Source organism: Sander lucioperca, chromosome 21 (assembly GCF_008315115.2).
Source record: "Sander lucioperca isolate FBNREF2018 chromosome 21, SLUC_FBN_1.2, whole genome shotgun sequence".
Lineage (NCBI taxonomy): Eukaryota > Metazoa > Chordata > Actinopteri > Perciformes > Percidae > Sander > Sander lucioperca.
Genome location: NC_050193.1, coordinates 15196506 through 15268594, shown reverse-complemented (window position 1 = coordinate 15268594; position 72089 = coordinate 15196506). Strand labels below are relative to the sequence as shown.

The following is a 72089-nucleotide window of genomic DNA, read 5'->3' as shown; positions in this document are numbered from 1 at the left end:
AAGCTTGTTTGTTTAGGTTATGTGTGTTTTTTCCCCCAGAGATAGGACAGCACAATAAAAGGTAAGAATCATTGTATGAATCATTTTTGGTAAAAAAAAAAAAAATAGAATTAACACCAACAAAAAAACTGTAAAAAAAAATAAATAAATAAACAAATAAATAAAGAAGCACGAAATACCTTGATCTGCCTTGGGACCTGGACCGGGATCTGGATCTGCTCGAAGAACGAGAGTACGAGCGAGAAGACTTGGACTTGGAAGACTTTGAATAAGAACGAGAGGAGGAGCGTCTGTGGGAAGATCCTCGGTGAGGTGACCTGAGTAACAAAGATAGAGGAGGTAGCAAGTGAGGGGAGGTGTATATTTTCATATTTTATATATATATATAGTATATTGTCCTAATACTAGCATACCTCTGCAGCAGTTACTAAATCTGATTGGAACCAATATCCTATAAGTAATCTCCTTAAAAACTGAATCTGCAAGATTCAATAAGTCCACTTTAAAGTGTCTTTTGTTGCCTGGAGTTGAAGTAAAGACCATTTTCAAAAAGAATGAAACAACAATTAAACAAGGTATGTCATATTATTTAAGAGGTTTTCTAGGGCTGCAACTAACGATTATTTTCATAGTCGATTAATCTGTCGATTATTTTCTCGATTAATCCATTAGTTGTTTGATCTATAAAAATGTCAAAACATGGTGAAAAATGTGGATCAGTGTTTCCCAAAGCCTAAGAGGACGTCCTCAAATGTCTTGTTTTGTCCAAAACTCAAAGATATTCAGTTTACTGTCACAAAGGAGAGACGAAACTAGAAGATATTCACATTTAACAAGCTGGAATCAGAGAAATCTTATTTCTTTTAATAAAAAAATGACTCAAACGATTAATTGATTATCAAAATAGTTGGCGATTAATTTAATAGTTGACAACTAATCGATTCATTGATTCATCGTTGCACCTCTAATGTTTTCAGCAACTAAAAGATACCTTGTCCAGGTAATGACTGCTTGGGAACCTCACCTTTCCTTCTTCTTTTTCTGATGCCTGTACCACTCCTTGGGGATGAGGGCAGGGATGGAGGTAGAGGGGCACAGTGAAGGGATGGGGGCACCCTGGAGGTTTGGGAATGTCCAGACGGGTGCGGGGGGTGGGTATCCAGGGGGGTAACTGCTGAGAGGCTGATGAGCGGCGAGGAATGTGTGGAAATTGGGGGAGGGAAAGAGAGGAGGTGGAGGAGTTGCTGGATATGAAGAGGAGGAGGGAGGGGGCTGCTGGGTGTTAGACTCATTCCAGCCTCCAACAGGACAACCCGAGGAGGAAGAGGGGCTGTAGGGAAAAGAGGAAGGAAAAGGTTATGACATCGGTCTTGAAACAGTGGGCAGTAGGGCTACACGACACTGGAAAAAACTGACATTGCGATATTGTTTTCTTCATGCGATATATATTGCGATATGAAAAAAGACGTAAGATGACATAAATAGCATTATTTGGAAATAATAAATCATTCCTGACTAGGCTACTGGGGGGATTTTGTAGGGGAGTGCATCTACATAGAAAATAAAAATGAAAAAAAAAAAATTTCTTATGTGAACTATTCTTTGTTGAACTTTAATGCTTTCCAAACACCAAAGCAAGTAAGCGCTGTGACTACTCTTCTGAAGTGATTTTGGAGAGGGAAATTAGGTAGTTACATACACATGGTTGACTTACATGACAGCATTGTGTTCATGTAATCACCCACGGGAGAGCCTCACTTCCTCGTCGGACTAACGTTACGTTCACACACGTTGCCCACACGGCCACCTGTCTTAACGGGGAAGGGTCGGCCGCTAACAATCATGTAAAAGGAGAACGGTGAAAGTTGACTTTTCTATCAAGCAGCAAAGAAAGTTGTAGCGTTAACGTCGCGCGACCTGCGATGTGACTATCGCACATGCGCACAGCGCAATGTAGACGATGAAACACAATATCGTGCAGCCCTAGTGGGCAGAGTCAGAGTCGTTACAGACTCATACTTAAATAACCACGCTTCACTGACCTGTCCCACGACGCCGATGGCCCATAGGGTCTTGGGGCTGGACCTGTGGATTCAGGTAAAACATGTTTGCTTTTATTCATTAGCGATGCTACTGCAGTTCTCGACATTACAATCATTCAATAATGTGTTTGCGCAACAGTATAACGAATGGACAGAAAGAGAAACTGCTTCATAGTCACTCACCTGAGGAGGGCTGCTGTAGATTTACACTGACGGTCTGGGGCTGCTCTGCCACTGGAGTAGGGATAACCTGAGCAGACACAAACATCACAGATTTCATACCGAGAAACTTTGCTGCACAGATATAGGGCCCTATTTTAACAATCTAAGCGCACGGCGTGAAGCGCCTGGCGCAGGTGTATTTATGGCGTGTCCAAATCCACTTTTGCTAGTTTGACGGCGGAAAAAAGGGTCTGTGCGTTGGGTGCATGTTTCAAAAGGGTTGTACTTAGTGTCTTCATCAATTCATAGGTGTGTTTTGGGCGTAACATGCAATAAACCAATCAGAGTGTCAGCTCCCATTCCCTTTAAAAGCCAGGCACGTTTGTACTAGAGATGTTCCGATACCGATACCAGAATCGGTATCGGCTCCGATACTGCATAAAACGCTGGTATCGGGAAGTACTGGAGTTTATGCACCGATCCGATACCACGTAATAAAGCCCTAAAGAAAATCTACGTTAAAGTAGTTTATTTATGTTCTTTTATAACTGACTGTCAAACTGGATAATGAAAGAAAGTTCTGTGGCATTCATTGTTTGTGTTTGTTCATGTTTCACAAAGAGTTTAACCTGAGCCAGACCGACAACAAAGATAGAAATAATATCACATCCATACAGGGATAGTAGTATACACTTGTTAAAACATAATAAAATATATGACACACTGGTATCGGATCAGTACTTGGTATCGGCCGATACCCAAGTTCAGGTATCAGAATCGGTATCGGGAAGCAAAAAATGGTATCGGACCATTGCATTGCTATTATGATGGCGGATTTGCACCGTAATATTTTTATTTGTGTGTGTGTAACAAGCATAGTGTGCGCGCGCTGTGCACGAGCCTAGGCACATTTTACTAATGCGCTGTTAAAATAACAATGAAATGCTGCGCTATTGACTTTAGACCAGGTTTTTGTTGGTCAAATGCACGATCACTTCCCGCTGCCTCAAGATAGCAATACGCCAAGAATTCACCTGAACACACCTCTCTGTAAGACCAGCACACCCATGGGTGCAGGTGCATTTGCTATTTAAATGACGTGGGCGCTGGATGGGAAATTGACAACTGCGATGGTCTTAAACTAGCAAAGACACTTGCGTCGGGCTTTGCGCCGCGCTGCGCTGGGTGCAAGATAGGGCCTTTTGTGTGTTGGTGTCTGTATAGCCCCTCACCATTGGTTTCAGCTGCGATGGAGCATCAGTGGGTTCTTCCGGTGAAACCGGCACAGACGGGGCGGCAGCAGCCGCTGAGTCATCGTGTGTCTTTTCTTCAGCCTCTCTGAATAAACGGCAGATACATCACAATACCACATGAGCGCAACATCAGGGTGAATGTTTACACGGTCATCAATCTCAAATCCATAGTGCCATGATTTGATTGCACCAAATGTTCTGTGGGTACAGAAGGCTGTTCTAAATGTTTTAACATTAACACTACAAATGTTTATTTCATGCTACACGCCATAACACAGTTATTTCAAGTTTCCTTCTTAATGGCACTCCTGTGAGGAACCCTATACCACATTCAGAACACCATGTCACACTTAAAACTGTTCCTACTACTCTCTACAGTTGGCAAACAACTAAACTGCACATCACAGCCAACATCTGGTAAGGAGTGGGACAAACAACACAGCTGACCAATCATTTGATGCCCGTCTGACCAAATCAGCATACATAAGAGGTTAACAGCTAGGCTGTGCCATCGGCTATACCAACCGATTATTATTATTATTATTATTATATTATACCAACTATTACAGAGAAAGTTAGAATCGACACAAAGTTGTGTTCTTAACTTTGCTGCCACACAGCTAATTGGGCAGCTCCAGACACAGCCGGAGTGTCAGCCCGTTACACCTGTGATCACCTATACTGCATTTTAAGAAGGCAGAATTGACAATATATTTGTATATATATATATATTTACATATTGTTCCGTTTCTGTTGTCAGACAACGTATATCGAGTATGACATACTGACTTATTCATGGCTCTCAAAGACTACATGTTAACCAGAAGTCATTCCCTGCAGTAATAAAAAAAATATTTTCTCTTTTTAATCACATGAGTGAACTCCAGGCGAACTCTCTGCTCCTCACCACAGGGCTTCAGGTGCTGCTAGCAAATCACTCCGCCCAAGTAGCAGAAGTAGCAGTGCTTCGCCTTTCTGAGAATATAGTTCCCAGTATGTATACGGTTCGAAGATGGCTGTGTCTCATGTGACCTTGTTATTTGTACACCCTGTGACTATACAAATCACAACATGTAAATAGGAAAATGTTGGTGTTATTTTGTCACTTATTGGGAGCAGTAGGCTAGATGGAGCCGGTTACCTCCAGGATCTGTGCTAGGCTTAGCTAGCGTTGGTGGCGTCAGACAGAGTTACAACACGCACAGAGATGAGAAGGGTATGTATCGACTTGTCTAACTCTGGGGGTTACGGTGAATAAGCTAAAGTCCCAATAAGTCGGCGTGTTCCTTTAAGATTTACACACTCTTGAGGCTGTTTTGGAAAAGCTCTGTTTTGGGGCAAGCAAAACGCTATTTTGGTCCCTGGACGTTGGACTGAGAGAATGGCTTTATAAATGTAATGGCGCTTTTCCATTACATGGTACCAGCTTGACTCGCCTCGACTCTACTCGCCTTTTTTGGTTTTCCATTACGAAAAAAATTACCTGGAACCTGCTAACAGGTACTTTTTTTAGTACCTCCTCAGTCGAGGTTCCAAGCGAGCTGAGGCGAGCCGAAAAGGTGACATGAAAGCGACAGACGGGGGTGTCCTGAACAAACCCGCTATTTTTAAACAGTTTAGCCAGCTGTTTTTTTTTGCTGCCTCCAGCTTAAATTTGAAACAAAATGTGTCTTCTCACAACACACATCTTCGACGTTCTGTGTGTGTGTCGCGTTAGGTCACAGTAGTTTACTGCAGCGCCGCTTGTTTACAGTTCTGCGGAGGCTCCGGCAGAGTTTTCGCCGTAGCCTAACTACACACACACATGGCCGGCTCCACGCACACACCAGCGCACAAGTATAAACATCAGGCCACTTTTACATAGGCTACACAGGCTACGGAGAAAGCTCTGCGTGGAGCCTCCACAGAACTGTAAAACAAACTCAAGTGGCCTGATGTTTATACTTGTGCGCTGGTGTGTGCATCGATACGGCATAACGACCAGCCACGCTGAGACGGTACTAAAAACTGCAATGGAAAACGGACGCATAGTGTGTCGAGTCGAGTCGAGGCGAGTAGAGTCGAGTCGAGGCGAGTCGAGCAGGTACCATGTAAAAAACGCCATAACAGGCTTAGTGTGGACATACTCCAGTCTAATTTGCAGTAGCTGAAAGCAGGGCGAGGCCGGTGTCATTATCTTTACCTCCATCACATCTACAGTGGCTGACAGTCCCATTTGCTATATGAGCAAAATCACGCTTTCACTTTCTGTTCCCAATACAAATTAAACACACACACAAAAAATACACATTCCATCTGTAATAATTTGTTTAAATTTAAAAAGTGCAGTCTATAAAAACCATTTGAATCACTTTGCCCAGCAGGGGGTGCTCATTTAGTAAACTAGTCTTTGGTTGTTCTCTTTGATTATGTAAACTGGAGGAAACTGTGCTGAATGGATAACCCTAACATCAAAGCATCTGAAATTAATTATTTTTTATTCTACACCATAGAGGGGTAAAAGTATGGGTAAGATAAGGCCATTTGCTGTCTTTGTAATGTGCAACTGCCTCAAAATTGTAACCATCAAGATATCATTCCTGGGTGATTTTTGCAACACGCATGGTAGCAAACTCTTGAGCATCTGCTTTGTCAGAAACAGAAGAGGACTACAACTTCAGTATTAAAACTTTAAGGTACCACATCAATACATCTAAGGAGTCACAAGTTAGCTTGTTAAGCAGGGGGAGGCAGCAGAGCACCACAAAGTAATTGTACTGCTGTGTGAGTATGTTTATGTGTGTAGGTACTTGTCAGGTATCTCCAGGTGGCTTTGCGCAGGCTGGAGGGAAGTGCTTGGCGTGTTGGGAGCAGAGGCGGGGCCTGTAGCTGTGGGCGGAGCCCCACACACCTGAGACGATAGGGGTGTGTCTGCAGCCTGTGGGCGGAGAGGGTCCTAAAGAAGGGACACAACAAGAGAACAAAGCAGGGATCAGAATATGGTAGAGCAAGCAAGACAAAAAGTAAATTATTTTTGGGAAAACAGAGCTGAGATATAATAATTAACAATTCCAAAGAATATCTACACATGACAAAATAAATGACAATACATTATTATAATACATTTCTTGTTTCTTGTTGCTAGTTTTAATATAGAGAATGCTGTTTAAAACTTGCAATATAATGTCCTTTCTAACACGTTTTTCGGAAGATAACTATCACTCTGAGACCAGACATAACATCTGATTGTGAAAAGACAACAGTAATTATTCTCTTTGCTCCTGAGTCATGCAGGTACAGTGCTACTCTTATTTCTGCCTCCCCATATGAGACGTCATTATGAGGTTCACCTGCTGGCTGTGGGTTGGCAGGTGAGGCTTCTGAGGTTGGCTCAGCACAGTGAGAGGGGGCGGGGTGGGGACAGGGCTCGGTGTCGGGGTTGGATTTTGGGATTGGGAGGTACCACACCCTTTTCTCAGACTTTTAGCGAAGCCTCGCTCTTTCTTAAAATTGTCCACAGCCTGTGTTAGGAGAAACAGACAGACAAAATCACGTCGGAATATTTCTTTATCGGGGTTAAATACTATGAAAAGCTTCTGGTCTGACATTTAAGGATGAAACAAAGAGATACAGTAATACACAAAACCCACCTTCAAAAACCATTTACTTAATTCTCTCCATTCCCCTCTAACTCTAACATTAACCAGTCCCTCCAGAAAAACGCGATTATGCGATCGCATAATTCAATGCATAATCAGCCAAAGTCCGCATATTTATGCAGGGGCCGCATTTTTTCAAATACGCCGCACTTTTGCCGCATAAATTGCCGATTTCCGCGCAAAATATGCGGGGCTTGCATGATTTCATAATCCCCGCATTTTCGTTGCAAAAAAGTCACATATATCTTAGCAGAAAGTTGAAAAATGTTGCGTTTACTTCACACAAGAGCAGCCATTTTCCCCTGTTGCCATGGGAACATTATGAAGTGACGTAATTACGCGACGTGAACGTCATCAAAAAGCTGCAAACCCCGCGATGAAGCCATGATGAAACCGCAGTTTTTGCAAGTTCGTGCAATTTCATTGCATAAAATTGCATAAATATCCCGCATATTCCATCGCATTTTTTAAGAAAATGTGCCGCATAATCAAGGATTGTTGCCCGCAACAATCACAAAATCACAATCTGCAAGGACTGCTTAATGCATATTTTCATCTGTCAAATCACCTGTCGGAGAAATTTATTGGCTATCAGGGTATCAGGTGAGACATCTGATTGGCTGCAAGTGGGGCAGACGTGTTCCTCTGAATCCAGTAGGGCAGTGCGAATACCTGAGCAAGAGATAAAGACGGTTGAGATGTAAATATGGAGACTCAGACTGAAGAACGACCACAGCATGCACATTTAACACGTTTTGCTGGACACAGGAAATCAGGATAAGAATGACTTATTATTTAAAGCACAGCAAGTGTACATACAGTATGTGTGTGTGTGTGTGTGTGTGTGTGTGTGTGTGTGTGTGTGTGTGTGTGTGTGTGTGTAGCAGACACTCACAGTCATCACAGTAGCTGTTTCCACAGCAGGGTATGACCACAGCGTCACTCAGCAGGTCATGGCAGATCAGACAGTGGAGTTCCTCAGGTACAGGATCCTCCTCGCCTTCTGACTTAGTCTCCTCCTGTGGACCGAATGGAGGCCTCTCCTTCTTGCCAATAGCGTATGCCTCACTGCGGACACATAATGGCACACACACTGCGCGTTGGCTTTTTAGGTGTTTAAAAGATGCCTTGAACCAGAGTGACTTTTAAAGTGTAAGTTTGAAAGAAGGTTGGTGTTGGAATTGAACTTTTGACATTTCATATGTCTTTCATCTTCATCTTGCTAATTGTGCCTATGACTATTCCGTTATCCAGGCCATAGGATATCTACAAGGATTTCGCTGCTCATCCAAGAGGCAAAAGGTGGGAATCCTGGTCACATTCACATGCGTGATGTGCTCAGGTGATGAAGCAGCAAATCCAGTTGCCTTTGACTTGACTTGGTAATTACTATTTTGTGCCTCAGATATGACACATTGTAAATAAACCATTTACAGTAATAATTTAGGGATTAAGTTTAGGATGAGTGCGATCATTAAAATTCAAGTGACGAAACAGTTAAAAGGACAGAGGGTATTGTGGAATGGGGCCATTCCTAGTGGTTTTGGTGATGTCAGTACTTTCAGGTGTGAACTATGAAAAGCTCTGCTAAGTTTGTCATGCCAACCTTTTGGAGTTGCTAAAAAAAAATAAAAATAATTTTAAAAAAAAACTCTCTTGAACGAGCCACTCTGAAAAAAGCATGTAAATAGTTTGCACACTTTGAGTGAACTTTAAAAAGGTACTGGTAGGTGGAATTTGTAACCTCTGGACAGAGCCAGACTAGCTGTTCCCCGCTGTTTCCAGTCCTTATGCCATTTCCCAAAATGTCAAACCATTCCTTTAAAACAAAAGACACACAAACATTGACTCTTTTGTCTCACGCGTCTATGGTAGGAATCGCGTAGCGTCCAGAGTTGGTCAGCATTGCTCCCTTTATGTTTGGATCGTCCACCTCTACCATGAAGGAACGAGGGATGCCTGTGCTTTTCTTTATTTTCAGAGGGGCCTCTGAGGTTTTATCCTGTTGTCAAACACACACACACACACACACACACACACACACACAGACACACACACACACACACACAACCGAAGTTTAAAATAATAATATATAAATAATTAAAATAAGTACTAGATAGCAAAACATGTAAAGACACACACCAATCAAATCATTTTCTTGGTATCTTTGTACTAGATTGCAACAGAAACTGTCTCCCTTCAGAGATACCACATGTTCTGTCCTTACCCCGCTGGTGGGACAGTTCCTGATGTGGTGTCCAGTATTTCCACAGCGATAACAGGTGTAGTTTGCAGGAAGTACAGTACCAAACTTCTTGTTGTAACTAGAGCGAGAAAGAGACAGAAAATGAGATAGGGATAGATGTAGAAAGAAATTGAGAGAAAAGCAGGTAGATTGAAAAAAGAATACATAATGTACAAAATACAGGAAGAGGAACAGAATTAAGGGGGGAAAAAAAAGTAGGAATATGGAGCGTGGGATGGAGATGGAGTGTAATGGAGTAATAAAGTAATGGAAGCTGAGCGACAAAGTGACACATTGAGATACAGAATTTAAGAAAAGCAAGTGGAGAAAAATACTAAGGAGACATGAATAGGGATGAGATTTGAAATGATTAGAGAAGTGACTCACTTCATGGAGTCGTAGGTCGACTGATTCATCATAACTTTAATCTTATCCTCTTCTGACGCATCTGCATCAGCCAGGTTCTGCATCTGCGCACGCGCGCACACACACACACACACACACACACACACACACACACACACACAAAGATGTCAGGTCAAACAGGAGGAGCAGTGTTCAATTATAACTGACTCACATGATCCAGCATAAATATGTACAAAAAAACAAATCTATATATATATATATGAGAGAGAGAGTGTACCTTGGAGAAAAAGGGTACGGCTCTGGAAGAATTCTGGTCATCCATCTGTTAGAATTAAACACAATCAGTTTCACTGATGAAGCGATGAGAGCCTCCAGGTTACATGTCTTGGGAAAGGATTGAGAGCTCTATGTTTATGTATATATATATATATATATATTGGGAAAGAGACACTAAACAAGGCCTGCTAATCTTTATGCTTTACCTCCGGCCCCATTAGTAATTTCCTACGTTACCTGCTGTATGTCATATCTCTTCACTTTACTAACCATTTGAGCTGAGATCAAATTGACACCAGCATCCAGGAAGGATTTTGATAGAGTGGACAATTACACGTCTGCTCTCATCCCAGGATTACTACCTCAGCCCCTCCTGCCACCTCTCATCCCTCTAAACTTGCTACCCTAAAAATAAGGAAGACAACAACACAATGCTGCCTCAGATTTTACACCTGTGAGGCCAGCATTTAGTTGGATAAGAAACATCTTTGCTCTCATCACCTAAAGTCTACCTCGGTGCCTCCTTTCACCTCAATTCTTTCTTGTTTCTCTGCACTTGTTCTTGGTTCGTTCATACACTGTGCTGGAATAGATAAGTGAAACCACGGCTCTATGGACGGCAATGTCGGTCCGTCGGGCCACAAGTATTGGATTATGAATTGACATTAAATATTGTACAAACTTTTGTGGTTCCCAGAAGATGAATCCTAATCACTTTGTTGATCCCATGACTTTTCATCTAGCTTCACCCTCAGGTCAAAATTTTAATTTTTTTCCAATACCTGCAAAACTAGTTACACTCCAATCAGCCTCAGTAGTGTTTAGTGCTAATTACCATGGTTTAGCATGCTACCAGGCTACACTAACATAGTGAACATGATCAACATTACACCTGCTAAACATCAGCATGTTAGCATGCTGACATTGTAAACATGTTAGCATGCTGACATTAGCATTTAGCTCAAAGCACCACGGCGAGTCTTTTTTTTAAAACAAAAAAATTCACAAATTACAGCACATACAGGACAGTAGGGGTATTGTGATTACCGATCTTTATATTCACTCAATAAATGCATTACTAACTAAATAAGATTTGAAAAACCTTATGAAAAGCCAAATATTCACACACCAACACATTCATAAATCAGAAACATAATATACTTTAAAAGTCAAAGCTGCCATTTAAATTATTATTTCATTTAAAATCCAATATGCTGTAGTACAGACTGACTGCACTATATTATATTGTTTATGGCAATATGACATCAGCCTGGCTTTATTGAAGCTCAACCAAATCTAATAAAAGAAGCTACCAAGTTGCGTTATAGGAAAAGTAGGATTGTTGGAGTGTTTTTAAAGCTTGACCCATCCCAGTAGACTTAAAGTTGATTTGAACTATTCTTTATAAAATGTCTTTTTTTGATTCTCTCAACTTTGGGAAAGTGCAATACTAAATCGTTGGAGTAACAACTTAAGTTTAATATGATATGATTCCAGAATATGTACCATTTCTTTTTGTTGAATTTGTCTTTTCTGCAAAGGAAAAATGTGGACACAAGATTTTAACGAAAATTTTGAAATGTCCGACGTCTTTAAAATGTGTTATCTGAGGTGGCATATCGACTGTGTGCATTAAGCATCATTCTCTCCAGTGAAATCAAACACATAAACAATACATAAGACGGCTTCATACAAATGACTTTATTGGCAGAAAAACACAAAAGAAAAGGTTTGTGTAATCCAACAGACTCAAAGTACTAAGAAGAGTGGCAGACACTTCTCCTACTGTGAAACCAGAGAGAAAATCAGGTCAGGTCACACTACATCAAATAAGAGCTTTTGAGATGTGTTTGACTTAGTTTACAGGATCATAAACAGAACTAACACTGCAAGAATCGGACATAAAAAACAACGGTGCACCACCTGGTTTCTGATTGGGTTTAAGAGAGCCATTGTTTGTGTGCTCCTACTTTAAAGCTCAAACACTGTACATCCAAAATTTAATTATAAACCCTTTTTCACTCTATAGTAAGGGTAGGGTACAATTTGTATTTCAAAAAGTCAAAATGCTTCCAAGAATTTAATTTATTTACAAGGATCTGTAGGTTTTTTTTTATTGTGTGGCCATTTTAGGCCTTTATTTGATAGGACAGCTGAAGTCATGAAAGGGGAGAGAGAGGGGGAATGACATGCAGCAAAGGGCCGCAGGTCGGAGTCGAACATGCGGCCACTGCGTCAAGGCGTAAACCTCTATATGGGCGCGTGCTCTACCAGGTGAACTACCCAGGCGCCCGATTTGAAGAGTTTTGTGGCGCTAAGGATGCATTTCCCCAGCATCGGTTCACTTTGCCAGAGTACTCTGTAGATTTCGATGGTCTGGAGAGTAAATTATTCATTTTGACACATTTGATTCTATTGTGGATGATGGATGCCAATTCTATCTGGGGACTGAATGAAATCCAAAATTTAAAATTGCCTTTATGTAACTTAAAGACTTATACCAGCACAAGCAACGCAGCAATCCAAAGAGGCTACTAATGTATACACCTCCAAATGTTAGAATATGTCTGAAAGCAAGTGAGCAAGTGCTACAGCAGCTCAGGAAGAATAGACGACTGGGCAATGACAATGTCTGTTGCTCATAAAACAACAGTTGGGTTTATCAGCTGTGAGTAGCTGGCCCGCATGATAACGTTTGACCCACCCGAGTAGCTCCCACCACAGATACCGATAGTTTGGAAAATGACCACAGATAGACACTGAATGATCTTCTGGTGACACAGCAGCTTGTTAAATTAACAGCTAAGAGCCTTTATTAGAGAGAATATATACAAATATATTTTCCCTTAGGGTTAATAATACAGCACTGGATTAATTGTAAACTTCTGTTTTCTTTCTTGTACATGATCTAACTGCAATGCTACTGTTAAATAGGCCTGTACCCGACTGTAATTTGGTCAGTCGAATAGGATTTGGCTGCTCAATACGAATATTCTGTCCTTTTTTCCTTCAGGTATTCAGTGTCAAGCAATGTTTTATTGAATGAAGCCAAATAAACATTTATTAACTACCATATTGACAATGGCTGTACATAACACTACAGCTTCACTTCTTATTTTTTTACACTTCACAATAGCCACATTAAGACAATTACAAAGCCTATTATCACTTTAAAGGAACACGCCGACTTATTGGTACTTAAGCTTATTCACCGTATCCCCCAGAGTTAGATAAGTCCATACATACCCTTCTCATCTCCGTGCGTGTCGTAACTCTGATGCACCCACCGCTAGCCTAGCTTAGCACAGATCCTGGAGGTAACCGGTTCCATCTAGCCTACTGCTCCCAATAAGTGACAAAATAACGCTAACATTTTCCTATTTACATGTTGTGACTTGTATAGTCACAGGGTGTACAAATAACAAGGTCACATGAAACACAGCTATATTCAAACCGTATACATGCTGGGAACTATATTCTCAGAAGGTGAAGCACTGCTACTTCTCACTACTAGGCGGAGTGATTTGCTAGCAGCACCTGAAGCCCTGTGGTGAGGAGCAGAGAGTTTGCCTGGAGTTCGCTCAGAGCTGGAGTAATATCACTCCGCCCAAGTAGCAGTGCTTCGCCTTCTGAGAATATAGTTCCCAGTTTGTATACGGTTAGAGTTACAACACGCACGGAGATGAGAAGGGTATGTATGGACTTATCTAACTCTGGGGGATACAGTGAATAAGCTAAAGTCCCAAAAAGTCGGCGTGTTCCTTTAAGAATACCGTATGTCCAATGTTGAAGGACTTATGTCTCAGCAGGATTTGGAAAAACTTCTCCCTCAAAGAATTGCTTTCAAAATACTTCAGTTGGTTTAAAGCACTGAACGGTTTGGGGCCAAAATACATTTCTGATCTGCTGATACATTATGAACCACCCAGACCTTTCAGATTGTCTGGGACACGTCTGCTCTCTGTCCCCAGAGTCCGAAATAAACAGGGAGAAGCAGTGTTCAGTTTATGCTCCACATATCTGGAACAAACACCCAGAAAACTGCAGGTCCGCCGCAATTCTTTTAAATCAATTATTTATTAAATCAATTTATTTTTGATGCTGCCTTTCTTGAAATAAGTGTTCATTTATACACTGCACTGTAACTTTTATTCTCATATTTGATCGGTTTTTATATTTTTCATTGTTTTTAACTGCTCTTTAATGTTTCATGTAAAGCATTTGAATTGCCCTGTTGCTGAAATGTGCTATACAAATAAAGCGGCCTTGCTTTGCCTTCACAATAAAAGCCCAACTTAAATTCGCTCAGAGCATTTTGCTAAGAGGAAACTCAATAAAATAGCTTACACGACGCTAATTTTTTTTGCCGACACTACATATCAAACAAAAGCCAGAGACTACATTGTATTAAGTTGCTGTGAGCTGTAAATTTACCACTTCTAAGCAGAAGATAATGTTATCTCGGAGCCTGACCCGGCAAGGCTTCTCTTCCTCCGGGCCGCTGCCTCCGTCTCACTCAGACTCACCCTGGGTCCGGTTCCGCAGTTGGTAAGGTAAAGGTACTTTATTGTCACATAACACATGTAGCGAAATTCATTCTCTGCATTTAACCCATCCCTCAAGGGAGCAGTGGGAAGCCATTTACAGCACCCGGGGACCAACTCCAGATCTGAGCCAGTGCCTTGATCAAGGGCACTGACTGGAGAACCTAGTACATTACATAATACATTTTGATGGTGGGGGAACCCAGAACCTTCTTGCTGTGAGGCCACAGTGCTAACCATAGGGCCACCATGCTGCCTGTACCATGGATGTATAATAATAACGGCCTGTACCCGTTGCTGACATTTTCATTGAGCGAATGGGCCGACTTGATGTAGTGGAAGGCTTTCACCCCGGAGAGCAGCGTGAACGCGAGGAGTGCTCACTCTGACTGGCAAAACGCTTACAAATAACGACTGCTCGGCTTGAAGAATCTCAGTCGACTGAGGGCTCCCCGGCTGATGATTCGAATATTTGACTTTCAGGGGGCAGCTCTACTTTTTAATAACTATTGTTATTTTCATTGTAAAATATGATTTTATCTCAGAGCAGCAACTCCCTGTAAATCAAATCCTGAGAAGCGCACTACTTCCTCTTTGCAACAGGAACTTAAACTGCAGTACAGGAAATTAGAGGCTTTCAGTGATCTACATTGTGGTTTCATTTCACACCGAAGCACACACTCAATGTATGTTCAAAGAGAGATATTAGGACACGCTAACAACGTGTGTGTTTAGTGGAGCTGCAGGAGTTTGGTTACGTACTGCTTTGTAGGCTCCGAAGGCGTGGTGCTGGACATCTGATCGCTCACTGAAACACAAAAATAAAATCATTTTTAGGCCAGTCGTCCATGACGATTTAACACCCTGGAAACAAAGATTAGGAATGAATATAAATATCATTAATAAAAACCACCCTTGTTGCAGTTTAAAACGTTTTTAAAAGTAGTCAGTGGGAGGAATGGTTCTTGGCTCACCAGCCGACTGGAACGCCACTGGAGGATTTTTGGGCAACTGTGTTCCCCTAAAGGCCGTTTTATGGTTCTGCGTCAACTCCACGGCGTACCTACGGCGTCGCTCCTACGGCGTCGCTCCTACGGCGTCGCTCCTACGGCGTTGTAACCCTTTCGGAGTTCTGCGTCGGGGTTGAACGGGTTTCTTTGCATCGCGGTGCATTTCACCGCCAGAACGCTAGGGGGTGTGTGGTTTCCGGAGGGTCAATCGCGAATCTCTGCCATTTCCGCGAGCGAAAGAGAGAGAGCCAGTTTGTGTTATGTTAGCAAGCAAACTTTAGCACAACTGCCCACAAAGTACTGCTTGCTGGCGAAGTGCTAATTTCAAAACGTTACTGACATATAGACCCTTTACAAACGGATAACCCCGTCATTGTAACCAAAATATGTCTGAGTTTATCTGCGAAGCTTATGTCAGTGAACTAGCATGTTGCTACTCCCCACACTAGGCTGCTTGAAACACCGACTATCAACACACAGGACCAGTTGACCAATCACAGTCCTTGCGGTCTGCGTTGCCTCGACGCAAAGTTACACATTTTTGGAGGTGCACGTCGAGCTACGGCGGAGGGCTCGGAGGGGGGGGTCGCGTCGACGCAGAGGGGATTGGACGCAGAACCATAAAACGGCCTTTAGTCTGGCCTTGTCTATTATCACTTCAGGTGGTGATTTCCTACATTACCCAGAATGCCCCTACAGAAGATATGAACTAATTTTGTTTAGCCGTGACTTGAGTAAGTGTGTATGTCACAGAGTAAAGTCAGTTTGATAACAGATATTCTTAAGCTTTCTTATTTCTCTTATTGTAAAGCTAACATGTTAAAGCACAACATTAAAGCTGTTTATTTCCCTGTCCAGCATGCAGTTTAGATGGAAAACATGATATTACTTTGGCTGAAGAAACTTATAGTGTATGTCTGTTTTGGTTCTCTATTCTCTGCTCAGTGTTGATGACAAAGTATGACTCCAGGAAGAAACCCTCACTCTTTAGTTCTGAAGGACTGACACTCAAACCGGTTGGTGTGTCATCCTGCCTCATTGCAGCATCAAAACCTCAACATTAGGCTTGGTTAACTGCAATAAGACAAACACTCCACCCTAAAAAACTGGCCCATACATGCCAATTATAATCACTCACAACTGTTTTTTCTGTTTACAGTTACAAGATGTACACGTAGTTGAATTTAAGTTGTTTAAATGTAAAAGTCTTTAAAATGACTCAAAGTTAAGGCTTACTTGGAAGCCCTTTGAAGCCGAGTGACTGTCAGTGTGCGCGTGCAGGTGGAGAATTGATTTGCTGCATTTAATCTTGCGGCCAGCGTTGCACCACTCTTTAGCCCTAATTCCCCTCCACCCGTCTGGCATGGTGCTGACAGGGCTAATCACATGACCGCCAGTCTGTTCCAGTGAGGTCCTTTCCTGCTTTCCATGCATAAAACACATGCCACTACTGGCTGTCCTGTCTAAGCCTGACTAATATCTGGGTAATCCCTGTGAGCGTCACCATGGAGTTACAGTCCTTCACTTTTCCTGTGAGCATATATTATCATGGAAGTGTTACACAAAAAAACCCTCGTTAATCAACTGTCGACCATCAAGTGAAAGATTCAGGCCTCTGCATTGATTTATCATTCAGCATTGTTTTCTTCTCCTTTGTGATCCTCTACCTGCAAACACACGCTGCTGATCAAAACCATCCCAATTAGCAAAAACAAGAAGGACCCATCCTATAAGGTGTTTACATGCATTCTACTTTTTAAACTGCTAACACCTTAGGATCTACATTTAATGTCAAGTTTGTAATGCCGGCCTTTAAAAGCAATATGTACATTTTAGACAATAATTTAGAATAATTTCCTTATTTATAAATGTTACTATTACTAACTAAGGGCCCTTTCACCCCTACCTCATTTGATCTGGACTTTCTGACTTTCTGGTATAATCTGAACCAAAATAATAGGTGGGAAACCCCCCGGGGATCTTGGTCCGGACCAAATAGCCGAACCTTGGTCCAACACGGAAAAGGCGGTCTCGGCCCGGGAAAATTTTTGGATGGTTCGGAATTTCGAAAAAAAAAAAAAAAAAAGGAAAATAAAGCAAAGCAAAAGGAGCCGCGGTAGCACACGGTGAGAGGAGGAGATCAAATGTTTAACTGACATTTGGTCTGGCGACTTTATTAAGAGTCAGCTGGAAAAAATACTCACAAAAGGCATTTTTTTAATTTTTTGAGAGGATGAGAGAGAGGATACAAGAGGACGAGAGAGCCTGTCTACAAATTGTCTGGTATTGGGAGACACAGCTCACGTAGGTGATGATGACAAGACGTATGTCATGTAGAGCCCGACCGATATATCATATTTTATAACACATTTTATACATTTTATTTATCAGAACTTTAATATATTTTGATGTTCCTCTGTTCTGTATGTGACAATAAAACAAACTATTAACTAAACTGCATTATCATATTATTTTAGTGAGGACTCATAAATAACTACAAATAACTAATGTTAGGGAAATCTGTTTGTATTTCGTTACGCGTTTCTGGATTTTAAAGAAAAATATATATCGGCCGATATATCGGAATATTGGATTTTTAAATCACCAAATATTTGTATTGATATCGGCCTTATAAATCCTTTATCGGTCGGGCTCTAATGTCATGTATAGGTCTCTAGTGCGCTCACATAATTGCAATGTGAAATCACAACATACCGAATCAAATGTATACAACGTAACAAAAACAAGACCCTTGATTCAGACCTTGAGGTGTGAAAAGGCCGTAGACTTGTAGGTCCCATGTGGTAGCAGTGTTTAGCATTTGCAGTGGGCAGGGATATCGACACTAGTAACAGTGCAGGAATTCAGCTACAGCATACGTGCCAAACCAAAAAACACACTTACACGTTGCGGGTCTTGCTGCTGCTGGATTTTCCTCCAATGATTGGGATTCTCCTGACGATGACGGAGGAGCCTTTGGGGATTGAACTGTCATCATCTGTGTACTCTGAGAGGGAGAGATGAAGAAAGTGTGTGAGATCAGCTCACGCTAAATCATTTTTGTGCTGTAAATATTTAACATAAGAAGATCTCCCTTCTTCAATGTTATTAAGAAATCATGCAGTTAATGTGAGAATGACTCTTTGGTACAGTCATACAACGCACAACTAGTCTGGGACTGTAACAAGAACGATTTGATTTAAAATCTTGGCTTGATAAATCTACGACTGCAACTCATGATTACTTTCATTATCGATTGATCTGCTGATGCAGAACAAGAAAAACCTAATATTAACTATACAGCCTGGGAAACTCTGTCAACACTGTAGGTTTGAATTGTGATTCAAACGATTCAAAGTTGTAGAAATATTGACACCCTCTGGATCCTGCAGCGTGGTCTTCAGACAACCACAGGCTCATGACGCAGCACTGTTGTAAGACTGACATCTGATGAAAGAAGCCTGAAAAGTCTGACTCCCTTAACCCCCTAACCATAATGTATGATACTATGGTTTTTGACCTTTTTGTAAACTTTCTGTAAACTCTGACATAGCAGTTGTATTACTCACACAATGGGTGGGGTGTGCATTCAGTGGAAACACATTACTCAGCGTATGATGGGTTTCAGAGCTTATCTGCAGGATGTTAACACACTCTAAGGTGACACTTCGTTATGCATAGCTGATTATAACGTTTGATCCTTTTTCTCTTCAGCCTTCTTTTGCTTCTGTGAGTTTACTTTACCCATTATGCAGCACATTTTCATTACCGATGATTCATGTATTGATGATTTTCATGTGTTTGTGTGAGACTGCAGAAAACTGGTCTGGACTTTTATCTTATGGTCATGACTAGGCTGTGCTCCTACCCTACCTTTGCTATTTTTATCCCACCTCTCTTTTGGGACTTGTACAGGCATGGCACTGACAGGGCTGATCCCGCACCATCAGGCCGTTTGATTAAGGGCATGAAGCGTAAATGCAGCAGGAATGTGCCCCATTCATAACACCCTTTTGTTCTTAGTTGACTTTTCTGGACCCCCCCCTCCGTCAAGCTGAAAGAGGTGACGCAACCCTCTCACCGGGCAGCTGTCAAACCTGGACCACGTGTTTTCTACCAAAGTTCAAACTGTCAGGATAAACACACTCTCATCAGTCCATACATATGTTTTAATTACCTTCTTTGTTCTGTGCGTTTGTGATCTGCAGGTCGCAGTCCCCGGCTCGGAGCTTCTCCCTGCCCATGATCTGCCTCTTCAGATCCCTCAGGGTGACGTGCGGGCCGTCAAAAACCACAGTGTCATAGCTGAGTTTGGAGGAGAATTTATAATGAATATGAGTCATGGTGAAACGAAACAAAAACCTCGCCCTCCACTGTCAGAAAACAGGCAGTTTGTCTGCGATGACAGAACACCTGTATCGTGGTAGTTGCTATGGCAGTACAAAGTTAGCTAGCTAGCTGGCGTTAGCAGCCGGCTGCGTCGAGCGTCACTGATATGCAGTTAACAAGCTAGGTTGTTAATTAACAACTCCCTGATAAAGTGGCGTCTACAGGATGACATTTCCCGGCGTCTGATGGAACAGCAGCAGAGAGTCAACTCAAAGCGCACTCAGTCAGTTTCGAGTCTAATTTGAACTTTTAATTCTACTAAAGCTGCTCTCAACCCGAAGTGTTCGCTGACAGAAACCACCAGCTGTTTCCACAAGCAACGGCTCGTCAGCACAGTGCACGCACAATCTGATGCTGCGTTCAAGTGACCCCCGCACACTCCAACTTTCAAGAATCTGAATCAGAATTAGCTTTAATGGCCAAGGAAGCCTGAGTGTAAACGCACACAGGGAATTTTGCTCTTAAAGGACATAGCTATACAGAAATAGACATACGGCTAAAAACAAGGACAACAAAGCGGAACAAGTTAAACATAAACATTTGACTACTATGTACTATTATATATGTTTGTATATAAAACATGTATATATAGCCTACATATACAAATAATTAAAGCAACCTGTTATAGTCATAATTTGTATATAGAAAAGAAGATGCATAACATTATATATCAGCCTGCACAGCATGCCAAACAAAAACAAAAGGAAACAAAACTTAACTTAAAAAAAGTATATATGTACACAACCACTTACATAAACATTTGTGATAATGTCTTAAACCCCTTATGTCTATCTTTAAGCCTACACGTAACTATCCAATTTAGGATTATGAAATTTACGAATTTCCTTCCTACACCTGAAGGCAACATTTTGCCTCTACGCCCAAACAGTGCACCTGTTTGGGCTCATGGGACAAACATTATACATCCATGGGGACAACAGGCAGGCTGGCACAAAGAAAAACAAATATACACTCAATAAAGATTAAATAATTGCTTTCACTTCCCTCTTGGAAGATTTGACGTGACGATGTTGCTTTTCAAACTGCATAATCCGTCACATTCCAAAGCAGCCAAGCTCACTGAGATTCAATACCACAGAAAAAGAAACATACAATTTTTATACCCTATCACAAACTTATTAATTTCTCATAAACATCACGTTCAACTAAACTAAATTGCTGACTGCAGTTCTGTCGTTGGTGTAGCCTAAAGTATCCACTAGATAGAGACAAAGCTCCATTTATGATGCTGTTTTGTGTGTGTGTGTGTGTGTGTGTGTGTGTGTGTGTGTGTGTGTGTGTGTGTGTTAGCTGTGCTGCAGTGTGTAAGCCTTGTGTTATTTGACTGTAGACTATATGCAAACATCTGCTCTTCAACCAGGTTCCTTTACAGAGAATGAGGATGCCATTGATATTTTGCATTACAGTCTGTGTGTGTGTGTGTGTGTGTGTGTGTGTGTGTGTGTGTGTGTGTGTGTGTGTGTGTGTGTGTGTGTGTGTGTGTGTGTGTGTGTGTGTGTGTGTGTGTGTGTGTGTGTGTGTGTGTGTGTGTGTGTGTGTGTGTGTGTGTGTGTGTGTGAGTACAGTCACAAACCAATGTTCCAAATCTTTATTTAAAAAATCCATTATAGTTGGATTTAATTACATTTGGACCGGCTAAAATGGAAATTATTCATATTAGCAATTACATTCTTGATAATCACAGTTGAATTCTTGGCTTCGGAAAATGAAATTCAACTAGGCTACATTTTTCACCATTGATACATTCCTTTTTGATTTCAAGAAATTATTTTGAACTTGACATTTTGTGAAATGTGCTTATTTGCTTTCTTGCAGAGGAAATTGATACCACACTCATGTTTGTATGGCGACTATGAAGCTACAGCCAGCAGCCGGTTAGCTTAGCTTAGCATAAAGACTGGAAACAGGGGGAAACAGCTCGCCTGGCTCTTTCTGAAGGTATCAAAGTCTACCTTTTAGCACATCTAAAGCTCACTAATTAACATGTTATATTTTCTGTTTTAAAACCTGAGACGGGCTGTGTCCGAAATCACTCACCACTATCTACAATAGGCCTATATTAAGTGTCTGTTCATTAATGAGCTTACAGTAAGAGGTGCTGGTAGACAGAGCCAGACTTGTTGTTTTCAGTTGTTATGCTAAGCTAACTAGCTACTGTACCTTTACATTTACTGTACAGACACGAGAGTGGTATCTAACTTCTCATCAAACTCCGCCAAAAAGGAAATGCCAGTAAGCGTATTTCCCAAAATGTCAAACTATACCTTTATCTAGTCAAAACTGGACTATAACTAGTACTACTTTCTGATAAATTAAAACATCACATCAAAAATATACGTGAAGCTAAACTAGCTTTCCTCACACTCGTGGGAAAAGCAGAAATGTATAGCCTATAAATTAGGAGGGAAGGAGGCAAGGTGGTGAGGATGTGAGGGAACACACACACACACACACACACACACACACACACACACACACACACACACACACACACACACACATACACATGATGAAGAAAACAGAGGTTTACTTAAGCCGATTGGTTTGTTTCAGATAAATGGAGGGAGAAAGGAGTGGTGAGAGAAGAGTGTTTGAGGAAGTGTTTTGCACTCAGTCCTCTCTCTCCTCCGCTCCTCAGTCTCTGTCTCTGTCTCTCTCTCTCTCTTCTGCCTGCTCTGCTCAGAGGATGGATTTGCCCTATCTTCCCTGGCTTAGCACACCATTGTGAAAGCAGTGGGAGGATGGAGAGATGCAGAAGGAGAGAGAGGATGAAAGGGAAACAGCTGCTGCCTTTAAACTGATGTTCTTCTTATCGTGATATGATACAGGACATGTTCAGTGACTCAGCCATCAAAGAGCTGCTTGGAAACAATTATATCCTCAGCTTTATGTGTGTGTATGTGTGTGTGTGTGTGTGTGTGTGTGTGTGTGTGTGTGTGTGTGTGTGCATGTGTAAAATCTGAAAGGCATATGACGTGTTTAAAGGGGGGTACATTGCAGTTTTCATGTGTTTGTCTGTGTAGGCCCATTTCTGCCAGAAGAAAAAAAAAAGGGTGACATATTAGGAATGACAAAAAATAAAGAATACCCAATTGTAAATCTAAATTATGACATGATAAGACAAAGGCTCGATTCATTGGAGATAGTGAGTCACAACTTTGACTTTCTATCTCATTATTTTAATTTACCTTATGAGTATTTTTTTTTTATTTTTTAGCTTTCCTAATTCATTAGCAGTTTTTTTTCTTTTTCTGACAGAAATGGACTTCCAATACAATGTATAGGCTTTTGTAACATTTATTATAATGCATATAATCTGTAATAACCATTCTGAATGGCTGGCCACTTACTGAACTTGCCGACTGGCAGACTATGTAAGTAAAAGAGTTCTAATGAGTTAGTGGGTGGGAAGAAATATCACCTTTGATGGTAGAACTGTACTTAAGTACAATTTTGAGTAGTTTATCCCTTTTCTGCTAACTTGTACTCCAGTATTTATTTGATGACTTAAAGGAGAAATCCGGCGCAAAATGAACCTAGGGGTGAATAACACATGATTACGGACTCGACCGTTCTCTGGGATATGTTTTCATGCTAATTGAATGTGACCAGTTTTAGCCCAAAGCGCTAATTAGCTTATAAAAATAGTCGTCAGGGCACAGGTAAAGTACACCGTCGAACGACGAACACCGTGCTTGAGCTATGTTACTGGTTACACGGCGTTCGTTGTTCGACTGGTCGTGACTGTTTTCCCAAGATGGCGCCTGCCTGTATACGCGAACGGTACTGTCTTTATAAACAATCTTTTTAATAAACTGTCTGTACACTTACAAAGTTCTCAATGCTTCGGTTTACATGTAGGGACCCTCATTATGCTACCGTTGAAGTGTGGTGCTATTTTGAGCCTTGTTAGTGGTGTAGAAATCACGATTTCTTTTTACTTTACCTGTGCCCCGACGACTAGCTTTATAAGCTAATTAGCGGTTTGGGCTAAAACTGGTCACATTCGATTAGCATGAAAACATATCCAAGAGAACGGTTGACTCGGTACACATGTTATTAACCCCTAGGTTCATTTTGTGCCAGATTTCTCCTTCAAGTTACTAGTAAGAAATAAAACATGATTTATTAGTATAGGTCAAGATAAGTTAATAGGGAAATCCACAAGCTAGCAGTAAGTAGTTAAAATTAGTCCCACCTTTTACCGGCTGCAAGATTAAAGTGTAAATATGAATGCATCAAAAATTATAATCCAATGATACATTATTTTTTAATGGAACATTTTGCATTTTGTACTTTTACTTAAATTCAATTTTGAATGCAGGACTTATACTTGTAAAAAAAAGTGTTTCTACACTGTAGTATTGCTACTTTTACTTAAGTAAAAGATCTCAATACGTCTTCTACCACTGCTTAATCATCATCATCAAATGATCAAGTGTAAAATTTATTTAATCTCATACTGTCACAGCATGTTTTGTTTTTGGCGCTTCATGAAGGTCCATGACTGAAACATTACATCTTTAATGAAGTCAGTGCTGGAATTCAACCATTTATTTCACATGATTTCATTTTCCTACAAGGTGTAGCATTAGATAATGATTAGTTTGACCATTATTATTGAATCAATCATGTTTTCAAGTAATTGTAAAGTGTACAAAATATTTAAAAAATATGAAACATGTTAATCACAAGTATTCAGAGCCCACAAGGATGTGTTTAAATAGCTCATTTTGCCTGGTTTAAAAACCTAAAGATTTGACTTCCCAGTAATTCCTCAGATATGAGTCACTTAAACCCGAGAATATTTGGCATTTTAACTGGATAAATGACTTACATGATTAATCAGTTTTTCACATTTTTTGTTAATTAATTTGCTAATTGTTTCCCTTATCACTCATCTCTGCTTTCCTCATCATCACAACAACACAAGGCTGGTGTTTTCCATGTTAGTGTGGCTGGAAAACCAAAACGTGAGAGGAAGCCAACTGTTCGGACCAAACTGATAAACGGACTGACTTCTTTAAAAAAAAAAAAAATTCTCTTTTCATTCTTCATCGCTCCTTCTCTCTGTCTCTTGTTTCTTGGTATCTTTGACTTTCTTTCTTTCTTTTGATATCTCACCTCCGAACACGTCCTTCTCTTCTTGCTCGTTCTTTCTCTCATCCTCCCCTCCACCTTACACTCTCTCCTTCTTGTCTTTCTGCTTGAGCAGTGTTCACGGCTCCAAGGCTTTTTTTTTTCACACTGCAGATGGCCATAGTGTTACTCCACTCAAGGCACACACACACACACACACACACACACACACACACACACACACACACACACACACACACACACACACACACACACACACACACACACACACACACACACACACACACACACACACACACACACACACACACACACACACACACGCATTGCTCTCTTTGTCAGTGAAAATGGTTCAGAGTGCTTTTCTCTCAGTTTGCCCTTCTCAGAGAGCAGAAGTGTCTCTTGTCCTCAAAAACTCAACTAACAGAAGATTTGTCAACCCAGTCACTGATCTGATGCTTTGTGTCTTCAAGTTCAGACTGTGTGGCAATTATCAACAACAGGCTAACATCACATGGGAAGCTTTTTGGTGGATTTTTAGCAGCATGGCTCTAGGGTTGATGTCAATGTCAGTTGGTCCATAACTTTGGTGGACAGACTGAATTATCCCAAGATTGACTGGATGGATTGGCACAAAGTTTGGTGCAGACATTCGTGGTTCCCAGGTGATGAATCCTAATTAGCTTGGTGATCTCCTGACTTTTCATCTAGTGCCATAATCAGGTCAAAAGTTTTACTGTAATCTGTCCAGTACTTCTGTATCTGCTAATATCTGCAAAACTATTGACTTTCCCATCAACCTCTGCTACTAAACTAAGATGGTGGACATGGTAAACATTCTACATGCTAAGATTGTGTGAACAACTTTCACATAAAATCAACTCTGGTCTTTACTTGACACCAACATGTTCAATTTCCAGAACATTTATAGTGCTTCTATACATTTTCGTAAAATGTAATTATATATGTGTCTGCTGAATGAAATGAAGGAAAGTACATTTGATCTCTAAATAGCAGTTTGAGCAGATAAGGGACTAGGCACAGTGTTTCAAGTTTCAGGTTCACAACACGGTGACAACGAAATGCACATGCACTCATGCTTTCATAGATAGATAGATAGATAGATAGATAGATAGATAGATAGATAGATAGATTGATAGATAGATCGATAGATAGATATATAGATAGATAGATATATAGATATATAGATTGATAGCTAGAAAGATAGATAGATAGATAGATAGATAGATTGATTGATAGATTGATAGATAGATTGATAGATAGATATATAGATATATAGATAGATAGATAGATAGATACATTGATTAGTAGATAGATAGATAGATAGATAGATAGATAGATAGATAGATGGATGGATGGCTGGATAAATAGATAGATAGATAGATAGATAGATAGATAGATAGATAGATAGATAGATAGATAGATAGATAGATAGATAATTATGACATCAAAGCTGGAAGCAACTCTCCCTCAGAGCATCATTCAGTCACAAACAGCTGTTCTAGCAACATCCAACTGGGACACAAACACAGAAACACAGAAACTTGTATTTGTGGGTAACTTTAGGAGCTTGCCTGCTATAATATCACAACTGTATGTCACATTGCCAGTTGTGTGTGTGTGTGTGTGTGTGTGTGTGTGTGTTAGATGTGATCTTGTATAAACGTTTTTGAAATTTTGTCCCAAATAAACTATTAACTCACTGCAATGAACTTCAGTATTCAGAACAATTCTTTCGCACAAATTCCTGATTTATTTTTAGAGCACATAGAGGTAAGACATTATTGTCTGGTACAGCGCTATAAAATAATGTGATGTGGAATTCCTGCTGGGAAATGCTCAGTGTCTTTTATGGGCTATTAGCGTAAGGGCCCATTTTCTCTTATTGGGCCAATGGAGCTGAAGAAAGCAATTACTACAGTACCATACTGCTCGATGGGAGGGTGGGTTTTCAAAACAGAAAAAATGTGACAGAGGGGAAAATGGCTAAGAGGATCAGCAGAGAAAGCCAGGGTGGAAAGGGGAAAAAGGAAAATGAAAAAATGAAAACGTGGGCGATGGTCACAATATCTTTGTGCAACAGAAGAGATGAGCGGCAAGAGAGATTGAGTGACAAAACGGCACATATAAAGGCAGTTAAGAGGAACAAAAGCAGAGTGGCAGTCAATCCCAGTGTGGGGGAGACTCTCCCATAATCCCGTCATCCACTCTAATCTCTATGACGACGACACGGAGCTCCATCTGTGACGTCACAGTTATGAATATTCATCAGGTGAATCTGAGCTCTCCACTGAATCCTTCCTTCTTACATTACATGCTCTTATGGTCTTGCTGTAACATTCTGATCATATACAATAGCAACTCAAAAACAAATTAGGCTATATATATGAAATGCAAGCACACACATTGAAGTAAAATCACTCCAAATACAGAAATGTTAAAAATATCAAAACATAGTATGACATTAGAGCCCATTGCTCTAAATTCTTGTGGCGTATACTCAAAAAGAAATTGGTTAGTACAAAGTGTCAGTCAACCACGTTGGCGTGGTGACAAGCAAGTGTTCATACCTGTTTTGAATGGCCACACTCGAAGGTGGAGGTGGATAGTACCTGCTACTATTTTTGGTACCACCTCGGTCAAGCCTCCAAGCTAGCTGAGCCGATACTAAAAGGTGGAGTTAAAACACTGCGGACCACTGCAGAGAACTGTCACTAGTGCGACACAGGACATCCTGCACAAACCTGTGATTTTTAAATAACCGAGCTACCGTCAATAGCAAACAAATAGAGCAATCTATACATAAAAAAAAAATGTATTCACTCAACCTAGATTTAAAAAAAATGTAAGCTACAAAAAACTACACCATACACTACATACCTTATACTATCTGTATACTATGTACACTACGTACTACTTCCCTATGAAAGGAAAAGGATTCCGCAAGTGTCATGTTGAAGAGGATGTCATGGCAGTTTCATGTGGCATCACTATGACGATCAGCGGAGAATCCTGCTTACACTGGGAGAGTAGCATCTGCAGTGGAAAACGAAAAGTGAAAAGTACTGGCACCAAAAAAGTGAGTGGAGTCCTGCAGTGGAAACACAACTTTAATGTTGCACATTGCATGCTGCACTTGTTTGAACATGTGAAAAGTGAGATGAATAAAAAAGGGAGCTTGAGAGAAAATGTCACACACTGCCTACTTTCTTACCTCTGCATAACTGGCCAATCATTGGGTTAAAGGTGCAGTAGGTAAGCCTTATAAAACTAACTTTCTGGGGCGACCTCTGGCTCACCCAGTGGGGCCTTCGCCCCATGTTGGCTGGGTCCTGCAGCGGCGCGGGTTCGGGTCCGACCTGCTGCCCTTTGCTGCGTGTCGTCCCCTGTCTCTCTCCCCCTTTCATGCCTATCCACTTGTCTCTGTGTAATAAAGGGAAAAGCCCCAAAAAAAAATATCTATCTGCTGAAACTGCCCCTATGTTCCAGTAGAACTACATGGAGCAGGTAATTTAAAAAAAAAAATCCAGCTCTTCTGGCAAAAATCCACTGCTCCCTGTTCAGATGCACCAATCAGGGCCAGGGGGGGTGTCTAACTGCATGTCAATCACTGCTCATGCACACACATCCATTCTCCCTTGTGGGGGGAGGGGCTTAGGAGACCGTTTTGGGCTTTAGCAGAAAGGGGGGAGGGACTGTTAAGTTGTTGAAGTTCAAATTTTTTGGCTAAATCCTGGATTTTCCCAATCCTACCTACAGCACCTTTAAGTGCACATGCTTATCAGATTGACGGTCTTGGAAAGATGTTTGGGAATCCCCTCTCTCGAAGGAATAAAAACTGAGTTAATTATAACCATAAACACACACACACACACACACACACACACACACACACACACACACACACACACACACACACACACACACACATAGTACGTTATTCACACATAGTCCTGTACATGCTTCCCTCTCTTTATCACCTTCAAACACCTCAAATCTGGCACATCCTCCAGTCTCCTCATTAACTTTTCCTCTCTTCTTCCCATTTCCCCTTTTAACTCTCATCTTCCTCCCACCTGCTTTCTTTCCGTCATTCAGACATCTGTGTGGTGGCTGTGGAGATAAGCAGGGGAGTTATCTATTGGACAGCTAATTCAGGACGGTTGAGACAGCACAGCTGATAAGCATCTAGTGTGTCTGTATGTGTGTGTGTAGGTTTAGGTAGGAGTGTGCGGGCAAGTGTTCGTTTTCTCATAGATATTGTGCAGGTTTATGTTGGTGGTGAGGTTTCTAATGTCCATTTATTTAAAAAAGGCCATTAAAATAAGGGTTGTTATCTGTGTGTGTGTGCACACAATGGAAAAACAGATCACAAAGCTACACATCATACATTCACCTACAGTACACACATTCAAACACAAAATGAACTCACCATAGGCACTTTGAAAAGGTAACTCTTTATTTTCTAATCATTATACTGTATATAATATTCCTTCTCTCTAGATATAGGTATCATATTTATATCATGTAAGTAAAAGTGTGCTTTTATTCACAGCTTGTGTCCGTGTCAGACGGCTGTTGGAGGTTTACATTATAAAGTATACAGTGAAACTGGCTGGCAGCTATGTGTGTGTGTGTGTGTGTGTGTGTGTGTGTGTGTGTGTGTGTGTCTTTATATGTGTGTGTGAGCTGTGAGAGTTGTACAGTCAGTGTGCCTGTGTATAGAAAGACAAATGTGAGTGCCAGCATGTTTCTGCATGCATGTGTGTGTGTGTGTGTGTGTATTTGTTTGTAGAGGACTAAGTACATGTATCTCATGATAGGGCTCAGAGGTATGGAGCAGGATAAAGAGCTGCCCATTGATACAAATTTCAGAACAGTTGATCACCTTCAACCTTTAAACATATCGCCCATCACCACATTTTCAGGTGTTTTAAAATGATGACCCACATTTTTTTTTTTGGGGGGGGGGTTTCAATCATTAACTGCTTCAGGTTCCAGCTGCACATTTGTCTTCAGGCTTTCGTTTTTCACTTTCATCACTGCTGCCAGGCAACACTGATGATCCCCAATGTCACCCCTCAAGTCAGAGTAACGGCTGGCTGCTATTTACTCTCCTCATCTCCATCTGAATAGTTTCACCTCAAGGCAAACTGCAACAATGCCTGCAAAATTCACTCCCTAGATTTTTTTTCCAGGTCATTGCTACACATATAATAAACATGATAACAATGACGTATTAAGCTTTGATTTGATTTTACATATATTCTGCATATTTTGCTCTGTTTTTGTGTTCCTTTGAAAGGACTGCTCCATCTATTGTCACTGTACACTAGGACAAAAATTAATGCAATTTCGAATCAATTAAGAAATACATACAAACTTAAAATGTCACTAACTTCACCATCTCTTCTCCTGAGTTTGTGTTCTGGCATTTGTTATCGAACAGTAATTGACTAAGGTCAATTTGAAATGGACAAAGTCAGGTTACAATCATTCACCACTTAAACTACTTTAAATAACAAGACTGAGAGTCTACAGCCATGCTAGTGGCTCTGTGAGGCTGCACAGTGGTGCTTTGAGCTAAATACTAACTACAGCATGCTAACATGCTGACAATGACAGTGCTAACATGGTGATGTTTAGTAGTTTAGCAGTTGTGTAGCACTAAACACTAAGGTGCAGCTGAGGCTGTCGTAAATGTCATTAGTGTCGCAGATATTAAGTCATAAACAAAGATTTGACCTGATGATGGCGCTAGATGAAAACTTAAGGGATCACCAAAGTTATTACAATTCATCCTGAGGGAAACGTGAATGTCTATTATTAATTTCTTGGCAATCCATCCAACAGTTGTCGAGACATTTCACTTAAAAATGGCGAATGTCAACCTAGAGCAAATGTCAGGGGGTCACCGAAGTCAGCAGGATTTTTCCCTCTAGGCACCATGAATATCTGTAGGTCTACCAAATTTCATGACAATCCATTTAATAGTCAAGATATTTCAGTCTGGACCAAAGTGGTCGATGACCGACATTGCCATCAGCTATGCCGCTAGCCTGGCTAGACCACCTACAGTCTGAGCACTCTGTAATAATACCAAACTTGTGATTGTTCTGTGTTGCTTTCACTGGTCTCTATGCCTGGTAGCCTGACTCTACCCATTACTATGTGGCTCAGTAGAAGGTGATGGGAAATTTAGTCTCTTTGGGGCATGGCTTTCTCAGATGAGAGTTTGACTCATCCAAAAATCTAAATAATGATCCAATAGATCATATATATACATATATATATATATATATATATATATATATATATATATATATATATATACACTGTAGGATTTGGTCTGAAAATCTATAGTGACAATTTTAGAAAACATCAATGAAAACTAATGTCAACTAAATAAGACCAACTCATGAGTTCACTCATAACCCCAAAACACAAGAAGAATAAACCTTTAACGTGTACTGTTGCCAGTGCTCATGAGCAATTTATGCAAAAGGGAGCCTGAATGCACCTAATGCAGAGCGAAACTCTCGAAGCCTGGTTAAACTTCCTGCCATTTTGGGCCTTTCATCCTTGGTCAGTCAACCATGCCAGCCTTGGATATGTTCTGCATGTAAACAACACTGTCTGAACGCGGGGTTTGAGGCAAAACTGTAAAAAGCAGATTTGAATCGCTCTGTACTTCCTGTCAAAATAATATGTGTAAAATGCAAGACAGGTACGAAATCTCTCTAGCTAAAGGGCTAAAGCCTGGCACACAAAAAAAAACCCGGAAGAGGGTGGTCTGAAAAACGGGCTTAATAGGCACCAAGGCCAGAATAATATGTGAAATCGTGGCTGCTATTTGAATCTGAGATTCTGTTAAGGGAACTTTTTTTTGGAAACCTTTCTTTCTGTAAAATATCCCACATGAAGAACATTTAATTCTAATTGGCAGTACAAGTTGGATGACCTCTCACGTCATCTGAAAGAAGAAACGCTCTGATGTAGGAGCTCCTACAGACAAATCCTCAGCAACACAATAGTTTTACAAGCAAGTATTGAAGACAAGCTAGTCCCCTTTTTTTTTAGCTGATATTTGGGAAGTTTGAGAACACGAGGAACAGCAAGCTACACCAGGTTGTGCTGATTGAAGACCAGCTGTCATTGGGGACTCGATAGATTTGGGTCTATCCTGCTAAGCCCCCTCTGCCGATCCTAAATCAGCCTCACAGAATAAAAGGCAACAGTCCAGTCAGACCATAGAAATTAAAAAATGAACTGAAACTCATCATGAATACATTTTGTACACAATATCCACCAGAAACCACTGACTCCAAAACAGTCCTTGAATCTTGTATGGCTGCGTCTGCTGAGGAATGAGCGGGGCAGTTAGCTCTAAAACTGATCCCAGTGTAACCGTTAAAGGTTGTGGGAATGCAGAGGAGGTTATACTGGAAGCCCCATGGCTGATCTGGGAGCAGTCTGAAGGCAGGACAGGCAGGCACTGGGTGCATGGGTGAGGAGAGGCTAACTGCACAAACACACACACACGCGCACAAGCACGCGCGCGCGCGCACGCACACGCACACACACACACACACACACACACACACACACACACACACACACACACACACACACACACACACACATACACACATGGATATTAACGCACAAACATGCAGGCACATAACTCCACCTGTAAGCCCTCCTCACACAGTAACCTTGTCTGTGTGTGTGTGTGTGTATGTGTTGGGTGCTTATAGCATGTGTTTGTCTATTCCACTAAATTCACATTTCTCAAACATTTCTTCTGGACCTCTGCATTTGATTAGCTGGCTCAAGTTCCTTTAAGGAGCGACCCATCAGCGACATTTGTTGTTTTTCTACAAAAGAAACACTTAAAATGATTTTTTTTCCAAACATGACACAGTGATTTTTCTTTTAACAGGACACATTTATCCACACACTGCACTGGCCGAAGTTGCGAGTGTGTGTTGTGTAAGTGCGTGTATCTGTGCATAAATGAATGTCAGTGTATATGTTTGTGACCATTAATGAGTGTGTGTATTGCTATGTGTTGTGTTCTTGGGTTTCTATACTCATGAGGACCTATATCGCACACATTTCTTTTTTTAGGGTCCCTTTTTTAAGTAAGTTAGGTCATAGTTACGATTTGGTAAGGATGGGCATTGTTCAGAGCACATTATTAATGCAATAATATTAATATCTCAATTTGCTACATTTGTAATACATTTTGGTTTTATTTTAAAGAATACATACGAGTGCAAACAGCAAAACCAACCCCTGTACAATGAAAAACAATCTATCATGGAAGTCCTGCAAAAACATTACTTCTGTGAAATCAAAAGTCGTTGTTTTGGTGACACTGTTGAAGAGGCTGTGGTTCAAATCTATGGTATTTTTGAGGCTGTGGTTGAGTTGTATTATAGTGTTAACTGTTTCTATTATGTTGCCTCTGTCAGTCTTGACAAAAGTGGATACTTTGAAGCGTTATAAAGTATTTGTTTTTACAGACTTCTGTATTAGATTGCATTATTTTCTGTATCCAGGTAACAAAGTTTGGTCTGGTGAATAGGTCCTCAAAGGTATAGAAACCTTACTTTGAATGCATGTATGTGTGTGTGTGTGTGTGTGTGTGTGTGTGTGTATTGCACTTTCAGTGTTGAATGTCCCGCTGAAAAACTGTAAAGTTGACCTCTGGCACCAGTGAGGTGAGGTTAATGTCCACGACAGATCGTCCGAGCGCTCCATTGTCTCTTCCTCTCCTCCCGTCAGAGGCTTCAGATGTGATTAAACGACACAATCTCACAAACCACATCAAAGTAGAAAATGAAACTAGAATAATATAATATTACAAAGACTACGATCCCTGCTTCCCAACTCTGCTCCCTTTCCACTAAACCCCCCATTAATAGATTAATAACTATAATATGTGACAGAGTTTGTCATCCTCTGCACAGTGGCACCTTTAGAGTAGAATATATATATATATATTTTTTTACTAATAATACAATTATTTGTTGTTGATATCAGAGTATCAAAGCTGTATGGCGGTAAGAAGAGATAGACAGAGGTCTAGTCTCAAAAAGCACCCTGTGCTCTATTGGAGTAAACATTGTTAAACACGGCACAGGCTTACGGGCCCACACACCCTTGTAAGGCGTCTTAAATGTAGCAGTCCAGTGTCCCTTACGGAGTATAGAGATTAGGGTGCCATTTGAGACTGGATTAGAGATATAGAGCGAATGTACGCACTGGAAGCGGATGGATATGGCATGCATGGTTTGAAAGATTAATGTTGACATGGCTCATGGATGCGGTTCTGAATTCTGACCCCTATAGGGGCCACGGATGTGCTGAGCTACATAGCTACCACTGCTGTGAGTATACTGCAGGAAACCCTATGCAAAAAAAAAAAAAAAAGAGTACTTAGAGTAGTGAACCAATAATCTAAAGCTAACCTGGAGACCATGATATACAGGAAACATTTTGAGTAATATTTGGCACCAAGTTTGATTAACAATATTTTGCTAATATATGTTTAATCCTTAAGCTAAATCAAATAATTCTTAACCAAAAGTATCCTACCTCGGCTTAAGGCAATACTCTTTATCTCTAATTACTTCAGAAAGTTACCCATCTAACCTAAAGTTAGACAGAAAAAGCAGCTAAAGACTAACCTGTAGCTAACATGATTAGAAGAGTCTATTTCTCTTCCTCCGCTTCTCTTTTTGCATGAAGCGTGTTATATCGTTAGTTAGCTACTCAGCTGGTTTAAAAACAGTCGTTCCTGTGCAAATGTACTTTACCTTTCCTTCCACACAATACCCTTTAAAACGACGCTGCTGCTGCAGCGCTGAGCATAAAAAGCCCTTGTGTGCTCCTGTCCTTTAAAAATTAAAAGCCCTTGCTGGAGAAAAACAGTTTTTCCCTTTCACAGCCCATGACAACTGCTGATGTTGTAGTTAGCTTGCAAAATTAATATTTACACGTGGAGGACAGCAAGAGCAAGTCTGCGGTGATGCATGTGTGTCCCTTTAAGCTCCCTTTATGGCGTAAAAAGACAGCGGATAAAAGAGCAGCGTCATAAATTAAACAGTATGACTGAGATTTAAAACATATTTTATTATCAGGGTAATATCTCTCAAAGTAGTGGTGTGACGGTTTCAGCTTGGTGATGTTTCATGGTTAGTTTATACAAAACAGTGCAATGGTGGCTTAGGGAGGTAACGAAGAAAACAAAAATGCATTTCCCCCCTCTCTTTGAGTTCACACTCACTTTTTACTCACAGCCCCAGAAAAGGTTTGAGAAAAAAAGCTGTTAACATTTACACTAGCTACTCATGCTCTCCCTCCACAACTCTCTCTGTATTATGGCTATTTTGTCTCCTCCCCTTGTATCTGTGTGTGTGTGTGTGAGTGATCAGGTGTTGTCCAGTGATGTGATAAATGGTTTAATGTGAACTCAGACAACACTATAAATACTAAAACATGAAAAAAGTGTTGCAAAGTATATATTTTTGGATCTTTGTATGTGTTGCAACAGCCTGCTAATTCTTTGCAAACATTTACATTGAACAGAGGTAGCGACAGATCACCAATTATTAGGAGATCTAGTGGAGAACTGACTGTGTGCAAATACTATTTACCATATATATATATATATGGTATAGTACTTAAAGAACACAATTTTCAAAAGCAAAAATAAAGCCTGCTAACCTTACTAGTTACTGAAACAAGTGTTCCAGTATGTTGGGAAGTGATCAGATCCCAGTCAAAAACGTCTTTCCTCCTATCTTTGTCTTATTTATCCAATAACATGGCATGGCTTCAGTACAAGCTGGTGCCAACACAGTATGCAGAGGGTCAGACAGTGCACCAACTTTGTGTTCAATGTTTTCATACGTCTGAAAGAGAGCAAAAGAGAGCGAGGGATACATGTAAATGTATTGATGTGTATCTAGACGCTGTCCCAGTAAAAACTGTACAGATGTTTGAAACATGATAGGACCATGACTGTCTGTGCTAATACAGCCAGGAGACGTGTGTATTGGCTTGAGTGTGTGTGTATGTGTTTGTGTTTGTGCAGATGTCTACTGTATGTGCACATGTAAGGGAAATAAAGAGGAGGAGAGGCTGTGAGTGACAGCTGAATGGATGGAGCACAAATCCTCTGAATCATACACAGGACTTCTGCCAATTCCATCTATTTAGCTTTAAATTGTGCGCCACATACAAATTCATTTTCAGCAGATCCTCTATTGGAGAAGAGAGATGTGTACTTTCAACTGAAGGGAGCATTTTCTCAGTGTTTAATTCTGCAGCTGAAATCTTTGACAATTGTTCTGGCAAGAAAAGACAACGTTATATTAAATTCTTCTGTATGATATTCCCAAAGAGGTAGAGGGCAAAAAAAAAAAAAAGTCCATCTGTTTGTTTAATGTCTTTTTGGCTCTGCCTTAAAACATATTCACAGCTCAGTGGTCTCCTCCCACAGTACCCTGAACCAACAACCTCCAGAAAACCCTAACTAGTCTACGAGCAACACCAACGGAAGACAGGACCTAAAAGAGAAAGAAAGGGTGAGAGGAGGTGTGTAGAGAGGGTAGCAGTGAGGTGAGTTATGGGGCTACACAGAAAAATGTGTAAGGTGAAAGGTGACCAGTGAAGGCGGACAGACGGACACACATTTGATCATCTCTTTAAGTTTCAGGTGAAAAATAAATAAATCAAGAGATGACGAGATTTCGGGTGGCTGAAAACAGGGGTAAAAGGAAGCACCAATGATGTAACGTAACAATCTAAAAGAGATTCATTATTTTTGTGGAGTCCCACCTTTTCCTCCCGAACAGCTGATCTGTAGTCAGTGTACCCGTTTCTCTTCATCAAAAACCTCTACGCAGGTTTAACGACTGACCTGGGATCAGAGAGATGGGGGTAAATGTTACCAGGAATGAGCTCAATTCAGTTTCAGTTCAGTCAGTTATGAAGTGAGCATTTCCATCAATCAATATGAAAGGAGTATATATACAATATGTATAGAAAATAATAACTAGTGCCACAAATGTGCTGCCATAAATGGACAAACTGCATCTTCAATTAATATTTTTGAATCCAGCTGAACTGAAAATGAATCAATCCCTATCCTGAGGTGTTAACGTCCGCACTTTTAAATAGCATCGTAATCAGAGAGACAGCTCGGAGCTCAACGGCTGTACCCTGCACTAATCCAACTTCTATCCAAAAGGTCAGGAGGACAGAGATCACACAGAGTCTCTCAACTCTTTCCTCTTCTCCTTTGGTTCACATTATTTTCATTTTTTTTTTTTTTAGGAGAAGTTGTCCCAAACAGCAAACCACTTACGATATGCTTTTAAACTTGGGTCAATCCCGTTTCCCCCGCAAAAAAGCCGGAAAGTCAATTTATGAACATAACACTCATGAACATAAATCGAATGTGCCTTCATATGTAAGGAGTTACAGGTATAAGTACAGTGATATGTGGTAAAGTGGAGTTGGGAACAATTTCTCCATCAAAACCGACGCTGCTACACACACTGAAACTCTCACAGGGCTCAGGATTCACAGTTCAAAGGCTAAAAGTTCACAGTTCACAGTCAAAGTTTATCAAACCCCATTCCCACCCGCGTAACCCTGTGTGTCCCCTGCTTTTGCTTGCACTCCCCCTGTATTTCTCATCATCCTTCTCTTTGATACTTTGATTCGGCGATATCTGCAGCCAGGAACCTCTCAGACAGGCGTGGTCCTGCGGTTGGGGTCCTTGCTGTAGTCTTTAGTGAGCGTGCTGCTCTGGAGGAAATCCCTTTCTGAGTTGAGCAGCCCGCCCATGCCGCTGCCAGGTTTGGTGCCGGGGTTGCCTGCCTCGCGTGGGTTTAGCGTGTACATGGGCATCTCGGAGGCGGCGGGGCCTGTGTAGCCGCCTTTCCCCAGCGGTGAGGTGTCACGGCTCGGGGCCTCGGATGAGCGAACACTGGAGCGACGCCGGAAGCGGTAGCGATAGGAGGGGATGCGGCTGAAGGCGGACTTTTTGATGAGCTCGGTGCGGGACTTGGCCCGTTGCTTGCGGTGCTTCTCGATGAACATGTGCACGGCCAGCACACCCACCATTTCTGCCATGATGAAGGATAGGGCGCCAAAGTAGAAGGACCAGCCGTAGGAGTAGGACTTTTTACTGTCGCTCTGGCCCGGGTCACCCGAGTTGGCTGAGATATAGACAATAATTCCTATGATGTTACTTAGACCTGGAAGGGAAGGAGAGAAAGAGCAAAATAATAAGAGATGTGAGTGGAAAGGGTGGTCACCTACTCATCCAGAAAAACAGCACAAGTGTCAAAAATGGCAAGAGACAGAGATCCATCAGTAAATGAAAACAAAGCACAAATATACAGTTATTGCACAAGAATCAATAAAAACACAAGACTATGCATTTATAGTCATGCTAGCAGCTCTGTAACTTTGGCACAGCAATGCTAGAGGTAAATGTTAACATCTGCATGCCAACATGCTCACACTAACAATGTTAACATGATGATGACTGGAAAGTAGGGGTGTAACGGTACGTGTATTCGTACCGGACCGTTTCGGTACAGGGCGTTCGGTAAGGTGCATGTGTGCACCGAACGGCCGAACGCAATCTTTTGTGTGCGGAACATAGGTCAATTTTCGTGTTTCCACACGAACATATTAAGTGTCGGAAGTCTCCGCGTTCAGCGCAAATCCCGCCCTGCAGCTGATTCTAAAGTTTTCATTGGTCATGTCAATATGTCAATCACTGTACAGACTGCCTACACCAAACACTGATCTCTAAACCTACCCGCCGTCACTGTAACCTAAACCAATGAAATCGACTGCAGGGCGGGATTTCCTCTGAAGTGGTTTGGGGAAAAAAATAAAAATCACACACCACGTGCTGTACAACAACATATACGGCACGCCTTAGCCCAGCCTCTCGCTAGCTAGCGTCATGGCCAATGCAGACAAGCCTATAGACAGTACGGACAAGCCGGAGCTTGAAGAGCCACCCATATCATTAAGGTTTCCCAGTGAAATACGTCAACGGACAAAGACTAGTCGATAAGACGAAAGCAGTGTGCCGACGTTGCTCAGGAATGATCGGGTATGTTTCTGGCAAACACTTCAAACTTGTTAATGCACTTGAAAAGGCATCACGCGAGTGTGAACATCACTACTACAAGGAAAAAAACGACCGTAATTCAAACGCAGCTCCCGTTGGCATTTAAACAGACCTTTGCTGGTAATTCCGATCGGGCCAACGCAATAACGAAAACCATTAAAACCGAGGTACGTACCGAACCGTGATTTTTGCGTACCGTTAAACCCCTACTGGAAAGTATAATGTTCACGATAGTTAACATCTTAGTTTAGCATTTTAGAAACTAATGTCATGTGTTTTGCAGGTATTTGGTCATAAACCAAAGATTTGGACATTGGGTCTCGCTATATGGAAAGCTAAGGGATCCAAAGTTCTTACTCTTCATCCAGAGGGGGACATGAATGTCTGCACCAAAATTCATGGCAATTCATCAAATAGCTGAGATACAGTCTGACCCAACGTGGTGGACCAGTCGAGACAGTTAAAGATACAATCAAGTGGCAGATTAGCGAATGGAAATTTTTGAAAGAAAACATGTCAGAGCAAAGATTTGAGAGAAATTAACAGAGAAGAGGACGACGGGGAGACAGCCAAAGGAAATAAAGCAAAGTAACAGGAGGAGAGAGTGGAGCTTGATAGAAACGCTGGAGAGAGTCATTGCACACAGCTGGGCGCTCTTATTCCATATCATTAGTCCAGAATACAGTGCTCATGCAGTGTGGTGGAATGCACAGAATGGGGACAATTAGCCAGCTGTAATTAACCAGAATCAGCCCCACACTATTGTGGTAAATAATTACCAATTTGGCTCCATGAATTTACTACAAAACCCAATGGGACCCTACACATCCCACTGAACAGCAATTACTGTACAGCCCTTTGTGTTTGTCAGGGGCAAGAGCATAAGTGTGTGTGTTTATGGGAGACCAAGTGTCAACATCCATGTGATAGATTGTGTGTGTGAGCATGTATGTGTGTTGACACTCTCACACCCTCACAGTGCATCACAGCGGCATCATGGTATTCTTGCTGATTGATTAATCAGCTGCTGTGCCCCATTTCCACACTCTGGCTCCTCACACAGGCACTTCTGTGTGCTTTGGATGCCTAACAGGCTCCTTCTACAAATATTTGAGCGCTGCACCTCCTCTATTTAGAGTGGCTCCACAGTAACTACACAACACATACTCATGGACACACACATACATACAGTAGCCCCTTGTTGCTATCTCAAATTCAGCATCCTTGTATTTAAAATAAGAATCATAGTAATTTCTCGATATCAGACATATTTGAATCTGCTCCGCTTCTCCTATCAGGTCAGGCTATTATTTTAAGTCATTGGTACTGCAGCTAAGATGGCTGCTATATTGTGTTTAACAGTGTTGTCATGGAGATGAGCAGTACACAATTCTCATTTCCACTACAGTCTGTAGTCCCCATATAAAGTGTACGGAAGGAGATTAGGGCTCATTACCTTTTTTTTATTGTTTTTTTTTTTTAAGTCTGGGATTTGAGTAATACTTAAAATATCAAAACATCTAAATATTATGTCAAATATTTTTTAATGACGTTGAGGGACTTGTTTGGGGAAGATTATCAGTTTAAACAGATCTGCTCCTTTCAATTAAATTTAACCCACTATACTAAGACCCTTTACATATCTTTCTGTGGGGAAATAGGGTCACTGCAGTGACAAAAGTAATAGGAATCATCATGGAGAAAAAACAAACAGTCAAAAAACTGAATACAAGCAGAAAACACCAAATACAAAACACAAACATAATATCATCAGCGACATAAGCAATCAACAAAATCAATACAACTTCAATATAAAACATGTGCAGCCAAGAAGGTTAAAATTCGGTCAAAAAGGTGACAATTGTTGATCAATAGCCAATGTATTTTTTTGGGAGAAACAATATAATCAATATGTAAAAGATGTGTCCTTCAGCAAAGAACAACAAAATAAAGCCGTACTTTAATAGACAGATAATTCATAATACAGCTCCTGAGAAACACACACACACACACACACACACACACACACACACAAACCTGCAGAGACGAAGAAGATTCCTGCACTGAGGATGACATTGTGTCGGCTCCGGTAAAACTCACTGGCGGCCACACAGAGCCCCCCCAGGAACAGCAGACCCACACTCATGATGGGGAAGATACTGGAGGCCCGCACAGCACCTGTACACACACACACACACACACACACACACACACACACACACACACACACACACACACACACACGCAAACACACGCACACACACGAAAAAGTGTGGAAACACATTTATAATGGAAAGGTATGGAAGTGGAAGTCTTGGGTGAATGTTTTGTTTTGCAGCAAACCCTTTGACTCCATGTTAATGTTTATTTGGAAACAGATCTCAAATACCAAATGTACTGTACAAAATGTGCATTTTCAGTTACTATGGTGGGTACAAATACAGTGTCCAAAACTGTTTTCAAAGGGGCTGTACTCGACATTCAGAACATTAATATAGCAGTAAAATGTGCAATGTACAGATACAGTGGAGCTTCCTGAGCAGAGAATGAAGTCACACTCTCTCTGTGCATGTTAGTGCATGTGAGTGCCTTGTGCGTCAGCATCAGACACTGGGGGCTGTGACAAAGCGTTGATATTTGTCGAGTTAGGGAGCGGTCTGTGAGAGCCATGTGGAGGAAATCCCAGACCACTTTTTTTCAGTATTTCGAGTACAGCACCTTTAAGGTGATGGAAAAAAAGCTGGATTTGAATTTTCAGTTTTGAAAAATTGGGTAATTGGTATGGTAGCTATAGCATCCTATGAGTCTATGCTCAGTAGATTAAAAGGTAGTTTGGACGATGAGATTTCCAAAGGGACCTTTTAAAAAAAAAGTGACTTTTTAGTTACTTTCAATCAGAGGTAAGAACATCCTGTGAATGTTTAATTGTAGTGTTGACTGGGTCCCTCAGTTTTATAAATATGTGCTCCTTACTTTAACTTCATTAATTTATTGTTTTTCTTTCTACACCATAATTTGTAGTAATGTCTTCCCCTGTTACCATGAAATGAGTTAAAGATCTACTTGCTGCCATGTACCAACCTTTTCTTTAAAGTCAAGATGTTGCCTGTGAAGAATAGATTCATTTAATTAAACTGTAATTAAAGTACAAAAACAAAATCACTGAAAATACTGCCAACCTCTGGTCCCATTTTGTAGTATTTTCTGCTGGTTTGCTTTATGGCACCATTCAGGAGGATTACACATCTCAAAATAGCAGATGATATACAGTACTAAACAATGAGTCAATGGAAAGAAAAACAACTTTTACAATATTTGTAGAAAGAAAAAGAAAGAGAGACCATACATACAACCATACATACAATGGTTCACCATGTATGGTAAGACTGTATAATTCTTACACGAATGGGTGTGAATACACCTCAAATCCACTGTGTTGGAGGGCAGAGCTGCATCTCACACACACACACACACACACACACACACACACACACACACACACACACAGGGTGCATTTCACTATCTTTGTGGGGACCTGTCATTGACATAATGCATTCCCTAGCCCCTTACCCTCACCTTAACCATCACAACTAAATGCCTAACCTTAACCCTTACCCTCACCCTAACCATAACCTAATTCTAACCCTAATCCTAAAACCAAGTCTTAACCCTCAAACAACCCTTTAAACTTGTGGGGTCCAGCATTTTGGCCCCACAAAGCTGGTTGGACCCCACAAGTATACTGTATTCCCGGTTTTTGGACCCCACAAATGTAGTTAAACAAGAACACACACACACACACACACACACACACACACACACACACACACACACACACGTACACGCACGCATACGCCAGTGCTGCTACATGCTTGACTGAGTCTGAATCTAGAACATGTTACAGTAAAGCATTCAGAGGCCTTGCTTCAGAGAGAGAGATGGATGTAGAGGAAAAAGATGGACAAAAACCAAGACAGATGGAGAGTCGCACTGACACATATGCAAGGCAAATTAATGAATAGCAGAGATGATGAAAATGGAAGCGAGGCTGCAGTAGGAGTGACATATCTGTCAAAACCCCATATGTGTACATGATGTGACAACATATTGAAGGATATTTGCAAACAGCTTGTCATGCAGAACTGAGCTGTGCGGTATGTTTAGATCGGTTGAACAGCCGATGTGTACTCATTCATCAGGTGTATCATTACAATTATTTTTTAAATCATCTAACTAGTAACATGTTTGCGTTTCTGAATTTCTTTTCTTTAGGCTTCTTGTGTTAAAAAACATTCCCAGCATGACTGACAGAGGCAGTGACCAATAGTGTTGTACGGCTGAGTGTACAAGCCCCGCCCCTGTGGCCCACACCCGTGGGCTGTGTATGAAATGCCGGTCACTAGGTCCCCGCTCCCCATTGGCTGGCCAGCGCTGAGGCCTGTGGTCTAATTGGCTGCCTCTGGGGATGTTGCTCTGTGTTCAGTGGAGCAGTGGAAAAGAAGCATAGGCTGAATCCATTTTCCCTGTGTTTTGTTGTTGCTGTTTTCTCTCTCTGTCCATTTTTACTCTTTGTTTACTGTGGGAGAAAGGACAGAAACAGCCCGCTCCTCTCTTTTTTCCACTAAACCATCCTCTCTCTATCTTCGTGACTGCATCCTTTTTACTTCTGTCCTATTATTCTCTCTGTAAAGGTGCTCCCACATGTCTCTTTTGTCAATTTCATAATGGCAATGTGTATTTCCTCATTTTTCTCATGTATTTGCAGATAAAACCGTGGCATCTGTATATATATGATGTTCTCTCCATTATACCCTCTCTGTTCATCTATCTGGAATGTAATAAGACTTAGATCTCACATTACTTCCTTATATAACACTTTGAATAACTGTACATTGCAATACAAGACAAATGCAATTTATTTTATTGTCATATATTCTACATGTATGATCAAATGATGAGAAAGCTGACTTTTTGCAATGTGCAGCTATTGCCTCAATCTTTTAGCATATCATGCATCGAGTGCAAATTTAAAGGGACAGTTTACCCCAAAATCACAAAATAAATATGTTTCCTTTTACCTGTAGTGCTATTAATCAATCAAGATTATTTTTTTTTGGTGTGAGTTGCCCAGTGCTGGAGATATCGGCAGTAGAAATGTTTGCCTTCTCTCCAATATAATGGAACTAGATGGCTACATTTGAAAAACTCAACAGCAATGGCTCTGTCCAGAAACCCGGTTTCTCGAGATAATCCACCGACCTGGTTGCGCTTTTAGCACCACAAGCTGAGGGCCATATTATTCCATTATATTGGAGAGAAGGCAGACATCTTATTGTTGGAGATATTGCTGATATCTCCAACACTGGAAACAATCTAGATTGATAAATAGCACTACAGGTAAGAGGGAAAATAGGTATTTTTGATTTTAGGGTTTGAACTGTCCCTTTAAGACTCCTTTTAATATTTTTCAACCAACTCATGGAACAAATAATAGCGTAGTTAGCATATTTAGCTAGCCACACAGTTAGCGACAGTTGTCCTTGGTAGATCAGACCCTATTATCATTGTAAACTGCAAAAGTGCTGGAATGAAAAGCTTGACAGACATAGCAACAGTAAGTAAGGGGGACAGAACTTAGAATGGTCAACATAATTATTTCAAGTCAAGTTTTAACCTTTCATATTGGATTGGGTTAGTATACTATTATTATAAATCACGATTTCAGGTCTTATCAATATATTTCCAGGTCTTGTCCAAAATTCATAGCAACCTTGACCTGACAGTGACACCAGATAAAATATTGTCACAATCTGTTAATGATAAAAATGGTCCGAAATACATCATCATATCAAACTTACGGAGGAGGTATTCAGCAGCATCTGCTTCATAGTCCGCATCCTCTGGGAAGTGATCGATCTTCTTACACACACCTCTGAATGTTCCTGCGGAGGAGAAACACAGATTAGTTAAGTTCAGATCTTTATTGTTCCACAAGACAAATTAAGTACTATCGAACACACACACACACACACACACACACACACACACACACACACACACACACACACACACACACACAATTTCTACTAGCCAATTTAGAATATTATAAACCATGCATACTGGTGAAGTCTGGATATTTGATCAATTCTCAGTGGAAGACATCAGTCATCAGTTATGGACAAAACCAGTTATGTCATTGAACAAATTGAAAACAAAACACACTAATAAAACAGAAAGGATTTATTGTGCATATATATATATATATATATATTAGCTGCTAGCTCTGATAAGGCCAACTGTATTCAACTCGCAATAATGACTGGCTTGCTCTACATTATCCCGCCTATTACACAGCTATTTACTAAAGAAATCAATAATTTGACACAAAATATTGATATAAAAATGATTTTATTGAATTAAAAATGGTCCTCCAGAGTCTGTGATCAGAACTCTGGTCATAGAAACAGTCTGCTATACAGACATAACAGACCGTAGAATGCCGTGATTGACCAATCAGAATCGAGTATTCAACAAAGCTGTGCACTGTATTACCGTAACAGGTAGCAGTGTCTACAGCAACATTAAAGGGGCGCTATGCAGTTTTGGCCATTTCTTCGCTGTTTTCTTGCTTTTTGCTGGCAGGTTTCTCTATAGAGCTCCCCCTACAGCTTCGGAATAAATATTTGGCAGCTCCTATGTTAACTCGTGTCTGACTTCTCGCTCGGTCAGTCTGCCGTTTCCTCTTTCTCTGTTCCACCGACAATGCTTTCCTAGCTTTCTGCTTCTTTTTTGCCGGCTCAGCCATGACGATAGTGTGAAAAACTACCATACCATCACTACCTTGTTAGCCGGTTTCTGAATGGGCGTATGTGTGCAGTGCTGTGAAGCAATTTGTTGCATCGTGAGACCTGATATCATGAAATACTTCCTGACGCTGAGGCCGGCGACTCGCCAGCCCAAAGTTGCAAGGGTGGTTTTTCTGTTCACAGGCGCTAGGGGGGAGCGAGACGACCATCATTCAACTCGAAAAAAGTCATATAACCATTCCAATGACTCCGAAGCTGTTCAGTTAAGGTATATTAAGATAAAAAAACTGCATAGTTCCCCTTTAATGTATGGTTAGCACTAGGTTGAAATGGAGCTCGCTTCAGCAGCGGTTTGTTCCTTCCTCGCTGACATTGTTATGAGATGGGATAATTGAACGAAGGTATGCATGAAGATTTTGTGTATTGTCTAAATCTGTAAGTTGCCAAGTGTATATATGTTGCTATGTGTTCATCTGTATGTTTCTGTGTACTGGCTGTGAAAACAATTATCCCTCTGTGACAATAAAACTAAATCTTGAATGAATCTGTCAGTATGGTTTGGATTAAAAGATTAATCATTTAGTGATGAAAATGTCAAATATAATAGCAAATAAATACGGGTATTTGAGCAGGATTGCTTTTGGCAATCAATTATCTTCTTGTGTGATTGTATTGCATCAGATCATATTTTCAGGAAGGTGAACATGTACACATCCTGTACGTGGACATGAATATACATCACAGGCAGAAAAAACAGCAGAAGAGGAGGAGGAGAGAGAGAGAGAGAGAGAGAGAGAGAGAGAGAGAGAGAGAGAGAGAGAGAGAGAGAGAGAGAGAGAGAGAGAGAGAGAGCTGTAGCCTTCAGGGTATGTGCGGGAAACACCAATGAAAAGCCTGATCTCTCTCGCTCTCACACACACGCACGCACGCACGCACGCACGCACGCACGCACGCACGCACGCACGCACACACACACACACACACACACACACACACACACACACACATCAGCCAAGCTCATTAAACTGATAGATGAACACTATCAATCATGCATGTAAAAAAAGCCTTCTGTATCTAGATTGTTTATATCAGTGTATGACAGTTGGGGTGTGTGTGTGTGTGTGTGTGTGTGTGTGTATATTTGTATTGTATTGACTAGGATGCAGTCTCCTACGAGCGTGCCGAGTGACTCATCCTCCTTTGTACAAGTACTCCACAAACACACAGACACACACACATCCATCTGTATGTGTGTGTGTGCTCTGCATGTAGCTTCATTCCCATCATTCAGTCCCATTCACACATGGTCAACACTACAAGGGATATGAGAGAGACAGAGGGAGACGGGGGGGGGGGGGACGGATGTGGGATGAAGGGAAGAGTAGAGAAAAACGAGATGAAGGAGGACGAAGAGAGAGGAAGTGCTGGTTGAAAGAGGTTTGGTGGTAAAATGGCACGGGAGAATTAGAGAGAAATGGGAGGATAGAGGCTGGCGACGGACAACGGACGACTCAAGCTAATGGCTTATTTGCATATGAAGAGGTTCTTTCCAGTACCCGCACTCACTGAAAATCATTCATTAATTGATTCATCCAGCTCATGCAGTCAGAGATAGTAACTAACCTTCGACTGAGACTCTGATTGACAAAAAAGACATTTAAAGAGTGTTTGATTTCTAGATTAAATAAAGTAATAATCTGTAAAACTTCCATATGAATCAAAGTCTGTTTTGCCACACTCTCATACTGATAGATGTACTACTAATTCAACAAATACAGACAAATACATCATCCTTGCACACCCTCTTATCCTTTTCATACTTTCATTAGTGATTTTCTGCTTTTTTGGTTGAAAATGTGGTATCCATAGAGAACAAATTAAAAAGAAATTCATATCTGGATTGTGTATACCCACACATGAAATAAAAATGGATGCTATGGCTGCATATACTTAAATCTGTGTCTGCATTTCTTTTTATAATTTATAATATATATAAAACAATTTAATCTATAATTAAAATAATCATTAGTTGAAGCCTTAAATCACATAAAGGAATATTAAAGAATAAGCCTGCTGTACTTTTTTGGATTTATTGTCAAGAAACCCAAAGAAAAGACCAAAATCAACTATGTGCAGTTAGTTTCTTAATACTTTCTGACTTCCCTACCCTGTCTGTCACTCACAGCCCCAAGTCCATTGTATTCTACTGAAGATGTAAATCTTTAAGTAGCCTACAGTATATAGTGTAATAATAATAATAATAATAATAATAATAATAATATAAAGTTTATTTATTTTTTTAAAGCTAATAAGCCGAGTACCGCTCTGTATTATTTCAAGTGGCCTTATTTGACTGGAGTCACAGAAGGTAACTGTAGCCTTAGCTGTTCCTGTTGGACGCATCAAGGTGTGAAGCATTATCAAACAGAGCTCTGCCTTGTTTCTGCCAGACGGGAAATTTATTAAACCCCCTGCCTTTTAATGTATCGAACCACCCTGATGTATAGAGCACCTCATGCAATGAAATGCCAATGAAGTGATGCGCCAAACACACACACACACACACACACACACACACACACACACACACACACACACACACACACACACACACACACACACACACACACACATACTTAGTGCGTTTCACTATCTTTGTGGGGACCGGTCATTGACATAATGCATTCCCTAGCCCCTTACCCTAACCTTAACCATCACAACTAAATGTCTAACCTTAACCCTAACCTTAACCCTAACCATAACCTAATTCTAACCTTAATCCTAAAACCAAGTCTTAACCCTCAAACAGACCATTAAACTTGTGGGGTCCAGCATTTTGGCCCCACAAAGCTGTCCGGACCCCACAAGTATACTGGACTCCCGGTTGTTGGACCCCACGAATATAGTTAAAGAAGAACACACACACACACACACACACACACACACACACACACACACACACACACACACACACACACACACACACACACACACACAGGATGGGGAGGAGGGAATAGAGAGATGGATGGCTGCTTTTATTTCTCTCTTAGAGGCTGAGAATCTAAATCACAACTGAAGAAAAAGCAGACAGACACACACACACACACACACACACACACACACACACACACACACTTCTGTGTTAGTGTACCTGATGATCTCACACTATTACTTTCTAGAAAATAAAGACGGTCTGCTAAAAATAACCGAAATCAGACACACATACACACACGGTCAACAAACCCAGCGCTAAAGTCCCTCCATCCAAATTTTATTCTTTTCTTATATTTTTTATTCTTTCAACCTTCTTCTTTTGACATCTTCAACTCTTCAACTTCAAGGATATTAACCCTACAGGTTGCAATGGCTTATTTGAATATCACTAAGCTTTTTGGCTCAGGAGAACACCTCCAGAGGAGACAGAGGAAGGCAGAGATAGAGAAAGACCACCTACACCTACAAGTAAAACCTCTCAGCAAAAGTAAATTGATTATTTTAGTGTAGGTCTTTCATTCAATGGCATTACACAGAAGCACCTCCTAGAAAACATTACAAAATTGCATTTATCAAATGGGGTGATAAAGCACCCGACTAAAAAAATAAATACTAATACCTCATCTGCATCACAACACATCTAGAATAATTAATGTTTTTTAAATGGAAATGTGGAGAATGTTGCTCATATTACTACCCCTTAATAAGATGCAACACAAGTAGTAGATTTTGACAAGCAGTAGAGGTTATTGCAGCGATTAAGGCCTTCTCCCCAAGACTTCACCCACCATCTCATTTAAACTGAAGTACAAAGATCAGTTACAGTGCGGTTCATAATGGCCACTTTTATTATTAAATGTGCTTACCCAAATTCTAGTGAAATTATATCAGTGGCCATTTGGATGTAGTCCTTAGCAATATTACTTTGGCTGATTTGGACCCAAGATTGTACACTGGATTGTAAACTATAATGTTTATACAAATAATAACATAACTCAACAGTTCCATTCAGTGTGAAGCCAGACAAGGTTGCTCATTCTTCTTCTTATTATATACCATTACAATCAAGCCATTAGCCATAGCAATTCAACCTGTATTTAAAAGGAAAATGGTGCTACGATATAATTCAGTTGGCTACTTATAAATTCAAATATCATGGAATATGAACAACTAGACCATAGACATCTCTTATAAGCTCATTTCCCTCCTCCAGCTTTATTACAACTCAAACAAGACAAACTACTGGGATCTGCTCGTACTATCGTTGGGGCGCTTGGATAGCACACCGTTGGAACGTTGGAAGAATAATCACGGTCAAGATGAACTTTATGCCTGACATCACATGTTAGTCAATGTGTTTTTTAAATGTATTGTTAAATGTTAATAATTTTGTATTATTAAAAGGAAGAAGACTGTTATCTGGGGAAAAAGTTGGAATTTGATATTACAATAGCTTGGAGGAAACAGCATAGAGATTATTCTGAAGAGGTCTGAGCACAGTAGGATACATTTATGTAGACTGGCTTGACTCCTATCTACACAAATGTCCTGTTCTGTTTGTGTCAGTTCCACATAGAGATAGCGCTTTCAATCATGCAATCACACACATTAATTGTACAACTAGTAACATGGACATGAAAGCTAATATTTAATTGGGACTGACTGCGTCACACTGCTGGTTTATTTCTCTAATTTGGTGCGCCATTAAGGTCATATATGCCTGTGCTTGGGAATTAAAGTGTTTGTATGTGTGTGTGTGTGTGTGTGTGTGTGTATGTGTGTGTGTGTGCCTGTGTGGGTGTATTTTTGTGTGATGGATGCATGTGTGTCAGAACCACACATTTGCTGTTTTTTAAGTCTAACAGCAAACTAACGAGCACACACACAGGGAAACAAAACAGCATATGTACTAAGATAGCAAACACACACACACACACACACACACACACACACACACACACACACACATGCACACACACGCAGTGGGAACATCTATCAGGAGATATTTGCCTCACAAAGGTCAACATGTCCTGAGGGCAGCTGCGACCACAGCCACAGCAATGCATTATGGGACACCGCGAATAGGGATGGTAGTCCAGTGTGTGCATGATTGTCTGCCTGTGTGTGTCTCAGTGAGTCATGTGGTTTAGTTTCTCCTACTCGGCCCAGTATACTGCTGCTGTCACTTATGCATATACACATGCACATATGAACATACACATGCACACTCCCTTTTGTGTGCTATAGTTTCTCAGTAAGACGTAAAACCATGACATCATGATAGAGTTCATAGTATATTTAGAAAGCACAGTCCCAAAAAAAAAAAAAAAGTAAAGAGAGAGGAAGGTGCACTTTACTAATATTGATAATAATTGCAGCTATATCCCAAACAGGCCTGTCATGTTTAACTATAAGCATCACAGAACATTTATGTAATGAAGACCTATGTTTGAACTCCAAAAAGCCATACTTTAATAGACAGATAATTAATAATACAGCTCCTGAGAACACACACACGCACACGCACACGCGCACGCACGCACGCACGCACACACACACACACACACACACACACACACACACACACACACACACACACACAGAGAACTGAAAGACGAGAGGTAAAGGAGAAACACTTTTCATTTCACTGACTCCTGACTAACTGTTGGCTGTTCTTAAGAGTGCCAAACTACGGATACACTTGTATTATTTAGCTTTACCACACATCTTACTTTCTCTTTTTGCACCTCCATACCTCTTTTTCACTCTCCTCAGCCTCTCCTTTGCTTTCTGCTATTTCTAATGTTCCCTGATCGGGCTGCTCTGTTATTTGTGCTGTCTTTCTTCCAGCTATCTGTTTAATCAATATATTTAACCTTCGTCTTCAGGTGAAACTAGGGTCACAAAGGGTCGGTAAATTCCCGAAAAACAAAATTTTCCAAGTGAAGTTTAGCTCGGGAAGTTTTACATGATTTTAATATAGAAATCTTACCTTTTAAATAGTGAATGACTGTGGGGGGAAATACACATAACAAGACTAGGTCAAACTCTAGCATATGTCTAGACCGTGTATGGTCAATGTGCTTAATTGGGACCAAATTGTTACTGGGATAGTTAGCGGTGGTGTCTCTTATGTAAATTAAATGTTCATCTGTAGTGGTCCCATTAAATATTAGTTTGTTGTGTACTGACTGTGTGATTAATGTTACTTTGTTAAACAGACCAGACCTTAGTTTCACCCCATGATAATTATGAACCACAGCCTCAAATTCTGGTCTAAAGGAACTAAACTTAAGTCCCACTGGCACTGTTACCTTGTGCAACATTCAGATGGTTCTATTTTAAAGCAGATTTCTCATTTTCTATAATGTGTAGGCCTACTCCTTTATGTTATTTGAGTAGTTTATCTTTTACTGGGTTTTCACCGGCTGTTGAAGCACTGCCCACATCCTTTCGGTGCCCATGTTGAGCTGGAATTGACCGTAGTTTTGTTACCCTAGCTAAAATGGATTTAAAACTATTTAATAAATTCCAGGACAACAATAAAAAGAAGCTCACATTTGCTGAATCTTATCAAAATGCCACATTATAAAATCAATCCAGGTCAAACTCTTTGTACATAGAAGCAGTGTTGCATTGATAAAAACAGAGTCAACGTTATCAAACTATATTGTCATATCAAAAGTAGACAATTCTGACCAGATAACAAACTGTATAATTTCAGATTAAAGCAGAAATATTTGCCTGCTTCAATCAGTCCAGTTCTACTTGTGAAGTTACGGGCAAATAATGCTGCATGCATACCAAACAGTGAAAATACTCCACTAGACAAAAATACTGCCTCAAATCAAGGTTATAAAGGAAACACAAACAACTGTGTGTCCAGATGCCCCCACGATTGTGACGAGCTGGCCATGAGCTTTTTTTTATTTTGTCCTTGATCTAACTCTTACACACACACACACACACACACACACACACACACACACACACACACACATACACACACACACACACACACACACACACACACACACACACACACACACACACACACACACAATGTATACATCTCTTGACTCTTATACAGCAGAGTTACAGAATCGGACACTGAAACACCATAAATCATCGTTACAATAATAACAAGACCCTTGCAAAAAACTAACTAAAGGAGTAACAATAATCAATCAAGAGTGCTCTGGTGTAAGCAAAGATTTAGGTTTGTAAAATGTATTATTTATATTGACAGATAGGGGAGAAAAATCTGGTGATACTCTTGAAGCAAAAATGTCAGTCAAATCTGATATGTTTGACTGACATGAGAGGATGCTTGCAGCTTTACTTTTAATGTTGTTGGAGAGCCTTGGGTCTTTTGTGTGGGAAAGCTTTAGCAGTTTGGGCAAAATTGACCTTACATATATACCTATTGACCTTGCAAAAATAGAAATGGATTCTATGTTCTAGACAATGCTATTTTAGTTTCCCAAATATTGTTACTAGCTGATTCAGTTTATGTAAAGGTGATACATTTCTTTCAGCATGACAGAAAACGTTTGAGAACCACTACACCAACATAATCTTAATTATTACAGGAACACAGCTAGCTGTAAGAACTATGCCAATCTCAAACTAACCCCAGTGAAGTTATAGGATTTGAGCTTTTCTAGAATGCAACTCGGTTACACGTAAAACACAGCATTTACACCAAATGTGTTTCCAGCAACAAGCCCCTCATACCAAATGACAAAACAGGTAATTTAATAATACGATCCTTTCCTAAATTGCCACAGTGACTGGGTCATGGTCAGGGAAAGATCATGGTCTGACAAGACCGAAACAAGACTCAGAATCCGCAGCCATGTTGGCGGATCTGTGGGGATGGGAATGTCATTAGTTTGCAAGATATTTGGTCATAAACCAATGTATCGGACAAATTGAAATTTTACCTTGATGATGGCACTAGATGGAAAGTTAGAGCATAATCAAATTCATCCTGAGGGTAATATGAATTGGTGCCCCAAATTTCATGGCAATCCATCCACTAGACATTCCACTGAAACCCACCAATGTTGAGCTCATTGGGGCACTAGAGAAAAATAAAAGCTAAAAGATAAAAGATATCACCAAAGTCATTAGGGTACATCCTCTGGAAACCATGAATGTCTGTACGAAATTCCATGGCAATCCATCGAGTAGTTGTTGAGATATTTCAGTCAGGATCAAAGTGGTGTATGGACCGACAGACAAACACCACCTCCCCTAGAGCCTCGTTGCTAGCGTGGCTAAAAACTACTTGGTTAAGGTCATAGTTAAAAGAAGCAAACTTTTACTGTTGGTAGGAAACAGATGAAAACAGGGATCAATCTTGTTACAATCACGCTCGACTTCCCATTCCAACCTCCTCCCTACAAGTTTTTACGGTGTTACAGAGCGTAACATAGGCAGTTTTAGTCATTGGCACAAATGACCAATGCTGTAGTTATTGTGGTGAGGACAGCCTCGTTACCAGGGGAGCTGTCCCTAATCAGTCGATGTGTAGTCCAAAAGCTGCATTTGAGTGGCCCGTCACAACCCAGCCACATGCGCACACAAACATGCAGAATATAAAGCGTTTTGTCAACAAGAAAACAGAGGAGAAGAAGAGGAGGGAGTGAGCAAGGGAGAGGAAAAGAAAAGTTGAAAAGCAGAGCAAATTGGACTGCTTGTTTCCTCAGAGCGCCTCTGACAGCTCAGTGTGGGTGATTGTGACTCTTCATCTCCCTCTCTCTGTCTCTACCTCTCTTGCTCTCTCTGATTACCTCTTTCCAGGCGAAAGGAGAGAGAAGATGGGGGAGAGGGAAAAGGGGATAGAGAGAGGAAGAGGCTAGTTTCCACGGTGATGGCTGATGAAAGGGAACAGGACAGGTTCTGCTTGGTTGCACACCTCCTCTTTCTCTCTCTTCTTTCCACCTTTTCTGTTCTTCGTCAAACGCCCATGTTCTTTCTTTCTCTCTCTCTCTCTTTCTCTGAAACATTTTTCTTCCTGTTTCAAATCTTCTCATCATCCCTCCTTTACTGCCCCTCGTTTTCTCTACTCTCATTACCAAAACATTCATTCATTCCTTTCCAATCTCCCCTTCATCTTCTCTCACATCTTCTCACTTTTATGCATGCTTGTTTCTAGCATCGAGCCACACTATGTTGCCAACATTAACCTCACATCTCATTCCAAAACAATGGGCATTAACATGCTGCTCTAACAGCCTTAACTATGTCTGGGAAAGTTGTCCACAATATTTGAAACCTGGCTGCAGCTGTTTGCTCCCATTCAGCCACTTGAGCATTAGTGTCGTCAGGCACGGATCGACTGTAATGGCCCTGACACACCAACCCGACGGCTGACTGTCGGCAGAAAAGGCAGTCGGACTGATCAGTCGGCTCCCCGAGGTCCAAAAAGTACCTCGGAACACACCAAAGCGACGGCAACTTGAGCATACATTCTGCGCGTGCGCGAGACGTAATACAAAAAATTAAAACCGGAAATGACGAACGCATCACGTGGGTCTGGCTTCTCCAGCTGACCGATAATGGCGGCTTGTTCGAAATACGATCTCGTATTTTACGAAAATAGTTCACTGAAACGTGTTTCTGAAAACATTTTAAGCGAGAAATAGGCCAAACAGTTGCTGAATCTGTCTTCATTTCAGATCGACAAAGGTCAGTTTAAAAGATTTTCGTCAGATTATGAGAGGCGTTCGTCACACATCCCGCTCGCCACTCCACCAATCAGATTGGTCATTGAGTCCGACTGCCCGCCCTCCGACCCAGCAAGTCAGGTTGGCCAAAATGAAGGCCGACGGCCCCTCCGACGGACGACGGCACGGAACACACCAAACAGACTCGAGTCACCGACCTCGCCAGGCGGCCGATTATTGGGTTGGTGTGTCAGGGCCTTAAGACGATAAGGCCCGGCTTGCAGGCCGCGTTCCAGTTCAACCCAAAGGGGTTTAATGTGGTTGAGGTCGGAGCTCTGTGCCAAGTTTTTCCACACCAAACTAAAAAAAACAAAACATTTCTTTATGAAATTTGCCTTGTGCATGGGGGACATTGCAGTATTGAAACATCATAGGGCCTTCCCCAAAGAATTTTCACATGGTTAGACTGACAGTTTTGTCTTAAATATCATTGTTTGCTGTAGTATTAAGATTTCCCCTAACAGCCTTGGACTAAAAGTACACCAAGGTAAGTGGAAAAGGGTGTCCACATACATTTGGCCATATAGTGTATCTGTCTTCTGTTCTTTTTTTCATTTATTTCCAAACTCTTACAAAAACCCTATTTTCTCCTCCTTTTGCTCGCCATCTCTGTCCTTCATTCCTTCCCCCCACCTTCCTTCCTGCCCTCCTTCCTCCCACTGCCACCTAGGCGATCATTTTTGTCCCTGTCTCAGTTTAAAACCCTCTTCCTTCTGTCTATTACCAGGTGATCATTTAGATCCCCCGGCGTGGTCAAACACTCCCCAGAGATTCACCTGAAACAGAGGCCATGCACAGCTCATCCATCACTACCCACCCACCACCCGTCTCCTCTGCTTCATTCATGCACATTCTGGTCTCTCTTCATTCATGTTCTACCTCCCCCCTCCTTTCTTCTCTCCTCATTTCCCGGCTTCCTCATGCTCATTTATCACAGTGGGAACTTAACACCTCAGTACACCTGCACAGACACACAATAACACAGTCACTGCATGCAAGAAGTCCCAACTTGAGCACACACACACACACACACACACACACACACACTGGCGGTAGGTAGAGGAACCACAGACAATTACGAATAAAGAGTGTCAAAAACTTACAGTAACATAGACCCCATTTACACCTGGTATTAACAAGTGATCTATATCTGACATTATATACAAGACATTACAAATGCCTGTACAATCCTATGTGGATTCAGTGAAGACTTTTACTTTGAAGGGAACACAATTCTGGTGTTATATTTCCTAATTTTCCTACGTTTTCTGTGGTGTTAATATATTTTTATGGGAGTAAACACGTTGTCATGTAGAATTTGTAAATTTTCCTGTAAAAAGAAATAATGTTTTAACAGGAAGTACAGCCTTTTGTTTTCATTTTATTGTATATACATTGCACACATACAGTGTTGCAATTTGTCTTTACGTCCTCTTTTGGCTCCAGTCTTTTCTTTTAAAAGGTATTTCTTTGTTGTATTACTTTCAGTGTTTTTTTTTCTATATGTGATGTCAAGTTAATCTATAGAAGTCTAAAGTAAATGCACTGATATTTTTTTTTTTCATTTTGGAGATACAGTTTTATTTTTTGTCATGCATAAATCTGAAGAGTTTAAATTTGAAGAGAAGTTTATCAAGACGTGTGTGGCTGCCGTGTAGCTTGCAGCACAGGTGTACAGGTGTTCAGTGACAATATCAATGGTTTTCCACAGGCACAAGTATTCATGTAAAAGGGAGGTATATGGCTTTATGTATAAATACGGTTTTACTGTAATATTTTTAATAATTATCTGGAAAGAATGTAAATGGGTTAATTATTTCATGAAAATTGTATACATCTTTAGTATGTTTGGGCATTTTACGCTTTCTTTCTTCTCTTCTCGTTTTACACTTTTACACAGAGAGCCTTTAAACACAGAGACTGTGAATGCTTTGTTTTGTAACAATTGCAGCAAAGTTCTAGCCTAGAAATTTAGACGCACCCTATCGGCAGAAAATGTATTTTGCAGCCAGAGTCGTTTAGCAACTCTCCGTTGGCATGCGAGCTGGAAAAGCCAAATTCTAGTCGGGCCAATCACATTGTGTATAGAGTCGGCGGGCGGGCTTAACATAATGACAGCAGAGTTGCGACGGTTCCGCGTGAATTCCCTGCTACTTGAAAACAAGAAGATGGCTGCTGCTGCTGCTGGCGAACAGCGGTCTTTGGAATCGGCTTTGGCTGCGACTCTGGAAGACTTGGAGTTAAGCTTTTCTTTGAGAAAAGAACAAACAACGGCACTGAAGTCATTCGTAAAAAAGGAAGATGTGTTCGGAGTTTTGCCGACCGGATTCCTTCTTCGTTGCTCTGGTTGGTTGTAACACTGTCCTATTACGTGCAGAGGGAATTTGAAAGACAACCGTTTATCCCGCCCCTCGGATTGAGCCCTGCCAATGGTGAGTTCCCAGACCGAACATCTTGATGTGAGTCTGGCTTGTCAGGCAAGCAAAGTTATGCTGGTGCCTTGCAATAAATTGCAATTTAGGTAGGCAGCTCTGGCAGACTTTTCAACAAACATCCCACATCATGGGAACCAATGCTGCTGTATGGGGTTTACTTATTTTTTCCTTTGCTGAAGAAAGGGTCATCCGTAGTTTTATGCTGCTGTTTGAAATAGCAAGAAGAGGTAGACTTAGGTGTGCTTTCAATTAGTTGGGCAGAGATGTTTTTAAAGAATGTGGTCAACCTGTACAGATAGCATTCACACCTGGCTGAGATCCCTGTCTTTAACCAGGTGATATTCTGATACAGATTACATGTTAAGGGGTAAATGGGGACGTAAATTATCATAGTACACAAGAAGCCTGATTACACCTCAGAAACACACACGCACACACTGCACTTTAGTCACCTTAAGCTCCTCCATGAATCAATGCCATCTTAATATTTTTTTTGATAAAATAGGATGATTCTTAAGGCTTTTTTGCCTCATATCGTCTCTGACAGAAACTGTGTTGCTGTAAAAGGTGCTGCATGTTTTATGCTGCACAGTTCATATGCATGACTGCTCTATACATTCACTGTAAGAACACTGCATACATGATGTTTTTTTACCGCCCTGCATCTCTCACTCACTCACTCACTCTCTGATATCAGGCAGACTAGAAGCCACATGTACACGAGTCAGAGACATCCATTTCCCGTCAGTTTATGAGGCGTTTATAAATTATAAAAAACGTGACAACCAGGGACCCGGAATGAGCGAAGGGGGGATAAGATGGACAGAATGAGAAAAGAGATGAGAGAACTTATTCACTTTAGTTGTGTTATTGTGTGTGTGCGTGCATGCTTTTGGTGTCTGTTGCACGTGAGCCTGTGCATGTGTGCATGCACTGACATTGTGCTGACATTGTGTTAACTTGGTGTATTGCTCCCGCAGCTGTGCTTGTTTGGTGGCTTGGGAAAATCCTAGAATTTGTCTATTTATTCATTCAATTACAAGTATGTGTGTGTCAGAGTGTGTGTGTGTGTGTGTGTGTGTGTGTGTGTGTGTAAATGAGGGTGTGTGTGTTCAATAAAGCCTTTTACCTGTGCCATCTGGCCCTGTAATAGCATTCTCTGCCCCCCAGAATGAGATGGTTATGTCTGGATGCATCAGACACACACATACACACACACACACACACACACACACACACACACACACACACACACACACACACACACACACACACACACACTAGAGGCAATGCAATGCATATTTTAATGGTAAAAAACTGTTTACTTGCCCCTATGCAAGATCAAAGTCAAATCATTTACAGTGAATTATGCGTCAAGTCATGAAGCATCAAATTGGAAAAATCCAAGTCTACAATGTTGTTTGACCCCATCTGTTTGTTGTCTTAAAATGAGCTAGATACAAGGATTGACATCCTTAGGATCAGTATTTCTATAATGAAATACTGATTTATGTGAAAAATCCTTTAAACTTCAAAGATAAAAGTTCACCATTTATGGAATGTTCCCTGTTAGTGTTTTAAGGTCAGTTTGTTGTGAGAGACAATGTATGCTTTCTGAGTAAGAAGTGTTGCCAGTGTTTTGGCCGAACGTCCCTATTTTGTGATATGAATGAAGTGTTTTGGTGGTTTGAGTGAGTTTTTGGTGGTAAGATCAACTGTCTGGCCGATATACATGTTGGTAATCCAGACTGTATGTACAGTTTTGAAAACGTGGCTTCAGTATTGACTGATGCTTGTTAGCAATTGAAAAAATACTTTTGTACTATGCACTAGGCACTAGCATGAAGTACTTAATTCAAGACTCCACAAGGAAGGTGGAAAGAGATGACAGAAGAGAAGACGACACACACACACACACACACACACACACACACACACACACACACACACACACACACACACACACACACACACACACACACACACACACACACACACACACACACACACACAGTGCTTTCTTTCCAACTGTAGTCACTTGTACCTCTTAAGATATTAGTGCTTTCCTTCGCTTTGTCAAGTTTGGAGCCTCATTACATGCTGTAATAAAGTATGCTTTAACTGCTTACCAATTAAAGTGAACACAAATAAAAAGAGCCACTTTACCTCTTTAAATTGATGTAATCTATCTTATCTTATTTGTCTATCTGCTGCAATTATCTCTGCCCCGTCTACCCTTATTTTCATCTAGGTTTAGGTTTCGATTTTCAAGATAGCCACAAGACTTGAGGATTGGAAATGATATGGCTTCATGAATCAGAGAGCTGATTCAATAAGGTACATGAAGCTACAAAGATGGGATGTGTCTCTGAAGCCAAGTGGGGAAAAACCTGATTTAATGAGGCAGTTTTTTGGGGTTTTATGATCTTACCTAAATAACTAAATGATGCAAACTAAGGACATTGACCGAACAAGAAGTGCCAGAGGTGAAGCTGCAATTGTGTAACACTGCTTCTGACAAGTGGAGGGGACTGTGGGACATGAGGTTTAAGTAAAAAATGGCAGAAACCATCACACCTGTGTGATAATTGTGGAAGTGCCAGTCCTTGTAATGACCAGTGGATTCTGGCTCCGAAAACATTGTTAGTAGTCAATGTAAAAGCGCTGCACTTCTCTCCAGAAATAGAGAGAAAACTTAATGGTCACTGTGCATGTCAGTCACCTTGTCATAGAGTCTTATGATGATGAGATGTATGACTCAAATCAGGGTGTAATTTGGGAGTGTTTGCATGAATCGACAGGTCTCTCTCAACAATTTGTATTTTCTTGCTCCCAACAACAAGATGACTTCAAAAGAACATATTCCTAACAACACTGTGAGTCCTGGCAACAGTGTGCAGATCCAGGTACTTGTTGGTGGTGCAGCCGACTGGCTAATAGCACTGCCAGCTGTCCGTATTTTTGTCTGTTGGTGCTTTATTTGTACTTTCAGCGCGTGTGATGACAACAAGAGCGTATCAATAAATATCCTATTCTATTTAATCATGTTGCAGAGGAAGGGATGTGAGGGTGAACTCAGGAAAGGAATGCCCACACACACACACACACACACACACACACACACACACACACACAAGCACCTATGGTGTTAGACAGACATAGGCAAACAGTAGGGGAGAAATGATGTGTGTGTTATGTGTGTGGAGAGGCAAGGACAGAAAAATAACAACATGCACATGGATACACACTAGGAAAGAAAAACAGACAGCTAGACAAACAGAGAGAGAGGGGGGGGACATGTTGGTGCACGCGCGCGCACACACGCTCTCTCTCTCTCTTTCTCTCTCTCTCTCTCTCTCACACACACACACACACACACACACACACACACACACAGTGACAGAGAGACCGCTATAAGAGAGAGACAGACAGCTAGTCAGTCAGTCAGTCAGACTGATCACGTACCTTCCAGACAGCAGGTTCGCCAGAGGCCGGAGTGCGTCATCACCTCCTCGTTCTTGCGGCTCGTGTCGTTGTCGCCGCTGCTCTTCACGCGGCAGACCCCGCGCGAGTACAGCCAGTAGTCGGTACCGACGGCGATGGTCATGAGGCTGAAGGCGGCGAACGCGCCCACCGTCGTCACGAGCATCTGGACGCCGCGGTCACACATCAGCATCTTCATATAGGCGGCTCCTGTTTGTCTTAATCTCTTTTGCTCCTCTCTTTTAGATTCACCCTTTTATTTCCTTTATATCCCGCGAGATTTGGAGAGTCAGTGAAGGGTTCAACAGACAGGCACTCAAAAAAAATAAATAGAAAATATTGTTAAGGTGGTGAATTTATAAGTATTGAGCGAAAAATAAAGTACTCGGCTGCCTTGTCCGTTGAGTTGACAAGCGGTTCGTGGCAAAGGGCGGGAAGGTGGGAGGGCGGCACGTCACTTTCTCGCGCATCAAAAACCGGTTTTTACCACCACCACCACCCTCATACATACACACGCACGCACACACCGGAGGTTTAACGACCACCGGTTGTCCCCGACTACCCGACACTGCACTCACTCAGTCAGAGCAAAGGGTAACGGCGATGACACATTCTGCCTCTCCTTCCGTTTTTTAGTCCCACGGTTAGGCTGGGCGAGCTGCGTTAGAGCCGCCTTATCCACCAGTAACCAGAGATCTTCTCGTCTCTCTCCTCTCCTTTTTTTTTTGCTCCGTTTCCCCTTTATCTCTCCTCTTCTTCTCCTTCCTTCCTTCCTTCCTTCCTTCCTTCCTTCCTCTTTTCTAACTTCTGATTTTCCAAAACAGCTCCCTTTTTTTAATCTGTTAACCCTTAACAACCAAGGTCTGCATGTGAGGACTCCATCTTTAAAACAAGAGCAAAAGGGGGGTTAGTTTGTTTTCTTGATTGATGTAACCGCACAGCATAAGTCAAGGGAGGAGTGTTTCTACTAAAACATCACTGTTCCTCACTCACCGCTGGATTTGTTGACCGGTGAAGGATGTCCTTCCTCGACAATCTCTCTTACAGCAGCGCCAAAATATGAGGCGGTACAGTGGGTTTATTCTTTGTTGCTCGGCTTCCTGCTGAATTACTGAATGAATGGACAGATTAATAAAGCCCATACGTCAGCTATGAAGAGAGAGAGCGGACGTTGACCGAAATCCGTCGTGTGTTTTCGGCTCCAGCTGTTGACTCACTGACATGCTTTTTTCCTTCCTCCTCGATGTCCAGAGTAGGCTATAGGCTACAGAAACTCATCCAAACACGCAGCCGCTAACATAAATTCATTTTTTTTAATGCATTATCTGCAGTGGAGAGGCACGCAGCACGGGTATTTAAGTTGAACGGGCTTTAAATAGGCACCCAAATGACACCGAGACGGAATAATCAAATGTCTTCCACAAAACAGCCGTCTTCGCTCTCTCTCGTTGCCGAAGTTCAACCGCAATGGGGACAGACCGTCCGATAAGACGCCTGCTGATGGAGACTGTAGGACAGTTACACCCGCCTGGGTTTGCTCCAGAGAAACGTGCCCGTCGGTACAAATGAAAAAAATGACAGCCGTCGCCTCCTCCTCCTCCTCGTCCTCCTCCTCCTCCTCTCGGTCCAACCAACACAAACTAAAACTAACCGCGGGTCTCCTCAAACTCCGCCTGAGGCCGAACCGCTCGGCTCGGATTGGGCTAGTGGGTGACAGCGCCCTTCAGGAGCTAATCATGTACAGTCACTGCTGCGTGTCCCGCCCACCGCCGCAACGCCGTCAGTATAAAGGATGGGGGGCTCCAGTCCAGAGAGGAGAGAATATGTAGCCTATAGTTTCAGTAAAATGAGGGCTACTTCTTTTAGTAGGGATATAATCAGAGACACATCTTTATGCTCCTGTAGTCAGGCAGTAGACTACCTGTATCAAAACACAGCATTTCTGCAATGAGCATGTTTTCCAAGCAGTGGAGATAATAGGGAAATAGCATCACTGGTCAAACTCGTTGTAATTAGTTATTGGATGATACCTACGCAAAGTCGTTATAAAATAGTAATGTTGATCAGATTTGTTCACAAACCACCCGCTTCTAATGTCTTAAATGCAGCTTTCAGTTTTCTAGACAGAGTGGCGCCGCGCCGCTTGCCGCTGTCGCGTTGGGAGCTTCTGCCGCGCCTGAAGAGCTGTCCGTGGTGCTGAATGTTCGTTCGTTGTGGCGCTGTCCTTGGTCGAAGCGCAGCGGTATTCTCCCCTCTGTTTTCCTCTGTCTCTCTGAAGAGAGAGAGTGAGAGAGAGAGAGAGAGAGAGAGGGAGAGAGGGAGAGAGAGAGAGAGAGATAGAAAGAGAAAAGAGAGAGATTGGCAAGCGGTGCATGAAGAATCGCGCCCGGGAGAGAAGCAGAGACGCCACTTAAAGGGCCACGGACCGTTTTTAATGATTCCACTCCAGCGAGGCTTCCACACAAGGCGGTCTGAGCTTCACACTTCACTTAACACACAGGAGTGCGTGCGTGTGTGCATGTGGATTGTGGCGTGTGCCTGTTTATGTCTCCATTCACGTGACTCTGCTGTGTGCAAATGTGTGTACATATGAACATGTGTAAGTGTCTTTTTGAGACGTTTTGTGTGTGTGTGTGTGTGTGTGTGTGTGTGTGTGTGTGTGAGAGAGAGAGAGAGAGAGAGAGAGAGAGAGAGAGAGAGAGAGAGAGAGAGAGAGAGAGAGAGAGTGCCGCAGGAGGCTGAATAGATCTGTTTAAAAGCTCATTGTATTGTATTGTTTAAACAATGAATAAAAGCCTGTCTTCGTCACTTGAGACAAATATAAATGATAGGATGACAGGACTGCAGGGATGAATAAATACCCCCCCTCCCAATTGTTATTGTTATAATATCTTTATTGACTGAAAGATGTTTCTTATTTTCTTTCTTTCTATTAATCAATGAGAATCAATGTGTAGGTCGCTCTGTAATACCCAGTGTGCATGTTTGTGTGTGAATGAACACATAAACAAACATGCACATATACAACACACATTTCTTTCTCTCTTTCTGTCTGTCCTTCTCTGCATGCTTGTCAAGGTGACAAAAGTGAACAAGTGAAGAATGATGCGTAGTTAAACTGTTAACTGAAGTTAAGTGTTGGTGGTTTGAGTAACGACAGCATTGTAGAATTAGCTGCATGTTGTTGTCAATTTGTTGAAGTGCCATAACTGACTGATTGACTGACTGACTATCAGGCTGTAAGTGACTTAAAGATGGAGTGAGAGATGAGCTAACGGAAAAAGTGACTGGCTGTTTAGCTGATGGAATTGGTGGTTGTCAGACAGACTACAAAAATAAACAGAGGAGGAAACAGAAGAATTAAAGTGATCAAAAACAAACAGAGAGAGAGAGAGAAAAGTGACGAGCGAAAGGGAGAAAGGATTACAGTTAATAATTAAATAATTGTACGAACAGATCAACAGAGAGAGCAGTGACAGGTCCTATCATCCTTCTCACTTGCTTTGCCAGTGTGTGTGTGTGTGTGTGTCTGTGTGTGTGTGTGTGTGTGTGTGTGTGTGTGTGTGTGTGTGTGTGTGTGTGTTTGTCCGAGGCCCTTGCTGCCTGTGTTATCTCACAAGGAGACTCATTAACATAGAAATGACTTCAGGAAGAGAAGTACAGCATTTCACCTCTGGTGAGAGACGGGAGGGAGGAAAGGAAGCTCTAGAAAGGAGGGAGGAGGAGTGACAGCACAGGAGGAGTGGAGAGAGAAAGAGAGAGAGAAAGGGAGAGGTGAGAGAGACTGTGCTAGGCTTGAAATATACACAAATTGTAGGGGTGTGGTTGGTGGGCATAGGTCTGGGCAACAAAGTACTTTTGTTAAGTCTGCTACATGTTAATAGAGTAAACACTGTGTCTAGCGATTAATATATAAGTCCGCGATCTTTCCCTGACCTTAAAGTTATAATTAATTCTAATATTAATTATTATAATTTTCATAAAATCAAATTCCATTTTTGATACTACTTATGGTCTGCATTTTTCTGCAATAGACATTTAGTGTATTCACATTCAGTAATTTCATCTCTATATAGCAGTTTATAGTGTTAGTGGCGGAGTCCGCCATTCCTGCACTGGGTTTAAAATTCCTACTTAATCCTACCTATAAACTGTCATCATTTCATCTCATTGATATAAGCCTCACCTTTTACTGTTCACTCTCTTTACACAGTGTCAGATCTGTACAATATTACAGCTAAAGCACACTGAACATTTTCTACCGCTGCTGGTTCACATTAAAAACTGTTGAAACCAAATATTTATTGTGATGACGCTACAGGAAACCCAATGCATTTGTCACAACGGTTGCACTGACTGCGATCATTCATCAAATAACAATGATTTACATTACAAAACATGATGTAAAACATCTAAATGAGATGCAATGAGTGTATGCAGTTATTTTCCTTCTTATGTTCTATGTCATTTTCTGTCTGCCGTGACTCCTTCTCTCCTTCTGAAAAGAAGCACAGTGTAGACTGCTGACAGCCACTTTCCTGAAAGATACAGTATTAACTTCTATTAAAAGCCTGATTACCATTTGGCTTATGACCCTGGTGTTGCTAGGCAGCAGGGGGTGGGGGCATGGGCCCATGTGGAGCAAAGCATCATGGGAAATGCAGTTTGAAATCACTGAAGTGTTTTGCCCTTTCTCTCTGTCTATTGTTTCTCTCTCTCTTTTCACAAGTCTCACTTTCCTCTCCTCTCAGTTATTGGCTGTACAACAGGAGGATGAGGATAGGAAGACGCGGCGGTTCTTGAAGAGAGGAGGAGGACTGCAGGGTTTCTGCTCAGTGAGCTGGAACCTTCTCACGCCTCTGGCCAGTGCTCAGAGACTGGGAGGAAAAGGAGGGGGCAGGCAAGACAAGAGGAAGAAATCAGAGGAAACGGAAAACCACAGAGAAATTAGAGAGTGAAAGATAAACTGTTTGGAGGAAGAGAGAGGAGGAGGAAGTGCAAGATGACTGACACAAATATTCTGCAAAGTGACTGAGCTGGATACATTCCCAGTCAGAGGAGGAACATAAGACACACATACAGTAGATACGTGTGCTTTTAGCATTAAAGAGTGAGTTTCTATGAAATATTACAAGACCAGTATATGAGTATTCATGTATTCATACATGTATGCATTGGTGAGGATCACAATGTGTATAATGCATATCTTTGCCGGTGCACAGAATGTGTGGGTATGTGTGTCCATATGTTTGTATTTGTGTGTTTTACCAGATGGGAAAGACTCCTGCAGAGAGAGAACATATGGTGATGTGGCATGATTTTGGCGTGATGCTAATATGTCAAAACTATGATTTATGACTTAGACGTCCACAGACACAACCACGGGAAAATCTCTATGAAAGTGTATTTTGAAAGTGAGAATATGTCATATGTGTATTGCCTCATTTGGCAGCAGAAGAAAACATTTATTTCTGACCAGATTTGATTTCCAAAGATTCAAATATCATCTCCATTTTTTTGAAAATTGTGTGGAAAAAGTTAATGCTTCAATAATGTGTTTGTGTAAGAAAGGACACTTTGAGGAAGACACAAGGTCAGTGATAATGTGAAAGCGTTTCTAATGTGCGTGCATAATGAAAATGTGTGTAAGGGTGTTTGTATGTATGTGTGTGTGTTGGACAAATGATTTGGCGAAAGACTGACAGTTAGATTGATTCTTTAAGAGAGAGAGGAAGTGGCGAGTGAATGAAGGGGGAGACACAGAGAAAGAGATGTATCTTAATTGTGAAGGCACATGTCTGATGGTGTGAAAGTGTGTCTAATATGTTTGCCTAATGAAAATGTGTGTAGAGCTGCAAGAGCGAGAGTGTAAAAGAGAGAGGAAATGTGCGAGAAAGAAAGATAGTGTGAAATAAATCCAATAAGCTCCTCCGTCATGCTCCCCTCTTGAGCGTTTTTAAGATCCACTGAATGAAATAAATAAGATATTCTTTTGCTTTTGTCAGTTTTCCTTTTTTCATCTCTCTCTCTCTCTCTCCAGTGTGCTGCAGTGCCCTGCTGTCGTTCACTTCAGTCTCCATCTTCCCTTCATTATTTTCTTTCCATCAGCAAGAGCAGCTAGCCTCTTTGCTAGTCTAGTAAACCACAAAATAGGTGCAAGCACATTCACTCCCTCTGCCCAGTTAAACCATTGCCGTGCTGCCACAAACGCATGCTTTGTGTCATTTGTACGAGTACATTTAGTTTTTTGCTGTACGAGTACAAGTTTTGTTTTGATAGTTTCAAGTTTGTTTTAATTTTTTTTGTCTTATTTATATGTGTTTTTGGTAGTGATGGCGAGATGAAGCCTCATGAAGCATTGAAGCTTTCCAGCAAATTGGTTCGCAAACGGGTTCATTTCTCGAGGCTTTATTTGCTCACTATACCACCTGTTGGTCAAAGAGTGTAAAACAGGCAGATATATTATGATCCATGTGATCTATGTGATCCATGTTTATCGGTGTTTTAAGCCCCCTGCGTCTCCTTCCAGGCAGCGCTGCCTGGAAGGCACTAGGATTACTGCATACAGTCAAGGGAGAAGCCCATAGAGAGTCCATGAAAGCATTGGATCAAAATATTCCAGCAACGTTTTGCTCCTACTCACGCTCTCCATCTCTGCAAGATTCGGAATGATTGAGATTTCTCTTGGCGCAGCTACCAGAAGACTTACAACTTTTCAGACAGGTTGCTCACGTCACATCTACGTCGTCAAGCTTGGTTTTCAGCTGCGCAGTACGCTCAGCCATCACAGGATAAAGTGCATCTAATTGACTTTACTGGTCTACATCGAAGTCTATGGCATCGCTGTGTCCATTTATTTCACTGTCTATGGCTGCTGGCCGCTGCCGGGCCTGGCTACTTGTTTGCCTGGCGCCGCTGAGTCACGTGACGGTACAACATCGAATCCCAAGAGGGGGGAGTAGGAGCAAAGTGTGCCTGCTCCGCACTGTGACAGGAGCGGCACTTGAAAGCAGCGGCACTTACACATACACAGACAGCCAGGTCGCCTATTTGGTGAAACCGCAGCAGTGCATACTAGAGAGAAACTAAAACTAAAGTATCGATCTCATTACACTGGTATTGATCAATATCGATACCAATTTTGGTATCGATATTATCGATATTTGGATCGATCCGCCCACCACTAATCAACAGGCTTATTTGTCTAAAACGGTACAAGCCTCGATACGCGCGTCACGGAAAACCTCCGGGATTTCTCAACACACGCTTCGAAGCCTCGGCACAGAACGTAACTGCACTAGTATTTGGCCACACTGTAAATAAATACACACGCTTTGGAATTCAAGAAGTCTGCCTTGCTATCACACTCTGGCTACGCTACACAACACAATCCAGAAGTATTTGAAAGTTGTAGAAGTAACTAAGCATTACTGATATTAACTTTGATTTAGAGGATAACACAAGAAGCACCAGCATCCACATGATAGATGCTAGAATGTTGATAATCAAATGTAGCTGGCATACTGCACAAGAATCAACACCTACTGTAAGTTAGCAGCTAGCTAACTATAAAAGGTTAGGTTAAAAGACAGGGTTTGGGTTAGGGTTACATCTAGTTACTTATAAGGTGAATCCCGTCTCCATGTAAAATGAATAATTATAAAGTAGATTATTGCTGTGTTTGGCCTCATATTTATTAACTACAACGTTCAAATACGTGTCTTTGTTGACGCAGTATGTCCGTGTTGTCCTGCCAGTTACATTCGGTTTCAACATTATAGCATCTACCCATTAGTCACATTAGTTGCCTGAAAGGCACATTTGACAGGAAATGAGACAATAAGAGATCTTTCAACATGATTTATTATTCTACAATCGAAAACACCACAATACACATTTTCTTATTGTAAACTATCTCACAAAACACATTCTTACTCTTTTTGCAATTATCTTCAGGTTATTGTTAAACTAGGCTATTTGTTGTTTAGCACGTAAGCCCGGCTGAAATCAAAGCAGAAATAAGTTCATGAGGCAAGCATCAAATTTAAATTGTACTAATAACTCATCAGATTTCAAGTGTAATGTCAAGTAGCCTTGGCAAGGCTACAGACTGCAAGAGAAAAAGGGAGAATATATAAAGGGAAGCTGTATGGGACAAATCAGGGATAATGAGAGGATACTGATAAAGACCGGATTGGAGACAAGAAAGAGGGAAGTAAGAAAATGAAAACAAGCGGGAAATGGATCTTGAAGAGAAGAGAGGAGAGGAAAATGGTGGAGAGGGTGAGCCAAGAAGAAAAAAGCCTATAGAGAGAGATAAAGGTCAAGAGAAAAGAAAATGAGGTAAGAAAAGACAATGAGGAAGCTGAGTGGGAGAGGAAGAAGGAGAGGGAAAGGTCAGAAGAAAAAATAAAATGACAGATGGAAAGGCGTGATCAAAGAAAAGGTCGGAAAGAAAAAAAGGAGTAAAGAAAAGAGAATGAGTTGGCACACGTTTAGGCCATTACTGTTCCCCCTGCATAAACTATGACATTGTATGAGTGGGTGGCTAGAAGGTTAAACAGGTATTTTTTGATGTAAAATGTCATTATATTTTAGTCCTCAGAAAGTTTTTTGTTTTCTATTGCAACTCATATATATATATATATATATATATATTTTTTTTTTACCACTAAACACATAAACGTCTCTGTGTATAAATGTAATTATGGAAATGGAAAACTCTTACCTCTAAAGACTTGAAAAATATGTATATATGTACAAATGAAGCAGAACATGAACATTGTATAATATTTCATAAATAGGTAACAATGGCATGAGACATACTTTTATCATAAATTAAACCCTATTGTCTAATAAAGTAATTATCACACACCAGTCTATCAATCAACACTTAATATAGGATACATCCATATCATGTGGTACACGATATGAAAGAGAGAGAGAGAGAGAGAGAGAGAGATCATCACATGCATGCATAGTATAATTCCTTATAGTCCTGATGTGGGATTTTCAACACCATAACATAACCAGAACTGATGATTGGGTTCTTAAAACACTGAGAACGGAGTGTCATGAGGAGTTTATATATGTGTTACTGTAGATGTGCGGTAGTTCTCATTTCATGTTGGCTCCCTCAGGTCTGCTTTTAGCTTCAGTCTTTGCCAAAAAGAGAGATTTCTAATAAGATTTGAATACTTATTGTATATTAAATTGTACAGTTCTTAACATACTGAATTACATGCATGCACAGTTACACACGCACGCACGCACGCACGCACGCACACACACACACACACACACACACACACACACACACACACACACACACAGGTAGATACAGCTGTCGAGTGCTATTAAAGGCTTCAGGGTCTACGACTCCCAACAGCAGATGTTAAGAGTAGGCGTGATTAACATTAGGAGATATTAACACCCTTGACCTGAGCAATACACAGCTCTACGCTTGAGAGAGGCCGAAACACAAATTATTCTTTTATATTTAACATTATACAACATCTAAACAAAAGAACAGGACTGCAGAGTCAGATCCAGTGAGTTTGGAAGGATCCTGTGTGTTTGTCTATGGTTATATATAAATATGTACAATATATGCATATGTACTTATAGTAGGCTATACATGACGGTACTGTTGTGCTGTTTAGAGAAGGGGAAACATTCTAGGCCTGTGTAATGGACCTACAGTATATGTCTTGTGTGCCTCCAGGAGCGAACATTTCACAGTCATTGTCCGCCTTGTTACGCTTGTGTATGTGTGTATGTGTGTGTGTGTGTGTGTGTGTGTGTGTGTGTGTGTGTGTGTGTGTGTGTGTGTGTACAGTATAGGGATGTAATGTGGTTTGAAGCTGGAAGGCAGATTTGCTGAATTTGAAATAATTGGCTTTATCCAATGAAGCCTTATAAACCACGCACACACAAAAATGTTCATACATATGTTTATGCACGCAAAACACAGCACTAATACAAACATACACACATGGGTGAGAAGGAAGGAAGTGCAAAATAAAGAATTGAGAAAAACAGCATTGCTCTTGTTATTATTGCTGTTTGTGAAATCGCTCACTTGGGGGTTGTGAAAGCGGCTTCTCATTCTCTGTGTGTATCTGCCTGTGTGTGTGTATGTGTGCATGCTCCACTAGTGACTGCCGCATCGCCGACCCTGTGACACCACGTCATATTAGGCTCCCAGTGAGGCCTTGTCAGAAGTACGGATTAGAGCCAAAACAAAAATAAATATAAAGGAGAGAGAACGTGGGGAATGGGGGAAGGGAGAAAGGAGAAGGCAAGAGCCAAAAGAAGAAAAAGGAGGACAAGAAGGACGAAAAGATTTGACAGGCTGTGAAGTTTGCTCATTAGGCATATTTCTCTCTGATGGCCCAGTG

At 41.2% G+C, this 72089-nt stretch overlaps 3 protein-coding genes and 1 long non-coding RNA gene across 11 annotated transcripts in view; all 4 read right to left on the bottom strand.

Annotated features, from left to right (window-relative positions):
- Positions 1 to 20289, bottom strand: part of rbbp6 (retinoblastoma binding protein 6) — a 26168-nt gene extending 5879 nt beyond the window's left edge. For all 5 annotated transcript variants that reach the window (XM_031320846.2, XM_031320847.2, XM_035996600.1 and 2 more), the window contains exons 1-16: positions 19714 to 20289; positions 18441 to 18543; positions 15289 to 15334; positions 9984 to 10028; positions 9728 to 9810; positions 9323 to 9419; positions 8958 to 9097; positions 7991 to 8163; positions 7664 to 7767; positions 6787 to 6957; positions 6247 to 6392; positions 3437 to 3542; positions 2226 to 2292; positions 2043 to 2085; positions 1025 to 1330; positions 180 to 317 (exon numbers count right to left, since the gene is read on the bottom strand). In XM_031320846.2, the coding sequence (XP_031176706.2) occupies positions 180 to 317; positions 1025 to 1330; positions 2043 to 2085; positions 2226 to 2292; positions 3437 to 3542; positions 6247 to 6392; positions 6787 to 6957; positions 7664 to 7767; positions 7991 to 8163; positions 8958 to 9097; positions 9323 to 9419; positions 9728 to 9810; positions 9984 to 10028; positions 15289 to 15334; positions 18441 to 18543; positions 19714 to 19879 (1934 nt within the window). In that variant the 5' untranslated portion in view covers positions 19880 to 20289. The remainder of the gene's footprint in view (positions 1 to 179; positions 318 to 1024; positions 1331 to 2042; positions 2086 to 2225; positions 2293 to 3436; positions 3543 to 6246; positions 6393 to 6786; positions 6958 to 7663; positions 7768 to 7990; positions 8164 to 8957; positions 9098 to 9322; positions 9420 to 9727; positions 9811 to 9983; positions 10029 to 15288; positions 15335 to 18440; positions 18544 to 19713) is intronic.
- Positions 20290 to 30030: 9741 nt separating this feature from the next.
- LOC118494113 lies at positions 30031 to 31352 on the bottom strand. Its single transcript, XR_004896175.1, has 2 exons — positions 30919 to 31352; positions 30031 to 30824 (listed from the first exon to the last, which is right to left on the bottom strand). It is a non-coding gene; the product is annotated as an uncharacterized LOC118494113 (long non-coding RNA).
- A 1587-nt stretch (positions 31353 to 32939) lies between these two features.
- Positions 32940 to 63945, bottom strand: cacng3b (calcium channel, voltage-dependent, gamma subunit 3b). 3 transcript variants are annotated; one of them, XR_004896173.1, is made up of 5 exons: positions 61672 to 63945; positions 45096 to 45179; positions 41275 to 41415; positions 35770 to 38344; positions 32940 to 35723 (listed from the first exon to the last, which is right to left on the bottom strand). XR_004896173.1 is itself a non-coding variant. In XM_035996609.1 (5 exons), exons 2-5 carry the CDS (start codon positions 61886 to 61888, stop codon positions 37833 to 37835), a joined length of 954 nt encoding a protein of 317 aa, XP_035852502.1. In that variant the 5' UTR covers positions 61889 to 62571; positions 62683 to 63945; the 3' UTR covers positions 32940 to 37832. The 3 variants fall into 3 exon arrangements, 2 of the variants coding, with proteins under 2 accessions (XP_035852502.1, XP_031176721.1); XM_035996609.1 differs by having other exon boundaries at positions 32940 to 38344; positions 61672 to 62571; positions 62683 to 63945; XM_031320861.2 differs by having other exon boundaries at positions 32940 to 38344.
- Positions 63946 to 69535: 5590 nt separating this feature from the next.
- LOC116065376 (protein kinase C beta type) overlaps positions 69536 to 72089 on the bottom strand; it is a 107101-nt gene continuing 104547 nt past the window's right edge. Inside the window, exons 17-18 of one of the 2 annotated variants that reach the window (XR_004896172.1) lie at positions 71661 to 72089; positions 69536 to 71603 (exon numbers count right to left, since the gene is read on the bottom strand). The exon at positions 71661 to 72089 is cut by the window's right edge and continues 1347 nt beyond it. The gene's annotated coding sequence lies outside the window, so the exon portion shown is untranslated. The other variant, XM_031320858.2, reaches the window with a different exon arrangement.

Coding starts and splice junctions, on each gene's coding strand:
- cacng3b (XM_031320861.2), bottom strand. CDS start 61,888: ATGAAGATGCTGATGTGTGACCGCGGCGTCCAGATGCTCGTGACGACG. Junction 41,416..45,095: donor TGCTGCTGAATACCTCCTCC/GTAAGTTTGATA, acceptor GTGTGTGTACAG/GTGCTGTGCGGGCCTCCAGT. Junction 38,345..41,274: donor AATCTTCTTCGTCTCTGCAG/GTTTGTGTGTGT, acceptor CTTCCCTTCCAG/GTCTAAGTAACATCATAGGA.